Source organism: Arvicola amphibius, chromosome 11, assembly GCF_903992535.2.
Source record: "Arvicola amphibius chromosome 11, mArvAmp1.2, whole genome shotgun sequence".
Taxonomy (NCBI): Eukaryota; Metazoa; Chordata; class Mammalia; order Rodentia; family Cricetidae; genus Arvicola; species Arvicola amphibius.
In genome coordinates this window covers 56,678,835-56,736,498 of record NC_052057.2, presented here as the reverse complement: position 1 = coordinate 56,736,498, position 57,664 = coordinate 56,678,835, and the positions used below count along the sequence as shown (strand labels likewise).

The following is a 57,664-nucleotide window of genomic DNA, read 5'->3' as shown; positions in this document are numbered from 1 at the left end:
CCCCCTATGAGATGCCTACATGGTTCCCTCTTGTCAGGTGACTATAGCTTATGTCATGTTGTCATAAAATTGGTTAAGACATAGACAAAAATTATAATTAATTCCTCAAGATTTAAAGTGTTTATATCACAGAGGGGAAATAACTTTTTGTGTGGAATTGATATATTTTTTCTTTTTTTCTTTTTATTATCATTATTATTATTATTATTATTATTATTACAAATTTTCACCTCCTCCCCTCCTTCCATTTCCCTCCCCTTCCACCCATTCCCCCTTTCCTACCCTCTCCGGTCAAATGTAAATTGAGCTTTGTTTCTTTAAGCTATACATGCCTGTACACAGAACACATAAAATCATTTCTCGTTTTATAAAATTATTACAACTGGAGAGTGGTATAAAATTTAAGTTTTTGCAAATCAGGACCATTTACTGTATATGACTTGCTAGTTGCTTACAAAAAGTTCCAGGGAGTTAGTTTATAGCTTTTATGTAAATGGAGCTCCTTGTTTTGGTTGTAAGAGTCCTAGAAAATTGTAGGCTTACAGTTGGGAAACAAAAAAGGCAGCGTGTCGCCATGCACACTTAGGCCTTGAGTGTGGTTCACTGTTATTAAGTGCACTTCTTTGTAATTTCTACAGAAAAGAGATATCTTTATGTCTTCATGGCAAAGGTTGTTAGCTGTGCTAGGCTAGCTTCTTCCCTATCAGTCAGAGTACAATCAGACATCAGAGTGAGCAGCTCCTGTTTTTTACTATGTCCCTTTAATTTTCTGCATGTCTCTGTCCTTCTTTACTTTTAATATCTTCCAGTGAACAGAATTTTCCACATGGATGATCTTTTCTTGGCGTCTACAACTTCACATTCTTAGGAGCCACCATGACCATCACACTTCTGTATCAATATTCTTGTTTATTCCTGTCTTACAGAAAAAAAATACTTTCTGGATCACACAACCAATATTTCTCCCAAATACACCCTAATAGTATTGTTCCAGTTGTTCTTGTAGGTGTTCTTAGTGTATTTTCTATGCATGATTTATTTTCTTAGATCTATTCATTAAAACATTTTTCTATATAGTTGTTATCGTTTCAATAAATACTCATTTTATTTGTTTCTCTTTGATTCCAATTTTAGAGTTTTAAAATCTCTTTCATTTTATTCATTTAATTTTTACACTTACATATTTGTGTGTGTGCGCATGCAGGTGCACGCCATAGCATACTTGTGAAGTCAACTTGAGGGAATCAATTATTTTCTTTATCCAACTGAATTCTGGAGATCCAACTCTCCAGAGTTGTTGTATTGTTTTTTTTTTTCTCTTTTTGCTTTTTTTGGAGCCTACCACCTAGCTCCTAAATAAATCACACTCAGAGGCTTATTCTTAATTATGAATGCCAGGCCTTAGCTTGACTTGTTTCTTGCCAGCTTTACTTTTCTTAAATTATCCTGACTACCTTTTGCCTCTAGGCTTTTATCTGTCTCTATTTCTGCATACCTTTCTTTTTCTTTCTCTGTGACTTGCTGTGTAGTCAGGTGGCTGGCCCCTAATATCCTCTTCTCCTTGTTCTCCTGTTACTGTTCCTCATTCTCCTTCTCCTCCTCATTTCTCCTTTTATTCTCTCTGCCTGCCAGCCCCACCTACCTGTGCTTCTGCCTCTCTATTGGCTATTCATCTCTTTATTAGGACCACCGGGTGTTTTAGACAGACAGAGTCATGGCTTTACAGTTAATCAAATGCAGCATAAACAAAGTAATCCATCTGAAAATAATATTCCCCAACACAACTCAGACTACCAGTCTTGGCAGCAAGTTCCTTTACCCACTGAAACACCTTATCTGCCTTCATTTTATTTTATATATATATTTTTTTATTTTATTGAAGCAAAATGTGATATCTCTCATGGCCTCAAACTCACTGACTTACAGAGATGTCTTTAAATTTAGAACCCTCCTGTCCAGGCTTCCATATGCTGAAATTATAGGCTTGTGCTACAATTCCTTACTGGTTTCACTTTTTTTTGAAAAATGCAAAACTTAATAAAAATAGAAAGAAGATATATTGGACAGTTTCATTCTTTCTTAAACTATCATCTATTCCACTTAACCTGCCTCATATGAGAAACTAATTTTCCTAATTTGTGTCTTCATCTTTCTAAAAGTTTTTGGTTGGGTCTGCCTAGATGGCTCAGAGTTTATGAGCACTTACTGCTTTTGCAGAAGACCTGAATTCAGTTTTCAGCACCCACATGGCAGCTCAAAACCACCTGTAATTAATGTTCCAGGGGATTCAGTATCCTCTTCCAGCCTTCTCAGGCACCATGCATGCGTGTGGTGCACATACGTACATGCATGCAGGCAGGCAGACACTCGGAAACACAAAATAAAACTAAATAAATCCTCTTAAAGAGTATTTTTTTTTGTCAAAAAGCTGCTAATGTATGAACCTTCCTATTTATCTTTTTCCATTAAACAAATGATGTTTACATTCTTTTGCCTTTTCTCTTCTTTCTCCAAGCAGTTTGTGCCAGGGCTTACTCCATATTGCTCAAGGAGTTGTTAGTTCCCTTCCTAGTTGGATGGCTGATGATGATGCAGATGCTCTTTGGGATAGCTAACCACTCTCCTGTGATTGGTACTTTGAACTTTCCCCCATTATACATACTGCAGTTCTGGAAAAGTGAACAGACTGCCAGAAGAACCACAAAAGTTCAAATTCAGAGGGTTTTTTTTTTTGGTTTATTCATTGATCCATTCAATAAATAACTATTATCGGGTATTGGAAACTAATATAAGAACACTAGCCATTGTGATGTGATAATGAACATGGATTAATTCATAGGGAAGTTGTCTGCATTTATGAGGCATGCGGCATGGGAAGTTGATGTGAAGTAAAGACACCAGGGTCAGTGTTTCAAGAAACTGAGTTTTTAATCACCTCATTCACTGCACAGACACTGTGCTCATTAATTCTTGACAATTTGATTTAAGCTTAGGTCATTTGGAAAGAAAGAACCTCAACTGAGAAAATGCCTCCCTGAGATTGTTGTGTTTTCTTGATTAGTGATGTGGGAGAGCCCAGCCTATTGTGAACACAGGGCTACCCTTGGGTAGGTGGTGTTGGGCTGCATAAGAAAATAGGCTGAACAAGCCATGCCAAACAAATCAGTAAGCAGCATACTTCTGTGGTCTTTGCTTCAGCTCATGACTCTGTACTCTGGCCTTGAGATCCTTGGTTTCCCTCAATGGTAGGCTGTGTCTGGATGTGTAAGTTTTTTATAAATAAATCTTTTCCTCTCCAAGTTGTTTTTAGTTGTTTTTATTACAGCAATAGAAAGCAAACTAGGACAGACATGATGAATAATTATGCCACCAATGATTAAAATCTGTGCTCACAGGACTGAGGCAGAGCTGGAGGATTTATTTAGCTGAGTAACCTAGTGGCCTACTTCTTTTTTTGTTGTTGTGTAAACACCATGACCAAATCCACTCAAGGAGGAAACTTCAGCACATCATTGAGCAAATCCAAAGCAGGAACTCAAGGCTGAAGCATGAAGCAGAGATAATGGAGAAATGTCATTCCTGGTTTGCTCCCAGGTTATGTTTCTTATACAACCTAATGCCCCTTGCCTTGCATTGGTACTGCCCACAGTGACCTGGACTCACCTACATCAGTTAGCAATCAAGAAAATGTCCCCACAGACAGGATCAGATCAACAATCTGATGAGAACAATTCTTCACTTATGTTGCATCTTCCCAGATGTGTCAATTTAGCAAGCAAGGTCACACCTAGGTTTACTTTTCCATGTTGATAATCTTAAACACATACGGGACAATAATGTATTCACATTCAAAATGTGTATGTGTGCACATTTAACACACAGTCTGTTCTCTTTATCTATGAGATGTGTGAATTTAAACTTCATATAAAAATATATAAAAATTAATTGTATCTGGACAGAACATGTAAAAGATTTTTTCCTTTGTCATTAATCCCTTAAAAATTCCCTAACCACCACTTACAAAATGTTTACATGTATTAGGCATTAAAAGGAATCTAGAAATGGTAATAAAGTATATGGGAGATTGTGTGTACTTTACATGAAAATATGAAAATGTGTCTGCTTAAGGTCCTATACATACTGAGGGAAAAATGAATGTATGTTCTTTTAACTGTTTTTAAGATTTTTTATTTTATGTGCATGAATGTTTTGCCTATGTCTATATATATGCATTATGTGCATACCTGGTTCTAATAGAAGTCAGGAGGGGTATCAGATCCCCTGGGACTAGAATTGTGGATGCTGACAAATGAGCCCAAGTCCTCTGCAAACTACTGGGCCATCTCTGGAGCCCTAATGTATTTTTTACGTGTTTATTATTATTTGTGTGTGTGTGTGTGTGTGTGTGTGTGTGTGTGTGTGTGTTTTGTTACTTGCATGTCAGGGCATGCACGTGGATGTCAGGGAACAACTTGTGGAATCGATTCTTTACTTCCATATTTGAGTAGATTCAGGAATTGAACTCTAGTGAGCAGGCATGAAGGGCAAGTGTTTTACCTGCTGAGCCATTTCACAGGCCCGCACAAACTGTACACATTTTTCTCTGATGAAAGGGAGTGTTTTTATATCTTATTCATACGAATTAACTTTTATTCTTAAAAATTACACACTAACTGTGTTATTACCATAACTGAACTGAATTCTTCCAGAAAATGGAGAAAAAATGAATTCTGCTGACACAGAGCGGGCGTCTTAAGCTTAACTAAACTTAAGGCTATATTGAAGAGTTGTTCTGCTGCTTTTTATGCTGAAGGACAGGCTGCAGTGTGTGGTATTTAACTGGGGGTAACAATACACAATAGTTAAATGAATTATTATTTAGTGGTGTGTATTTTGCAGTGGTTACCACACAGCTCTCCAGTGACTTGGATTCCTATTTCATGCAGCAGTTCTGTGGATAGCAGGGAAAGAAGGAGACGATATTTAAACAGTCTCTCATCTTGTTTTAATGTCAGGCTCCTGTTCATCAAGAAAGTGTTCTCACGAGTTGGTGCATAAGCAGCGTTGGAAACTAACCACAACTCAAAGCCTCGGACAGCTAAAACACTAATAATTTCGAAGGTCACACAGTTTTTACCGTTCAGCAACAGTTAGAAGGGTAGTAGGATTTAAGAACCAAGAATCCAGTAGGTTTGGTTTCTTCTATGCAGAACCAAGCCTGCAAGATGCTGAAGTAAGCCAAAAGGAACCAGAGAAATGAGTAATGCAGACTGCAAAGGATGGGGCTATAGGGGCAGGGAGGGCTGGCCCGGGAGGTTAGCACTTCATAACTAGTAGTTGTTATTTTAAGTGGTAGTTATTACAGCTATCAGCATTGATGTCTGTGCCTGTATAATCACCACTGCCACCTCCATCAAGGCTCCCTGCATTTCCCAGCCAGCAGCTCCTGCTTGGGTGAGTCATTTCCAGAAGAGTCTCTTCGGGGGTGTCGACTTCCCAGAAAGCAGGAAGTCCCCTTGGGGAACCCTTCTGGCTGCTGAGCACGGACCCCCCAATCGGGCGCCCCCTGAGGGTGAAGACCGTGCCCTTTGGTTTCGGGTTCCCGGGCACGGGTCGGCCCCGCCCTCCACCCGCTGGGACCGCCCAGCTCCCTGGCTCGGGCGCCCAGCCACAGGGTTCGCCGCTCTCTATCGAGGACCATGGCGAGGCTGAGCTGGGGATATGGCGAGCACAACGGTGAGCAGGACTTTAGCAGGGGCAGGTGCCGCCTGGTGGGACCTCTGAACCTGGTGGTGGGTGGGGGCCAAGGGCCTGCTTCCTTGTGTGCTCTTTCAGAGCCGACACTCGAAAAGCCCATCACTGTCCGGAGAGAGCCTGAGAGATCAGAACTCAGATGACACACTTGTGAAGAAAGAAGGACAACTTCAGGGCGGCAGGAGCACTGATCACTAAGTCACGGGACGCCTTCCAGAGACTGTTGAAGAAATCTAAGTAACTTGTAATTTGCATGCTGACATGAAGCTTGCTTAGGGCTTGTTCTTCACTCTTCCTTTCCTACTAAAACAATCCTTTCAGAGACCAAAGCTTAGCAAATGATTATAGAAATCATAACGTGTAGCTAAGTGTACTTATTGATAAGCGTGGCAATGAGATATGTACTTTTCTTCATATTATAAGACATAAAACATTTTTCTGCTTAGTCTATTGAATTGAACTGATTGTTTAAAGTAATTATTCAAAAGAATTGCAGAGATCCAAAGGAAGAATTGCAGAAGTCTATCAAAATGGAGTTTGTGAATACTATTAAAAACTTCAGTTTCATGTGCATTATTGGACAGTATTCTACAGTACATTTCATGCAAATTTTAATGAAGATTTTCCTTTCTTTTACTTTATTTTTCTGACGTTGTGGTTTGAGATGGTGTCTCACTCTGTAACTTAGACTGGGCATAACTCGTGGTCATTCTCTTGCCTTAGTGGAAAAATTTCATTTTTAATTGCAGCTTGCTTGAGGTTGTCATGACTTTTAAAATGCCAACAGATGAACTTGAGAATTTTAAGAATGAAATTTATGTCACAATGACGATCTTATATATTTCACTATCCTCTAATTTGTGTTTTGGAAAGACAATTTCACACTTTTCATTCTTGTCTTTGATGGAATAATTTTTATTGTTATTTGGCAGGTATAAGGTTGTGCTAGTCAATAAGTACTGATTGTATCCTAATAGATAGAAAGTGTTGTTTTCAATAAAATTCTTCTCCAGAAAATTTAAAAATTCCTCTTAGAAAAGGCATTAACCAGGAGTCATTTTATGTCTTATTCATTTTTTAACCTTAAAAAATTATTAATTTTCTCTTTAAAAAATGTTTGGTACCTGAGGAAGTTATTGGATTGCCTGGCACTGGAGTTACAGAGGTTGTGAGCCACCTTGTGGGGTCTGGAACTCGAAGCCAGGTGCTTGGTAAGAGGAACACGCTAGCCTTCTCTCCACTCCCCACTTTACCTCCTAGCTAGGAGCTGTGGAATGATTTTTCTGTTTTAGAAACAGTGGTTTTAAGAGGCCCACACCTTAAAGGGAGATTTTGTTAAAATTCTGTTGGGATGTGCCGCATCCTAACTAAGCAAGCCTTGTTATTTCTTCTTGTTTGACAAAATTAGTGCCTGGTCAGACTAAGGGGATCTTGAGCTGAGAGCAGCAGGGATGAAATGGGATGGACGGGGAACTCTAGACAGACTGCCCTGTTCCCAAGCAGCTTGTCACTTCTTCCACTAACCTCTGATCATATTTAATGGTTTAGGTCATGTGACATTACCAAATATGATATATCATTATGAATATTCAAAAATTTGCCAAACCTGAGGAACCATGTGCCTTTCCCTTAAGAACCAACCATGTTAACGTGGGTTTAAGTTTGAATGTGCCAGAAAATGTACAAAGGCAGGCCTCTCTTAAGAGATACAATAATGCAAGTGACTAGATAAATTGGCTATTTGAGTCAAGTGATTTTTTTTTGTCTTTCATAGATTTGACTTCTCTATAATCAGCTCTGGTTGTGAATGGCTAGGAATTGATGAAGAAAGGGATTCAAAAGTGAAAGCAGCCCCTTGCCTGTTATAAAAATGTTTGCACATTGTGACAGATGCATTGCATATTTGAAATCTTGTACTCCTTAGCTAACTTATACGTGGTGGCCATGAAAAGGAAAGATTTTCTATATTAAATACAAAGACTGGATTGTGAATAGAAAGAGTACTCACATAGAAAGATAAGTGAAATGATCTAATAAGAAAATGTAATGCCTTTTGTACAGTGTCTTCTGGGGATTTTTAATGTGAAATTGCTATGATCCAAAGTATCTGATTCACAGACACCTTTTGAGCAGAGTGTGTTGTCATGTATTCATGTTGCGGCTTTTTTTACCCCCAGGAACCCATGTGAGCAGCAATGTTATGTTTACTGGCCATTTTATTTGGATTATTCTGTGTGAAAGATTTGTGTGTATGTTGGGTAGCCTGGGTGCACATCACAGGTAACTGAGCTGAGCTGAGTGACATTCAAGACATCTGTGAGTGGTGTAACAAACAAAAACTAACAGGAAGTATCTTTAGGATGACTGCCTTCTTTGATCTTAACATGATCTTTTCATTTATCTACTTTATAGACTTCGTGGCCTCTGGAGCAGCCAGGGCACATTCTTGATTTTGAGATGGAATTTCTTTGTTTGCAACAATGAATTGTACTTTTGTTTCAGCTTGGTAGATGGGTATCTTTGGGGAATTCTTTATAAAATGTAAATATTCCTTTACCTTTAAGCACATTTAATTATGTAAACAACTTAAAGCAAAATAAATGCTTTCCATACCCACAAAGTACTAGTCCTGCTTAAAATGTAAGTACTGGGGCCTTGAGGATGAAGATATTACTTTTACTAATCTTTTTTTAGGGGGTTGTGGGAGACATGCTTGTGTATGCTAGTGTTTTCTTCTGTGTGAGTATATATACATGTGCATGTGTGTGTGGAGATCAGAGATTGACCTTGGTTGTCATTCTCCTTTGTTCTCTATCACCTTCTGCATAATTGAGTTAGGGTCTCTTGGTGTCTAACTAGCTAGTTTGCCCAGACACCCTCTGTTTCTACCTCCTAGTGTTGCATTCCAAATGAGCTTCCACACCTACCTGGCGTTCATGTGGATGATGAGGACCCAAACTATCATTGTCACGTTTGTGCTCCAAGCACTTTATTCATGGAGTCATCATCCTTGTGGCCTGTTATCAACTTTAATTTGTTGAGTGAAGAACTTACTTAGCCCTTTTCTTTTGGTCCTATACATATCAGGCCCTATTCACTGGAATGAATTTTTCCCCATTGCTGATGGCGATCAACAGTCTCCGATTGAGATTAAAACCAAAGAAGTGAAATATGACTCCTCCCTTCGACCTCTCAGTATCAAGTATGATCCTGCCTCAGCTAAAATCATCAGCAATAGTGGCCATTCCTTCAACGTTGACTTCGACGACACAGAGGACAAATCAGGTTAGTTCTGTTGGTTTATTTGTTGTTTTAAGACTTTAGGTAGTTAGACTTATTCTCCTATCTTTCATTCTGGAATTTTCAAAATTGAAGCATATTTTTTCATGTGAATTTAAATGCTATCTATTTGGATCTTAAGATAATGTTACCATAAAATAGTAGAGAAAATTTGTAGGAAAAAGTGTGCTGGATGATATTTAAAAATTGGTTTTAGCTTATTATTACTTAATAGTTAAAATATTGAAGTTTAATAGTATTTCATAAAAGATTTTAATGTTTCTTTTTCCTGGAAACTTTAATTATTTTTTTAGATTTATTTATTTTACATGTCTGAATGTCTGAATGTCTAGAAGTTATGATGGTAGTGAGCTCCCATGTGGGTATGCGGAATTGAACCCAGGTCCTCTGTACAACAGCAAGAAATACTCTTAACTTCAACTGTTGAGCCATTTCTCTAGTCCCATGTTTCTGGAAAGTATTTATTCATAATTATTTTACTAATTATGGTAAGCATACAGTACTAAGAGATTTGTTTTTTAAATCTTTTTTTTGCTTACAATCACAATATGTATGTGTAGTAAAAAATGTAGAGAAATGTAGGACAAAAATTATGTATATCCCTACAGTTTATTATTATGTAATCAGTGTGGCGCTTTTCCTTAATATTTAAATTGATATATATATATATTTAGATATATATGTATATATATTTAAAGTGACACACACATGTATATATATATATATATACACACATGACATATTAGTATTTTACATTTACTTTTTAAGTTATGTTTAGGCTGATGTTATATTACTCTAAAACTTTTTCCTATTTAAAATATTTAATGGATTTTTTCATTAAAATGTATAGCTCTAACACCCTTATAAGATATACCAATTACTCTTTTATCATAATTTATTAATATGTCCTAATACTGAACATTTAAGGAAGAAGGAAAGTAGGTATTTAATTTAAAAGTAGGAATATTTAAAACATCTATCCCTTATATTTTTCATTGCTTGTATTAAAAATTATATTTAATTTGTTCACGGTTCATATCTTTCACAATGTGAATTGTGGACTCACTAAGTAAAAATTTAATTCACATGGCAGTTTATTACTTAAAGGGAGAATAAAATAATATTTCTTAAAATGAATATTTAATACTGTTTGAGCCTACCTGCTGCCAAGCATGAATGATACTGTGTTAAAAATATATATCCAAATGGAAATGTGTGAAAACTTGCTTGTCATTTGTGTTTTCATGTAATTGTTTGATGCACTAATGGAGGTTAGTGTAGGTTCCATGGATTGAACTCAAGTATTAGGCTTGCTGGGCAAGCATGTTTATCCCCTGAGCCATGTCATTAGCTTCCTATTAAGGATTTAACAAATTTAATCATTTGATTCATCAGCTTATAATTGAAATCATAATATTCTACTTTTGTTAAAAGCATTGTTGTTAGCTTTTATACGTGTCTTTTTTACATTTATTTGTCAGGTCATCACAGGGGCGCCTGTACAAAGTATATAAAGAAAAATGAATGCGATGTTTCTTTTTATGAGAAGCAGAAAGGGGAAACCGGCCTTATTTATATGTATTCAACTGCCCTCATCTCCCCATATCTCCTCTTCCTTCCTTTCCTTCCCTTCCTCTCCTCTCCACTCTTTCACTATTTTGAGACAGGGTTTCTCAATGAACCTGGAACAAGACTGCAACCTGCAAGCCCAACAATCCTCCTTGCCTTACCCCACAGGCCTTGCAGGTGCCTCAGGGCCACATCTAGATTTTTCTCTTTTGTTTTGCGGTTTGTTTGTTTGTTCTTTTGAGCCAGAGTCACTCCGTGAAGTCCTGGCTGACTTAGAACTTTCTATATAAACCAGGCTGCACTTGAACTCAAATAGATCTGCCTAATTCTGCCTCTAGAATTCTGGGATTAAAGTAGGAGCCACCATTCCCAGCCCTGGCTGTCAAATACTGGCCCACATGTTTGTATAACAAGTGCTCTTACCCACTGAGCCACCTCTCCAGCTCCAAGAAGCCACTCTTGACTAAAAGTTAACTCTGAATGTTATCAGTGAATGTAGCAGAGGCACAGAGTTGTCTTCATGGTCCTTGAGGGTTTTGCTTGGTTGTGCACACTGCCTAACCTGCAGGCACTCACTCTTCAGCATGTTAATAGGGGACTAATGGGCATGGAATTCTTTAGGAAGTGTATCTACTGCATATAGAGGAGGGTGACGAGGAAAGAGAAACCTGGTAGTGGAAATGGGCTGCTCTTGCCTGTGATACTTTTCTTTCTAGACTCGGAACTCCCTTTTCTCAGCATCTCATCTGGCTCTGGTTCCTGTAGTGTACTGGGATGACTCCACCCAGAACTTCCTACCCTATTATAACAGGCAGGTTGGCTTCTCTTAACCTCTTACATTAGTGTTTTATTTGGAAGAGATTTCTTTTTGGAAATTCTAAATGAAGGTAAACAATAGCACATGTGACTTTGGAGAAATTATTACTTTTTTAAAGAATAAAATGGAGAAAATAGTTTATTATTTACTCATCAGGGATGGTGGCCCACCATTTGTAGCACATCTGCAATTCCTTCTTTTGTCAGGTATTTACCAGTCTAGTTGGCTGTGGGACCTGGGAGAGTAGAACCTATAAATGAGGTAGACTAAAATCTCATGCAATAGCCAACTTTATTCAAAGCTACCGACAGTTTATTCTCTAAAGATTAAGTGAACCACATGAGTAAAATGTCCAATCATAATGGCAAACAGGCAAGTCTCACTTAGCAAAAACATGTCTTTCCACAGAGGCATATGGTTGTAATGGTATGCTCTGTCCCCTTAAGAGACAAGCCACACCCACTCCCTCCCTGTCTGAGGAGGCAAGCTGCTCTTTAGCTTCCAGCCTGAGTTCCTTCCTTTTTACATCTCCCTCATGAAGAGGCAGCTCCCCCCTCTCTCTTTGCCTCTCTGCTCTTCTCCCTTTCTCCCCTTCCCTTTCATAACCCACTAAATAAATATTCAACCTCACTCTGCATGGCACATCTATCCATCTGTCTCCCGCCCACCAAGTGGCTCCCTGCCTGGGACCAGCCGCCTTCAGAGACCTGCACTGTGGTCTTGTGGTGTGCCCATTTGTCTGTCTTTCATCGTGAGACTCTCACCCACCACGTGGCTCCTGCCTGGGACTCATGGCCTGCTGCAGCCACTTGGGGAACTGCACTGTCCCTACCTGGGACTGGCTCCTCTCGGGACTTGCTGTCCACTGCTGCTGCGTGGGAACCTGCAGCATTTCTGCCACTGTAGCCACTTGGGGATCTGCAACATTTTATTTTTACCATTACAACTGTAGCAAGCAATAATGAGTAATCTTAGGTAAACTCACTTCTACATGCTAACAACTGAAAGGAACACAAATGCACATTTCAATACAAATTTCATGTTTTTGAAAAAACTGAGATCACAAGACTTGTCTTGTTTTCTTAGAAGTTTCTCACAAGAACTTAGACTTGAACCACATATTATCTGTTTTGTTAAGACACTAATAATAGATTTTTTTATGACAGGGGTTTCTTTGTGTAGCTCTGGCCTAACTCCCTCTGTAGACTAGGCTGGCCTTGAACTCAGAGATTCATCTGCCCCTGCCTCCCAAGTGCTGGGATTAAAGACATGCTTGAGCTACCATCACCTGGCTAAACAGATATTTTAAACTTATTTTTCCTGACCTGACCTCATTCAAAAGAACAGTCTTCTCCACAATTAGGCATTCGCTTATTATAAACTCACGTGGCTATTTTACTGAAATACTGACCTGTACAGTCTGAATGTGTAACCTGTAAAACAATCCACATATTTAGCCAGGCAAAGCTGGCTAACCTGACTTTAACTGTAGGATGTCTCTCTAACAATGTGTATTCTTTGTATCACTTTCTTTCTCCAGAGCCAGCTTGCCTGAGTCTTCACCCACATTGATTGATTACCTAAACTCTCTAATCTCCTTTCTATACGCAAGGGACTGAGTCTTTGGCCAGCTCAGATTTTGTTATGCAACAGCAAGAAAGAAAAGCACAATAGAGCACTTGACTACTTTCCTTCAGGCGCCATTCCAGCTGCAGTCGGTGTAGGCCTGAGTAAAATATGACTGGTGTCACTCAGGGAACTCATGGTGAATCGATTTAAAGGCAAATCAAATATCTTATCAATTTATTCATCAGATATTTGTGCATCTCCTCTGACAGGTACCAAGGTAGGCAGTGGGAATAGCAGGATCACAGTCTCTGCTTTCATGTGTGCAGCGCAGTACAAGGAGAAGTGTAGTGTGAAGCGGCGGGGCTGCGTCCCGCCACCCGCCGCTGGCTAGCTTTACACCCGAAATAATTACACGGAAACTGTATTCTTTTAAAACACTGCCTGGCCCATTATCTGTAGCCTCTTATAGGCTAATTCTCACATCTTCCTTTAACCCATATTTAGTAATCTGGGTAGCACCACGAGGTGTGCCTTACCAGGAGAGATCTTAACCTGCGTCCATCTCGGAGAGGAGCAGCATCGAGACTCACTATGGCGAATGCCTGAAGCGTCTCCCCCACTCTACTTCCTTGTTCCCACAATTCTGTTCTGTCTACTCCACCTACCTAATTTTCTCTTAAAGGGCCAAGGCAGTTTTCTTTATTAATAATGAAAGTAACACATAAACACTCCTCCATCAGAGAAGCAATAAAAGTATTGTGTTTCTCAGGGGAAAGCAAGAGCAAACTCACACACTGGCCTCAGTGGTGATCTCTTCTTTTTTATTGTTCAGAATGCTTTGAAATAGCCTTCTTTGGGTACTATCATTTTTAATGTGTGCATGTGCGTGTGCGTGTGCGTGTGCGTGTGTGTGTGTGTGTGTGTGTGTGTGCGCGCGCGCTCGCGCGTGCGTGCATGCCATATAAATGTGGCTGATAGGGGAGGACAGAAAAGGACATTGGATCCCCTGGAAATATCTGCCCACCACCTGACATTGGGGCTGAGACCTGAACTTGGGCCCTCTGGAAGAGCAGCAAGCAGTCTTAACTGCTGAGTCTTCCTTCCTCACCCTTATAGATGACAAAAATATCTATACTAAAACGCTTTTTTATATGAGGTGTATAGGTTTTGAAACTTAAGCCTGTGTTTTTGTTTGCGTGTGTGTGCATATGTGTATGTGGTGTGTGAACACACAGCACTGGTATACTTTCTGAAGAATAACTTAAATATATGTTATTATTATCTATGTTTCTCCAGTCTAACAGTTTTGTTGTATGTTAGTTGTTCGGAAAAAATCCTAAAATGAGCTGCTTAAGAAATCCAGTCAGGCCAAATCAAACCGAATAAACATACCCATGTTTTATTAAATGCAGCCCTCTCGGGTGGCCGAGAGCATGGCAGGGGAGACAGAAAACTGGGAAGCACATGCAAAATCTGGGACCATGTGTTCCTCCTCTGGGCACCCACTTAAATACCCTGTGAGAATGGTCCTGACTCTTCCCAAGGGGAGGGGTCAGGGCCTGGCATGCTGGGATTTGGAGTCCAGTCAATCACAACTCCCAGGCCAGGGGACTGGGATGGATGCCAGGAGCTGGGGTGTCACTCCCAACTTTACATTACATTGATGGAGTTTAATGTATTCAGCATACAAAGTTTTCTTTCTGTCCCTATGTCTGCAGCATACAATGGAATTAGGCAGAACTAGTTTAGGACTCTCTTCTGTTCCCCTTCCTCCCCCTCCCTTTCACTCCTCTCTCCTTTCCTTCCTCCCTTTTCTTTTTTTTTAATTTGTTATACAGGATAGCTTCAAACTCACTGGATAACTCAGGGTACCAAGGTTACATGTGTGTGCTCCTTCACCTAGTTTAGGACTGTTTTGTATTAAAGTGTGTTTCTATATATTTATGATATAATTTTATTATCATAATCTTAGAGATAATATTTGCTGGAGGGAAAACACTGAAATATACTTCATCAAAGTGAAAAAGACACCTTGAGTTTTAAAAAATAATTTAAATTCTTTTTATAGTTTATGTTTATTTGCAAGTACTCTAAGCACAGAAGGTGAACCAGTCTTTACGGGCATAGCAACAGCCATACCATGGTAGCAGTGGGTAGCATGTTTACAGTGCTGTTGTGTACTGTGCATTGGAAAGTCTCTTGCTTACCGTGTTTCTTCTATTTGCACAATAGTCTTAGGGAGACTGTGTCTCTCTCCAGTGGTTAGATGTGTAAATGGCAGCTTAGAAGGTAGGTTTTATCCAAGACCATGCAGATAGAGAAATTCCAGACTCTTGTCATCCAGACATCCTGCACAGCCTGCATCTTATCATACAAGCTATTTGGCTCTCCCAAGCTCACAATGAACCCTTTTTGCCTTTCATATTCTTACTCAGGGAATCTGGCTTGCACTCAGTTAAATAGAGTGGATTTTCACTTTTGAGAATTCCGATCCTTTTCCTTTGCTGTCTGTGGGTGTGCCGTGACTCACCACGTATTCTGTAAAGATCTACATGGTGGACTCTGTTTCCAGTGGTGTTGTTTTTCTCACTCTTCATATATGTAAAGTTGTATCTATGCCTGCAAACAGAACCCATTTGTAAGGACAAGAACGTGTTTAGTGGTTCAGGGAGAAGTTTTTATGGGATGGATAAATGTGATTTTTCTTGCTAACCATTTAAATGTGTTGGTGTCTAGTTCTGCGTGGAGGTCCTCTCACGGGAAGCTATAGGTTGCGGCAGTTCCACCTACACTGGGGTTCAGCAGATGACCATGGCTCTGAACATATGGTAGATGGAGTGAGATATGCTGCAGAGGTAAGCTGCACACACAGCCTACTCCATAGCAGAAGCCTTCCATAGATCCTCAGCTACTTAGACACCTCAGTGTCTGAGACAACATCATTCATCTAACAGGAAAGCTTCACATGTGGCCTCTCATGCCCTTAAACCAACTTTGAGAGCATAGTGTTGCTTATATGTTTGGAAATGGGTGAAGCTTAACATGGTGTCACATGCCTGTAATCCTTGCACTGGAGAGGTCTAGGCAGGAGGATCAGGACTTCCAGGCCAGCAGCCTAGGATATATGACAAGATTCTATGTGATAAAACAAGACCAAACAGGAATAACAATAAAAATAATAAGAAGTATATTTGTCGGTGAGAGAAAGTGTAAATCACAGACTAACTGGAAAAGAATAAGTTATTTATCCAGTGAGGCATTATGATTCATTTATTTAAAACCCAAGGCATGTGACATTAAACTTCCTCTGTTAGATTTCAAAGACCAGGGAGAAGAGAAACATTTGTATTATGTTCAACTCTGTGCATGTTTGATCCAAACACAAATAATCAGACATAAGCAAAGCTCACATTCCATACATGACAACAATTGATGCTTTAGACATGAAATTCAGACTGCATTTGCAAGAATCTAATGCACTCTGCTACTATTCAGAACATAGAATATGCCCACTCTGGGAGCATGGGCAAACTTGGCTTTGGCAGGCCTTGCCCTTCTCCCTGGTTCCTTTGCCTTGCTAAAACCACTAGATTACATTCCTAACGCTAGCCACTTCCTCCTCCTGAGTTGAATACCAAGATTCAGCTATCAAACTATTAAAATCCAGAAATCAAAGGCCCCCTTTAACTCACCTAATTAACATGCCCAACTACAATGGAATGTTTCATCCTAACACAGGGTTTCCCCTTTTACCCTAATAAACATCGTTATCCTATGGGCCACATCTGTCTCCTCTCTATCCAGAGACAGTCCTTTGTCCCTCCAGGACAGGTATCCTTTCTCCTTTCTTGTTCCTACCCCCTCCACTCTCATCCTATATCTCCTGTCTTTGTCTCCTATTCCCTTCCCTTTGACCCTCTGGGGAAAATAAATCTCCTTTCTGCTGATCACTTGGTCTGGATGTCCTGAGATGATACCATTTCTGTCAAGTCTAAAATTAATGCTCCATTGTCTTGTTCTCTTTTCTCTGGTAAGGTAATCCTTTTTTGTTGTAATTACATTTACTAGGAATACTCTGACTCTTCTAATCCTCTACTTAAAATATGGAGTGCCATATACCTCATTTTAATACTATTTAATAGCACTAAACTTTACCAAGAGATGAAAGCCAAGTCTTTCCTGACTCAACAAAGATTATTTGAGTGGAGCATGTTTGGCCTATGAATTATCTAGGCAAGACTGAGCAGTTAGTTAGCTGATGCTACAGATTCTCTTCAGTTTTTCATATTCGGAGATGTAGTTAGACCCCCAGGATAATGCTGTTCAGAAAATGGAACTTCTTTTCCAGTTTTCTTATTTGTTTCCTATGTACCTGGTCTTTTAGGCTGCCATCTAACACACCCATTTTGCCAGAGTTTTATGTTGCAATACTTACTCTGTCCTCAGGGGAGAAGAGTGAAGTGATAGGTGTTTGGTTCTCTGGCAACACTGATAGCATGTGAGCTGAAGAGTGACTGTGGGGTTAGGAAAGGCTTCTTTGAGATAGCATGTAAGGTGAGACAAAAGGACAGGGAAAAAGCACTGTGAGCAAAATCTTGACTCAGAGTGTTTTCCAGGTAAAGGCAATAACAAAGAGAAGTGCTGTGCAATAGGAATGAGGTTCAGCACGCTGAAGAAGAGAAAGATTGCACGTTATAGGACTGAAACTGGTGAGAGAAAAAGGGGAGGCCCCTATCCTTCAGAGCACTGACCTGCTCTGCTTTCGATTTCCTAAAACACATCTGACTGCCAAGTGGAGAACAGGCTGTTGTGGGGCGAATGTTGGAGGAGGGAGACAAAGCAGAAGACTATGAAAGAGTTGAAGCAAACAGTGGTAATTTGAGTAAGAGTGTAAAGACACTGTAGAGGTTCATGATATACTTGGAAGGCCATGCCAGTGGGGCTTGCCTATAACAAGGATGCTAGCTTCAGCAGGCTGTGGATACAAACCTGGATTCTTAAAGAGGATGTCAGCGCTGGAAATTCTAATGTCTAGGAGACTATCACATTTAGCCCAAAGTTCAGAAAAATCCTTTTGTGCTCAGCTCTAGAGATGGTTCCAATGTGTGAATTAGCTTTTCTAGGTACCTTTGCTTAAGAACATAGCTGTAATCATGTTATTTCCCATTATGAAATTGAAACAAAAAGAAAACAAAGACATTTTAAATTGCAGCCCATGAAAACATAATGTTTCAATCATGATTTGTGGTATTATAGAGAGGTTAGAGAAATCTCATCATGAAAAAATTTGGGCCAAGACATGCAATGGCTGTTGAAATGGGAATGCTCCCCATAGGCTCATGTATGTGAGCACTTGGTCCCCTATGAGTGATGCTATTTTGGGAGGTTTAGGAGGTGTGGCCTGGCTGGGGGGAAATATGTCACTGAGGGTAGGCTTCTTACTGTATTCAGCATTTACTCTCTCTGTTTTGTGCATGTGGTTCGAGATACAAGCTGTCATCTCTCTGCTCCAGCCACCATGCCTGGTTCCTGCTTACCTGTTTCCCCACCATCATGGATTCTAACCTTCTGGATCCCTTGGCCCAAATAAACTTTTCTTTTTCTGTAAGGAGCTTTTGTCATGGATCACAGCAACAAAAAATAACTGATTCATATGGATATGTAAAGAATAGTGTAATGAAAAGGTTAATAGCCTATATTGGAAACTGTATTTGTTTATGGTTTATCCACCATTGTTATATGTTTAATCTGAACTATCTCCCACAAGACCCCTTATTGAAAGGTTTTCTCCCAAGGTTATTGTTATTGGGAGGTTGATGAACCTTTGAGAGGAGTGGCCTCAGAGGAAGTCCTTGGGTCATTTCCAGTGTGCCCTTGAGGGGTATAGTGGGACTTTGCCCCTTCACTTGTCATTGTTTGCTACCTGGTGATGAGGTGACCAGTTTTGCTCTGTCAGGTACTCCAACTAAGTCATGCTACTTTGCCACCTACCAAAAAGGTGGGGGCTAGCTGATCAGGTACTGAGACCACTGAAACTGTGAGCCTGAATAAAATTTTTCTCTTTATAAATCAATGATCTCAGGACAGATGAAAAACTAACACATTAGTGTAAGAAAAGCATAAATCAGATTTTCACATTCATGGTAGATTTTTGCTATAGTACTTGGCAGCATATTTTGAATATCACAATCATTTATCTTAAAAGCACTAAAGTTAAATAAATACTATATTTAGAAATAATTTTACTAACAAGTAAGAATCTTTTTTGTTTTTTTCTTAAACAGTCTTACAAAGTAACTCTGGTTGGCCTGAGACTCACTGTATAGACTAGGGTGATCTCAAACTCAGAGAAATCTACCTGCCTCTGCTGGTGCTCAAAATCTGGTGCGTTAAATAAAGGTGTTTGCTACTCTGCCCTGTAGGAACAATCTTAATCTGATTATTGTGGGGGCTAATTACCTCTCATTCATCTCTAATTGATGACCCTGTTAGACAGGAAGTAGGAAGTTGCTAATTTGTTTACTTTTAATACAAAAAGAGACTATTATATGTTCCTCTGTGAAGGTGTTATATGAGGGAAAAGAGGACTTTTTAATAAACAGATTTTTTGATCTGGTTTCTCATCATATTTCAAACAATTGTTGCTTACCTAGCAGAAAAAAAGTCTACATAGGAGATTTCTTTCTCTGTACTTACACACCCATTTTCTAACCAGTTGTGTTCCTGACCCTTTGATGCCATTTCTCACTAAGCAAGCTATTTAAGGAGTTGTTGTAATTGGCACAGAGCCATTTGAAACTTTACCACCCTCATCAGCCTATCCCCACAGTGAAACATTTTGTATCTTTCCTGAGCCCTGTGAGCTTTGTTTCATCATGCAGTGTTTTAAGGATTCTTTCCTCCCCCTACTATCTCACATGAACGAGGGATGTGGTGCAGAATTCACCTGTGTATGTTTCTGTCTGGATATCCCTTTGTTTCCTTTGATTACATGTGGTTGTTGCACTGTTCCAGTTCTCTTCATATTAGTTGTCTCTAAGTTGTGCAGTTTGATCTGAAGCATGGCGATGAAATTGTGTATTTGAATATGCCAAATTTTCTCTTTGACAGTTGGCTATGAGGGTGATTTGACCATGAAGACTGAATGAGTGCTCTCTTACTGAATTGCCAAGAAGATCCCTAAGGATCTTATCTGAGGTGATCCTTGGTATCATCAGGTCATTGCTTATAACAACATGGCATGGCCTTCAGCATTTATGATAGGAACTAAATCTTCTGGGCATGGCATGTTGCCCTTTGGCTCCTCTCTGTTCTTCTTTCGAGCAGAACTGAAGTGGTAGTCAGCTTGGTTATTCTAAAATTTTTCATATTCCTCTGTATTAAGGATACTCTGTGGCTCACATGTAGGTTTTTGTTGGGTTTTACAAATGTCTGCTTGCCTGAGAATTAAGTTGCAAAATAAGCAGAGACTTTTCAAGAGTCTCAAGTTCTCAAACTTCTCTCTCCTTTTCTCCTGGCACTAGCTGCCTCTTTCTTCATGTTCAGGCACCTCCATTTCTTTGACCCAAAGCCTCTTTTTCCCCATCAAAACTTACTCTTGGCAAAGTATCTGACATATTTATATAAGGTAGTAAATGTAAACTGCCTCTGTTCATCAGCTCAATATGATTATGGGAATATTGTACCCCTACATCAGAACACTACATGGTATCCCACAAATAGATGTAACTACTTAACAGTACAAATAATCTAATAATAAAACATGACTAGTTCTAAAATAGTTTATCATAGGGAGAATTTGCATTTCCCAGCTACAGAAATGTGAGACTGCAATGATAAATATGATAGGTCAGTTTCAGAAGCAACCTTATTACCATCAGCCACCACTTTATAGGAGTTGACTTCTTGGACCTTTAGAGCCCAGGCACCTCAGTGAACCCCATGGACAGCTCATATCTGACCCATACCCACTCATTTGCAGTAACTTCAGTGAGGGGCAGAGGCCCCAGGTCACATGAAACAATATTGGAGTGTGGTAGGACTGAAGAGAGTGGGTAAAATGATCAGGACATAGGAAACGAGCTTTCAAATAGTTGACCAGATATAGCTCGGAGCCTGCAATCGTTCTGATCTCATTTTATATGAATAGATTAGAAGGATAAAGTCAAGGTCTACTGAAGGGTTCTGTTTTAGGGTTTTATTGCTGTGAAGAAACACCATGACTATGGCAACATTTAATTGGGTTTTCTTACAGTTTCAGAGGTTTAGTCCATTATCATCATGGTAGGACATGGTTGTGTACAAGAAGATATGGTGCTGGAGGCGAAGCTGAGAGTTATGCATCTTGATCCCCAAGTAACAGGAAGTGAACTGTTTCAGTGGGTATAACTTGAGCTAAGGCCTGAAAGCCTAACCTCACAGTGACACACTTCTTTCAACAAGGCCACACCTACTCCACCAAAGCCGCATCTCTTCACAGTGCCACTTTCTATGTGCTTATGGGGATCAATTCCAGTCAAACTACTACAGATTCCTTAAACACTTGAGGCCCCAGCACCAGGCAGTTATATCAATGTTTCATTTGCATTTCCACTTTTCAGCATGCTTATGCAAATGTTTGAATTGTTTTGTGTGCTTTTTTTTTCAGCTCCATGTTGTCCACTGGAATTCAGACAAATACCCCAGCTTTGTTGAGGCAGCTCATGAGTCAGATGGGCTGGCTGTCTTGGGAGTATTTCTCCAGGTGAGAATCCACTGTTGTCTTTTAAATACTCAGACATTCAATTTGTTTTAAACAGGAAACTTTTAAATTTAGTATTTCCCATTTGCAGTGAACAGTAAAATGTTCCATAGTAGTGTGGAAACTATCTAATTATTTTTTGCATTGCCACTTGAGCATTTGTATGTGAATAGCAACTGATGCATCAGAAAAAATAGCAGCAGAAGTAATAGCTGAAATCCCAAGAAGAAATCTAGGCTTTTCTCGTTCCTGATTTCAACATTTAGAAACCTGGAACGGTAGAAAATTAAAGCTCATGATTCTTGAGGCCCTTGCTTGACATATTGGCAAATCATCTCAAACATACTGATCAATTGTTTTAAAAAAAAAGCCATAAACTTCTCCTTTTCTGATATTTGCATGTGAACAGACAAGTCCTGTCATCACACCTGGGGACAGTTTCTTTAGGGTGTGCTCTTTTTCCATGCCTCATTATCTGTGTGATGTTGTAACTTGTGGAGCTAGGGTGGGGTTGAGAGATTTTGGGAGTGATATGGGAAGCAGCCAGGACTTTATTCGAGAACTCTAGTTGGTGGCAACAGGATCCAGGTGTGGCAAGAGAAGGGACTTGAATCTCTCAGGGTTTTAAACCTTTAGGTAGATTGATAACACTTTATTAGTGAAATGCATATATTTTATACATTTGTATTTAGAATGCATATGCTCTTCAGGGTAGCCCCTTAATCTGGGACTTGAAGTAACTTTAGCTTGCAAGTAGAAGATCTAAGATTTTATGTAAGCAGCCCAGTCAGTCTGGATCTGAATGTACAACTGGCTTAATAGTCAGTCACTTGTCTAAGCAGTGCTTCTCTCAAGTTAACCTATATTTGAAATGTGGCTCATCAGTTAAGAGTGATTGCTGCTCTTCCAAAAAACCAGGGTTCAGACCATAGTCAGATTGTTCACCAGGGCCTGTAACTCCAGCTTCAGAGAATCTGACACCCTCTTCTAGACTCCTTGGGCATCCAATATACATGATCAACACACATACATGCATACACAAAAATAAAATAAAATAAAATAAAATAAAAATTCCTCTGGTATAATCAGCTTGTCAGGTGGAAGAGAACGTTGGTTCTAGAATAGTCGCTGTAGGCTTGAGCTGACTCTGGCTTTTAGAAAATAATTAAAACTTAAGGACAGAAATGGAGTGCTTGCACTAATTTGCTGTTATAACTATTTCTGTTTTGAAATTTTACATCTTTTAGATTGGGGAACACAATCCCCAGCTGCAAAAGATCACTGACATTTTGGGCTCCATTAAGGAAAAGGTAAAGTTAATTACTATTACTATTTGTTAGTGACTAATAGCTTCCTTCTCTCCTGAATTCTTTTACCTTCTTTTGAAATCTTACATATTAGACATGCATATTCTGCTTTCTTTGAAGCAAGTATCAACTTACCAGACCAAAACTGCAGAACGAACTTACTGTCACTTTTCTTTTTAAAGGGACAAAGAACCTGACAATATCTAAAAGAATCACCAATAAATATATGCAGATTTATGTCCTTAATACTATAATTTTAGAAATAAGACTTAAATTGTAACTTATTTAAAAGACTACTTATGTAAAATAAAATTATTTTTTTCTTGACCTGGGATCTCTCTACACATTTCATTTAGAGCCCAGGCTGACCTTGAACTCATGATCCCACTGCCTCTACCTCTTGACTGCTAGGATATAGGTATATGCCTAACTCTATTATTCTTCTTAAATAAATTGATAGAATTTGCTACTTTATCTGGTCTTTTTTTGGAGTAAGGCAGAGATTTGTTTTACTAAAATATTAATGAATGATAGTAAGTAATCACACAGAATTTGAATGTGTGTGTCTCTGTGTTTGATTTATAATCTGTAATATTCTTTTTGCTTTTCCAGGGCAAACAAACCCGATTCACAAACTTTGACCCCCTCTCTCTGCTTCCACCGTCCTGGGACTACTGGACATACCCTGGTTCTCTGACGGTCCCACCTCTTCTTGAGAGCGTCACGTGGATTGTTTTAAAACAACCTATAAATATCAGCTCACAACAGGTGTGATAATTCTTCCAAGTTGATTGTGGTGTTATCAAAGGAACCGGCTAAATCATTTTTTAATGCTGATTTTATTTCTGCCACATTTTGGAGCCTGACATTTTCTTCCATTAATTAGACCCACCAGGTCTTTCTAAGTAACCTATCTTAGCCTTGAAATCAGGATCTTTCTGCTTCAGCCTCCCATGTGCTGGGATTATAGGCATGTGTCACAATCTGAGGCTAATGGTTTCAAAACTCTACTAATTGACCTTTTGTGTAAGTCTTTAGTCACTGCTCAGAAATATTATGTTCTTAAACTTTAAGCACTTCTTAACCTGTGGGTTGTGATGTTCACAGAGGTCATATATCCGATATTTACATTACAATTCATAACAGGAACAAAAGTATAGTTTTGAAGTAGAAACAAAAATAATTTTAAGGTTGGGGGTCAACACAACACAAGGAACTGTGGGCCAAAGGTTGAGAGCCACTGTCTTTAAGCCTCATTCAGTGTGAAACATAATTTTTAAAAGCTTGTTTATTTGTTTTTGTTAGTTCTTTTTTTGTTTGTTTGTTTGTTTGTTTCGTTGTTTCAGTTGACATAGAACCAGTCTCATACAGAGAGGACAGTTAGTACAGAGACGCCTCCAGAAAGGCAACCCTCTCCTCTTTCCTCACTTCCTAGACTACTGCTTTCACAGTTTTAGAAGTGAACATTGAGATCGGTATCAGCCCGGCCCCCTGAGACACGTATATGCCCGATAGCTTCTAGCAAAGGAAATGCCAGACCCTTTGGGAGGCAGCTCTCCTGTCACGTGTTTCCACTGTAGTAATGGCAGCTGAATTTTGACTTTTGTTGACAGAACTTTGGTGAGGCTGCCTGAGGGAACATTACTAAGATGTAGCTCCCTTCTGTATCCTCCTTGGTAAAGCATTTACTTAGGCATTTCTTTGTTTTGTTCTATTTATCTTTCAAAGTGATAGGGGATCAAATTAAGGGCCTTGCTCATGCTTCAGTCCCTCCCTACCGTCAGAGTAGGTCACAGGGTCGGTAGTCTCAGGATGTCCTAAGTCCTCAAATATGTTCCTCACGTTATGTTTCTCAGACAAAATCTTTCGTCGGAGGTCTGTTTAGCTCTTTTAAGTTAGGCATTGCAGCAGTAGGTACAGTTATTTTTGCAGTGAGTTAGTAGGCCTTCCTGCACTAGGCCTGTGTATCTGCCTGGCTATGTGTTCTCCAGCTTGACTCCATCAGGTCAAGTCTGGTTTAGCCTTCCAAGGTCATCTCAGGCCAAGTTTTCTCTTGGGGGTGAGCGCTGAGATTGTATTGAGTGTTTCTCCTTATTGCCTTTGTATTTAGGGTTACAGACAAGAAATGACTTAGTGTATAGTTATTAAAATACTTCATAAAAGTTTGGATAAAATCCAGGCATGAAAGTGATGCATAGACATACATGCACACAAAGCACTTTTATATATTAAACTAACAAGTAAATAAACATTAATAATCCAGGAGTTCTATGAATTTTGTTCATCATCTAATGAGAAAAATAAAAGACCTGCTTCTGAGTCAGTGGCCTTATAAATGGGGTTAATTTTCTTCCTTTCACTTGCTAAGTTGCTTTTAGTCATTTACTACACTTGAAAAGCTTAGCTAAGTATTATAACTTCAAAATGGCTAATGGCAGGTGGATAATGTTTCCCTTCATAGTTCAAGAACATCTTTATTCCTTAAAGACACTTGGAAAATAACTTTCTGTTAATGTTGTTTTCTTCAATCCATAAGTGGTTTAGACAAGAACATTATAAAAATGTTTAATTTAATTATTTAGTCAAAATAAAATGAACCTTATTAAAAGTAACTCCCTACTAAATTGCATATTATAACTGCCTCAACTGTGGATTCACTGCAGTGTTATATTTGAGGTTCATTGAGCTAAAATTGTTAATGTGACTTTTCAGATATGATAGTATGTGAAAGAATAGCTTAATTTTAGAGCTCTTATGAATTGGAAGTTTCCTTTGAGACATTAACTTAAAATAACTACAGCTGGGATGCTATTAGATATTTTAATCTTTTAGCTGGAGGGAAACATTTAATGACCATTTAAATTACTATTAAGATTTAAGGAATGAAGAAAAAGATATTTTTAAAATCCAATTTCAACTTATTCACAAGGAAAGAAAATTCTAAGACAAAGCTTTGTTAAGGGCCATTACATAAGGTACTTAATTAGGACTCCTTCCAAAATTTCAAGGTTGTTAAAAGCAAAAGGAGACTGAGAAACTAACAAGAAATTTCAAAACAGTGCCTGTGGATTTGGCTTTGTGACAGAGTTCTTGTCTAGTGTCCTGCAAGATCTTACGTTCAATACCCAGTGCTGAAAAAAATGGAAGAAAGTAAAAAAAAAGTCATTATTACCAAAACAAAAAAAAGGCTGAGTACAGAAGCGACTCATCAATAATGCCAAGCTGTTGTCAGAACAATAGCTATAGAAAGTGAACCACAGAATGTAATACATAATTAATAGCAAAGTTGAGTCTGCGATATGTGGGAAATATTTATAGTCTCTTTGTAGTAGTTATGTAAATCTAAATTTTTCCTAAATTATAAAGCTTATAAAAATGCAAAAGAGTTCAGTTGCTCAGTATTTTTATATAGACAAATATATTACTGATTTAAAGAATTACTCAGCAAAAATAATTTTTTAAAGCATTTGCTTTTTAAAAAGTTTTAAACTTTTATTTTTGTTTTACTGTATGTACATGTATGTGTTTTAATCAGGTCTGAATTTTTTGGAATCACCCTAGTCTTGTTATTTAGGTGTTCTGAGATCCTCTTCACAAATGTGACTTTGCATGGTACTGCAGATGTAGATCTGGAAAGATCTAGAAAGGTTAGTGGGGTGGCGGTAGTCTAAGACTCAGAAGTGTACACTGTGTGCCTATTAAAGTGTTTAAAGTGAGCTTTTAAGAGAGGCACATTCTGAAATGTTTAGACTGAAATGAACCAATGTTCAGAATTTGCCTCAAAGTCATCTGGATTGAATTTGTCCATATTGGGTTTCATGGTCTAAGTTGATGAGGATGACTGATCAACGGAACTGCCATATACGGACTGCCCATGCATGCTTCAGCATTGCTAGGGCATAAATTTCAAACTTCGTTCAATTCATCTGGATTAAGCAAAGAGAGACCGGGTAGGAGTGTTGGTGGGTGGAACATTCCTGCTACTTTATTAATGTTTCCATGATAAAAACTAAGTGAAAGAAGATTAAATGAAAATGTTTTTTAAAAAATTAATGCAATTTACTTTTGTGATAGTTCATGATTTAGTTGATAAATAACTTATTTGTTCAAACATCCTGGTTGCCTCTTGAGATTGTCATTACTTAGATGGGGTAACAGGACATTGTTGATAAGTTATTTGGGAGATTCAATGAAACAATGTAATATAAAGCACTTAGCATGGTGTCTGAATCTCCAAGTTCCAGAAAGGAGGTTATTTTCCTTATTACTCACCTTTGGCAGGCAGCAGAGAGTTCTTAAAGATGGCTGAGCACAACTATGCCATAAATGTAGAGGACTTTGTGAAAAAGGATTTCATTTTGCTGAGGTTGCTACTCAAGGAAACGAAGACCTTAGTAGTGAAGCCCCGGAAACCAACAAAGCGGGTCATACCTACCTCAGCCTCCAGGCTGTATGGGGATGTATCTGCCAGGAATGGGTGGGTGCTGAGTCAGTCTAGTGAAAGAGGAGCAAGTTTCCTGCCAGAATGGGCCTGTGCCTACATGAGGGGATAAGATATCTGAGCTAGCCAGCTAGTTCATGAAACCAAAAGAAACTAACCTCAGCAGGGCTTTCCAGGTCTACCTAGCTGGGCTAAAAAGATTTATTCACATACCGTGGGTATTTTTTGGGGTCGGGGGTGAGGTGTCAAAAGTCAATGGTTTAACATACTTCAGAATGAGTTTAAAAAGAACGTAAGCATATGAAATAGCACACACATGAATTCTCAACATGGGGCATAATGTGTCTTGCAGAAATCATCCTAAGCCTAGGCCAGGCCAGGCAAGCATGTTCTCAGAAACATGATGATGGTGATGAAGAGAGTACTGAGACAGGCATAGGACTGTCAGCAAATGAGCAAGCTGGTGGAAGAAAGTTCTACCATAACATGCAATTCTATACTGATGAGGTTAAAAGGATGCAGAGGTATTCATTAACAAGCTTTTAGATGAATTGGGGTGTGTGTGTGTGTGTGTGTGTGTGTGTGTGTGTGTGTGTGTAAATCAAAGACAAAGACAGGTCTTCTAAGCAATCAGTGATGTCACTAGGGAGGTGCATTGTCCTAGAAGGCTCATTCATCACTATTTTGAGGTTGAACTGCATTCCCAACACCATCACTTTGACTGCAGTTATGACTAGGGTTACATTAGCCTCTGTTACTGAATTTCATCAGTGATTCTTTCTCATAAGTCTTAACTGTTTTCAACTAGAATGACCCACTCTAACATAAATGACTATTCATAAGTTGTAATCATTTATCTCTTTATTCCCATGTCTGGACTCCTTAAAAAGACATGCTGGAATATCATTTGTGAAGACAAAGATCTGTTTCTAAATGGGTGATCCTGTATCTACAGGCCATGCTTATAAGCTACTGTGTTAATTGTGAGAGTTTCTTTCTCCTCTTCTTTCCTCCTGGTTGATACTGTACAAGAAATGAAGGGGATGGTAGCCTAACTGATATGGCTTTGAGATCAAAGGACTAAAACTGCATGGAGAATAAAGGCTCTCAGTCTTACTGTTTACCAATTTGTCTTCATCAAAATACAGCAAAAATCAAAACAAACGGCAAACCTTATTCTAATAAGCAGTTCTTTTTGTAGAGCATGAGGATAGGATTACTCAGGTAATTTATCCAGTCTTTATTTTATCACTGTAGACTTTTGCTAAATCGTAGTAAACAATATTAAACTTCCCTAGATTATTGGAATTTCATATCACATTTATAACAGGCAATGTATATAGAGCTCTGAAGCAATTACAAGTACTATGTAAAATTATGTTTATTGATATGCAAAAATGCTTATAGCATGTATTATATGGAAAAACAGATTTTAAACATCAGGTATGTTTGAGCATATTTTTGTAATAAAATATGCCAGGTATGTATTAGAGAGTAGAAAGGGGTCATATGGAAAATTGTTTTGTGAATGTCAGTCTGTACTATTTAGAGCACTTCCTACTTTTACAACTTTGATCCTCAAGTATAGAATGTTATATTCTTAATTTCAGATCCATCATTGTTTGTATAGTGAAGGGAACCTAGCGGAACAATTCTCTATGATCTGTAACATGCGACTTAGAAATTTAGCTTTGCAATATTTTTAGATGCGGGTAGAGGACAGATTATAACTCTTTTATCTTTTCCACACAGCTCATTAAGTTCAGTCTGATTTTATATGGTGAAATTAATTCTTCTCTAATTTTCAACAGCTGGCCAGATTCCGTAGCCTCTTGTGTTCAGCCGAGGGCGAGACGGCAGCTTTTCTGTTGAGCAATCATCGTCCACCACAGCCCTTGAAGGGCCGCAGAGTGAGAGCATCTTTTTATTAACAGCCACCAGTGGGTCAGCACAGCCAGAAGCATGGAGGCAGCAAACAAAACAGAACTCAGACTTTCCTACTAACAACTTCTCTAGACTTTTAAATTTAGGGGTCCACTTTCCCAGTGGTTTTGGCACCACAGAAAAAAACTGGAGCTGAACTAACTAGCTCATTACTCCAGATTTACATGAACACATGCCCAACTGGTAAACATTGTTCGGTGTATATTAATATCACACAGTTCATCTGCCTCAGCTTTCATGTCCATATGGTCAACCTTACAAATCTCAGACTGTACTAAAAGTTTATTGTGGCCTTTAGCTGATTCTACCACATTTAAAAGTGTTTGCTAAAAACTTTAAATAATGGTATAATTGCTGAGCAATCAGTTCTTATGGTTTTTATATTTTTCTTATTAATCAGGACTATATATTTCCTTTAATGTATTTTTCTCAAGCTCTCATTGTGTGTACTGTGATAAAGATACTATGTGAGACACACAGGAATTAAGATAGAATGATGTGTTTACTTTTTTGATCAAAGTAACCTACAGTTTTAGTGAGGAATTCTTCAGGATATAAACAAATATTTAAGACATTATATCATATAATTCATCCACCTAAGAATGTTAATGACCATCAGGGTGATGACTGACATATTGTGTGGTAGTGTTGGCTGCCTCATGGCAGTAACTGGTTAAGGTTACACAATACCACTGCAGCAGAACTGCCCTGAGCTGGTGAACAGGTTCTGTATATTTGGCCTGTGTTATAACAGAGCAGGGAGATATCTTATATCCATTGTTTATTCTGTCAGTAGTGAAAAAACAAACCGAGTTTCACATAGATGCCAAAACCATCCAATGCATTTTTCTAGCAAAGTTCATTTCTCATTTGTTACTAAGTGTCTTAATGATTGAATAAGATGCAATTTGGTAATAATTTTAACCTGTTCTATCTGGAGAGGTTTTTGTTTGTATTTGGTGAAGGGGATTGGGTGCCATGTTTCTTTTTCTTTTCCATTATGAAGTGACCCTATCATTAATTCAGTAATCATAGTTAAGACTTGAATATGTTGCTGGGTTTCTTAATTTCAATGATTTGTTTCAGATCTCTCTCATCTTCTAAATATAAAGCTAATTTTTGAAAATGTTCTTTGTATTCTTCTTGGTAGATAACTTCATTTTGAGAAAATTGTATGATGGAGTCTACTGTCATATAAGACAAGAGCCTGAATATTAGAATGGACACCTCAGTCATTGTTTTTCCCTTTCTGGGTTCAACTGATTTCTCAGTACAAATCAAAACTGCAGAAACAAACACTTTTGTATATTATTTATTCACCAGTATAAAGCCAGTCTCAAAACACCAGGTGCTCCTTTTTATATTATGTTTATTATCTTTATGACCAAAGTGAAATTATATTTACCTTACTCTAAATGAATAACTATGAAGATTTTCAGAAAATAAAATACAAATGAGAAATATAAACATTTGATTGCATTTTCTAATTTATTCTATCTCTGTATTTAACTAAGAATATGAAGCCCTAAATCATGAAATACTATTACGATGAGAACATTATATTATGAGAAATAACATTAAGATGTTATTAAAGTGTTCATGCATTCCAAGGTTCCACAGGTAGGTGTTAAGACTAGTTTAACAGAAGTTGGGTAAGTGGTTCAGAGATTGTTAAGAGCACTGGTTGTTCTTCAAAAGGACCTGGGTTCAACCTCAACACCTACAGGATGGATTATATTGATTATATTATCCAGTGCTAGGGATTAGACATTCTGGCCCCTGTGCTCATATCCCAAGCATGCATTTGGTGCACAAACATTTATTTATAGACCAAACACCCATATACATAATTAGACAAGCAAACAAACACAATAAATTCAACAGTGATTTGACACCATTATGTAATAGAGCATAAAGAACACAAATCATTACTGTGACATTTGTCATAAAGAAGCACAATTCTGATCCCTAAACTAAACTTCAGAAGCTGACACTATGTATGCCCTTTCTTACAACTTTATAGAGGCAATAATAATTCAAAGCCCCAGTTTTTGTATTTTTCTAGAGGAAATAATCAGTTCCTTGATAAATAAGATATTTCTAAGAATCTACTTCCTAAGTTTGTTTACTAAAGATTTTCTGAAAAAAATCAACTAACACAAACAGTTCTTATTGTTCTATAAATTTACCGTGAAAAATTAAAATCTGCGGGAAAGAGAGGAAATCGACATACTAACCCCAACATGTTGCAATTATTAAAATTGATACATACATGCATTCTAAACATGTTTTCTCAAAAAAGTTCCAAACTGCAAAAGGAGAAACTTTTTATTTACTAAAAGCAAAATGTTTTGGGGTTGCCATAATAATCAAGATAGTGTGAAGCCTAAATTCAATAGCCACTACTGTAACCAAAAATTTTAAAGTGACCATGAAGATTAAATTGCCTTACTTCATATTTTCGAGCCACTAATTGAGATATATTTTAAAGGTCAAAATTAACTTCCAAGGAGCTGGAACAGAAGTTATTAAAGCTACATCTGAGCAGGATTCACAGAAGCCATCAGTAATTAGTCTTCTTTGTAAAAAAAAAAAACAATCTTCACAACTTTGTTAAAACTTAGAAGGTTTGTTTCTCTTTGTTTGTTGTTTTTTGTTTTCCCATTTCTTCACATAAGCTGATACTGGGTCTTGCTGATGAAGATGCGTCTGCATGATCATCTCCAAGCTGTCTCTAAGGTTGACATACTTGCCACTGCTCTTTCCCTCTCAAGACATCATTCCATGTAGGCCCCATTGTTACAGAAACGAATGCAACAGACCAAGAGTTCTCCCTGCCTTCCATCCATTTCTTGGAAACACTGTCAGTGAGTGTAGAAGGAAGTATCTGTCCTGCCCAATCCTGCAGCTATTAAGTCCCAAAGAAATGCACAGAAGCTTATATTAATTATAAACTATTTGTCCTATTAGCTCATGCTTATTATTAACTACCTCTTACAACTTAAATTAACCCATAATTCTTGTTTATGTTTAGCCATGTGGCTTGTACATTTTCTCAGTGCAGCATTCTTATCTTGCCTCCTCTGCATCTGACTGGTGAATGCATCTCTGCCTTTCCTCATTCCAGAATTCTCCTAATCTGGGTGCCCTACCAATACTTTTTATCTGGTTACTGGCCAATCGGTGTTTTATTAAACTAATGTGAGTGACAAATCTTTACAGTGTACAAGAGCATTATCCCACAGCAAGTGAGAATTTACTTTTTTGAACCTTGGCAACCATTACACGATCAATTTCCCCTTTTAATAAACTGATGGTCACTTTCAGTGACTCAGCCTTTCCTTCCCCAATGTGCTTTTCAAGAAATTCATCGGTCTGTTTTTCTTGAGTAAAAACTAAATTGAAATCTCAAGCTGTGACTATGCCATTTTTGAGCCGTCAGTGTGACACAAGTGTGGCATTTACATGAAGGACTGCTATGTTCTGAAGTACAGCAACTATCTTTAGAGAAAGCCTTGGTGAACTGAGTTGGTAGATGAACTAAAATTTTCCCCTCATGAAGCATTATTTCTGACAGCAGCTATCAAACTCTGGATCTCCAAATATTTTCTTAGAAGTGAACAAACTAATACTGCTTCTTTAAGGTAGACAACAAAGTATTGATTGATTGATAGAGCCAAAGCTCTCCAAAGAAAACAGCTTGTTTCCACCTTAGTAAGCTTCTTAATCATTAACAATACTTTTCAAAATCAACTTCCCTTAGTTGACATTTTCGTAATTATACATTTGAACACATCCACTCAAATTGGAACATTTTCACTTATGGAAAATTTTCTTAGTTCCACTCTTATACATAATATAAATAGTAATGTCTAATTCTTAATGCTATTTTACTCTTATATATGATTGCTACACTCAAGTGTAATGGGGCATGATGTTTCATTATGGTATTCAAGGATTGAAAACAATATCATTTATTTGATTTATTGAGTGAGTGAAAAACTAATACTAGAGTTTATTAGTCAGCGTTCTCTAGAGAAACAGAGCTTATAGAATGAATCTCTCTCATATATGTACACATATATGCATATATATGAGAGACTGAGAGAGGGAGAATTTGTCATAATGACTTACAGGCTGTGATTCAGCTAATACAACAATGACTTGAATAGAAAGTCTCAGAATCCAGAAGTTGCTCACACTGAATATCTCAGCTAGTCTTCAGTAGATGCTGTTGCAAGGGGTTGCTTGTTAGTCCTGACTGCCCAGAACCAAAATAACCACACAGAAACTATATTATTTAAAACATTGCTTGGCCCATTAGCTCTAACTTCTTTTTTATTTTTTTCGATTTATTTATTTATTTATATTTTTTCTTTTATTAAAAAATTTGCGCCTCCTCCCTGCCACCCTATTTCCTTCCCCCTTCCGCAACTCCCCTCCCCATCCCTCTACAGTTCAAAGAGCAGTCAAGGTTCCCTGCCCTGTTGGGATTCCAGGGTCCTCCCCCCTACATCCAGGTCTAGGAAGATGAACATCCAAACAGGCTAGGCTCCCACAAAGCCAGTACATGAAGTAGAATCAAAACCCAGCGCCATTGTCCTTGGCTTCTCAGCAACCCCCATTGTCTGCCTTGTTCAGGGAGTCCGGTTTTATCTCATGCTTTTTCAGACCCAGTCCAGCAGGTTTTGGTGAGCTCCTGTTACATCAGCCCCATCGTCTCAGTGGGTGGGTGCACCACTCGTGGTCCTGACTTCGTTGTTCATGTTCTCCCTCCTTCTGCTCCTCATTAGGACCTTGGGAGCTTAGTTCATTGCTCCAATGTGGGTCTCTGTCTCTATCTCCATCCATCGCCAGATGAAGGTTCTATGGTGATATGCAAGATATTCATCAGTATGGCTATTGGATCGGGCCATTTCAGGTTCCCTCTCCTCGGCTGTCCAAGGAACTAGCTGGGGACATCTCCCTGGACACCTGGGAATCCCTCTAGGGTCAAGTTTCATGCCAACCCTAAAATGGCTCCCTTAATTAAGATATAAACTTCCCTGCTCCCATATCCACCCTTCCTTTATCCCAACCATCTCATTCCCCCAAGCTCTCCCCATCCTCCCCTTCTCACTTTTCTCTCCCCATTTCCCCTTACCCCCATCCCACCCCCCCCAAGTTCCCAATTTTTGCCTGGCAATCTTGTCTACTTCCAATATCCAGGAGGATAACTATATGTTTTTCTTTGGGTTCATCTTCTTAATTAGCCTCTCTAGGATCACGAATTATAGGCTCAATGTCCTTTATTTATGGCTAGAAACCAATTATGAGTGGGTACATCCCATACTCATCTTTTTGGGTCTGGGTTACCTCATTCAGGATAGTGTTTTCTATTTCCATCCATTTGCATGCAAAATTCAAGATGTCATTGTTTTTTTTTTTTACCGCTGAGTAGTATTCTAATATGTGTATATTCCACACTTTCTTCATCCATTCTTCAATTGAAGGGCATCTAGGTTGTTTCCAGGTTCTGGCTATTACAAATAATGCTACTATGAACATAGTTGAACAAATGCTTTTGTAATATGATAGGGTGTCTCTTGGGTATATTCCCAAGAGTGGTATTGCTGGGTCCTGGGGTAGGTTGATCCCCGATTTCCTGAGAAACTGCCATACTGTTTTCCAAAGTAGTTGCACAAGTTTGCATTCCCACCAGCAATGGATAAGTGTACCCCTTACTCCACAACCTCTCCAACAAAGGCTATCATTGGTGTTTTTGATTTTAGCCATTCTAACAGGTGTAAGATGGTATCTCAAAGTTGTTTTGATTTGCATTTCCCTGATAGCTAAGGAGGTTGAGCATGACCTTAAGTGTCTTTTGGCCATTTGGACTTCTTCTGATGAGAATTCTCTGTTCAGTTCAGTGCCCCATTTTTTAATTGGGTTAATTAGCATTTTAAAGTCTAGTCTCTTGAGTTCTTTATATATTTTGGAGATCAGACCTTTGTCTGTTGTGGGGTTGGTGAAGATCTCTCAGTCAGTAGGTTGCCTTTTTGTCTTAGTGACAGTGTCCTTTGCTTTACAGAAACTTCTCAGTTTCAGGAGGTAATAGATCCATATCTATCACCATGCACAAAACTCAAGTCCAAATGGATTGAAGACCTTAATATCAATCTGAACACACTGAACCTGATAGAAGAGAAAGTGGGAAGTACTCTACAACATATGGGCAGAGGAGACCACTTCCTACATATAACCCCAGCAGCACAGACATTAAGGGCATCATTGAATAAATAGCTCTAACTTCTTATTGGATAACTCTTATATCTTAGTTTAATCCATTTCTAGTAATCTATGTATTGCCAAGAGGCTGTGGCTTACTGGGTAAAGTTCTGGGAGTCTGTGTCCGGCAAGCTGCATGGCTTCTCTCTGACTCTGCCTTCTTTCTCCTAGCATTCTGTTTAGTTTTTCCCACCTAGTTATGTTTCCCTATAGGTCTGCTAAAGGCCCAAAGCAGTTCCCTTATTAACCAATGGTATTCACAGCATACAGAGGGAAATCCCACATAAAGATGCTGGAATCCTGAAGAGTAGGCTCTAATAGAAGGAATGGACTTGTAAGCAAGATGAGGCAAGCAGGCAAAGAGCAAAAGCTTCCATCTTCCATGTCCTTATATAAGCTTCCAGCCGAAGATGTGGTTCATATCAAAAGTATATCTTCCTGCCTCAAGATCAGGGTCAAAGGCAAGTATCCTCTTACCTTAAAGGTCTATACCAGAAATGAACCCGCCCACTTCAAATTAAGCAAAAATACTCTCTCAGGTGTGCCCCTCCATTTCTAAACTTCAGTTAATTTCGTATATAGTCAGGAGGACAACCAAGAATAGCCATCTTAAAGAGAATGAATTAGTTGGTTTAAAAGTCTCAGTACAGGCAGATTCATCACTTCTTCCTCTAGGCCTATTCTGTTCTCAGCCAGGTAGGATATAGATGAGAGACGCCCACTGTGAAAGTCACCAGCCAGCACATCATATTCTGTGACTAAATGGAGATTTTACAGATATGAAGAGCTTTGTAGATAGATTTCATGGTTGTTATACAACATCCTTAGATCCATGAAATTCCTGCAGCCTTAGTCCCAAGGGGTCTCCCTGCATGTACCTAACAGCATTCTTTTATTAAGGCAGAGTGTGTACATTTATCTATCTGTCACTCATCACATTGAGACTCAGACTTCTTTCCTCGCATAGATTGCCAATCTATTTACCATGAGGTAGATGCTTTTATGTGCTCTCGGTAGAAATCACAAACTGTATTGGGTCTGTCCACACAATGAAAGGTTCTGCTAATGCCATGCCCCTCCAAAGAAGCACATGCATAGAGCTGTTTGCTTGCTAGCCACAAGAATTCAAGGAGTGAGCCCTGGTGATTCTTTTCCTTAAGACTTCCTCACCATTTATGAGGCAGAGGAATATAATCTCTTTTTTTCACTGTGAAGATCCACTTCATGTGTTAATCCCACTGAAAGAAGTAAAGACAATTACCCCATTTTTTTAGTCAAATTAAGCAAGCTTTATTTTCTGTCAGACAGGACTGTCTCCATGAAGTAGGGTTTGAAAGAAAAGCACTGAACATAGAAGAAAGTGGGGTTTATATAGCTAACACCTCCTCTCCCTCCAAAAAAAAAAATCCAAAACTGCAGGACTAGTGGGTTTCCAGAGGAATTACAGTTACATAGAAACTTGGCAGAGCATCTCAAAATTATTTGGCAGAATACTTTATCTTATCAGGGTGAGTGTAGGTCAAGACTCAGGTATGAACCAAATCCAATTCCAGGAAGGCTGAAGTTACAGTCAGCTCAAAATCTCAGACATGCAAACTTAAATTTTATAGAAAACAGAAATGAACTTATTTTGACTTTGCAACAAGATGGCAACTGATTTTAGGATGGAATCAGGCTGGTTCATCACATGTCCATCTGAGCAAAAGTTCCCTGTCATGTATGTTGCCTTGCTAAAATTCAATGAGATTGAAAAGTTAAGCCATAAAGTAATCCTCAGAAATAGCTATTTCAGTAAGCTAATACTGAATATCTCAGAATTCTTGAATTGGTCCTCATAGCTAATGTTTATTACAAAGGCATCATTTTGTAGAAAAATGATCTTAAATGACTTGTACATACCTCATAGATATATGTGTTTCTGTGTCTTCATGTGTTATCTGAGATATATCTTCTAGTTGCTTCTTATCTACTTCTTTCTAGCCTGCTCTCCTCTCTCTCTCAGTCTCTGCCTTTTTTTTCTTTCTCTAGCGCCACAACTCTATGTATTATTTATATAAGCAAGTAACAACTATTTTTTAGTCTCTTTTCCTTGAAATTTGAACACATACCCACTTACCTATGGGATGGCCCCCAGGATCTTTAATAATGTCTGTGGCCCTAGCTCCTCTCTGGAAATGTTGGCTTTCCTGGCAAACTCCTCCTCAGCAAGGGCAGCAGGAGCAGCTGTTGGGGTCTCATACTCACAAACCTATACAGACTGTTTGAGCAAGCTCTATTGATACTGCCTAATGTGATGCTGCTGCAGTGTCTCCACACAGCAGCCAGCAGGTCAACGTTCTTCACACTGTGGAACACCATGCTGTGACTTCCTGCCAGAGAAAGTCTTGATGACTTGGTGAATTCTTCATGATTTGAGCACCATCTGCCTTGAATCCATGCCCATCCCCCAGCCCTACCCACTGTGCTTCATCAACACTTCTTGCTTTTAGAATGTCCCTTTTCCTACTCCCTTGGAGCATTCTTCTCCACACAACTCATCTGGACCACTTCCTCATTCTTTCTAATACTACTTCCTCAAGTGACTTTTACCCAGACATGGACCCTGCTCCTGAAGATATAGTCCTGCCTTTTTCTTTCATTTTTCTTACCCCACTTTCTTATTTTTCATCGTACAATAAAATTAATATCATAATTTAAGTATCTTCCCTTCCTCCTCCCCTTTCTCCCAGTCTCAATGTCTACCTGTTCCTTCTCTCTCTCTCTCTCTCACTCCTTTTTCTTCCTCTCCCTATTTAAGAAAAAAAAAACCTTTTTTATCGATTCTTTATGATTTTCATATTGTGCATCCTAATCCCATCATCTCCCCATCCCTTCATACCTGCTCTCTGCCCTTGCAACTCCCCCCCTCCAAAAGTAAAATTTACAAGACAAACAAACAAGCAGTCCCGGGGTGGAAGCTGTAGTGTGACATAGTACATTTTTTAGTTCATCTTAGTTGTAAGTAGTTATATCAATGAAGCAATGGTCTGGTTCAAGGCCTCTGGCTTCTGCTACACCATTAACACTGGATCCTCACTGGAACTACTTTTGGGATATCTTGTTGTTTCATGGCAATCCTGCAGTTTTGGAGCCACAAGTCTGACCCCTTCACATGTTCTAGCAGTTCATAGATGAGGTGGATGTTGGGGTGAACCAATTTATAGCCCTGGTTCTGGGCCTGGGTGGTAGCTGAGCTGATCAGCCTGCCAGGTTTCCCTCATTGCCAATACCAGGGCCAGCTCTCCGGCACTGCCCCAGCTAGTTCACCCAAGACAGCAAGCAGCAGGACGTGAGGCCAGTTCTCCTGCTCTCACACCCATACCCACATGACCAGGGAGAGCTCAACTGTTTTGCTCAGCTGAGGTACAGGGCCCGCTCTCCTGAGTGCTGCAATTGGTGAGGGGCAAGACCAGCTCTCTCACTCTCATGCTTCTGAGGCCATCTCTCCCACCTTGCACAGAAGGCAAGGGTGGGGGGCATCTTTCCCTCACACCTTCAGGGCTGACTCACTTGTGCCACTGCCAACAGAGTCAGCTCTAGTACGCTGCCCAGGTGAGATACAGGGCCTGCTCCTCATGTGTTAGCTCTTCTGTTCTTCCTGTCTCTAAACAGGTCAGTGGTTTTATTTTCTTAACTAGTGCTCTAGCGCCAAAATACATGACAAACATTATCAGATTCTTAGTTCAAAGTTTTTCATAGTCATTTGAAATAGCATATAGATTGTTGTATAATTGAATTTCTGTTAGTTTTGTTCTTCTATAGATGACTGGATATAGAGCTAAAAATATATGTCAGATTTGTTTGCTTGTTTGGAACCTGTTTGTTTGGTCTTGAACTCTCTAATTATTCTCCTAGCCCCTGCTAGTCAAGTGCTGGTATGTGAGGTCACCCCCACCTCTTTAGTTTTACTAATACATTAAGTGCACAGCTTTCCTCAAGCCCCTCAAAAGATATCACAGGTTTAAGTTGTTATTGCAGCCATCATTAACATAGGTTTACAAACTATTTTTAGTATTTTCATTACTTTGAACTGCTGTGGACATTTTTTAAAAACATAACAAACACACTATTTCCTGACACGATATCTATCAAAACTGCATCATGATGAGAGACATATTTCGAGAAGGGATCACAGGAGAAGATGAGAGAGGGATAAAGTAACTCTTGCAGAAAATGAGAACATGGATGAGAAAATGAAGTCTAGCTGCAATTAAGGTAACATTAACAGAAAAAATACCAGCTGATTTCTTTAAAAGAAAAAAGAACAGTACATGGACCTCCATGGTCCATCCATATTTTGACCAGAAGGTGGCACTTTTGGTTTAAAAAACTGATAAGCTCAGGCTGCTGGACCGGCGAACAAAGGGAGGAAGGCTAATTCACCACTTGGTCAGTGCAGATTTCTAGCCCCTTCAAGGCATTATTTCTTCTTTATTGCTAATAACCCTAGGGAATGTCTCATGTATGCTTATTAGTAACTCAGTTAGCTCACACTTAGTGTCATAATTTCTTCGTTCTCCTTTCTCTCCTTCCTCCTTCTGCCCCCCAGGGGCATCTCCTGGCCACCATCCTCCCCAGGAAGCAGCCTGCCACCTGTTCTAATACTGCTCACTCCTCTGGGTGCTGTCCAGATCCCTCTGGACCCTATTTCTGCAGCTGCCAGGGAGGAGAAGGTTGAAGAAGAATTTATCAACAGTAAGCAGCCTGTGCAGCCTCTGCGGGGGTGGGGTGGGGAGCGTTATTAGGGGAGCAGCCTTGGGTGATGTTAATGTAGGGGGACCCACCATCTGCACCCCTCTTACTTCATAATCATGTCCCAAGTTTTCTACAAATGGGCATGAGACTTATCTTTGAGCCCTGGGCTGAGGGCCTGTAAGCAGTTCTGTCCGTGAATGCCAAAGGCTCATTTATCAAAGGCTTCTTTCTGGCTCTCTCAAGGGCTGCTCTCACCGCCATTCTACTGTCTGCCAAGCTGCATTCCTGACCATTCAAGGCAGCAGGCACAGTTAATGCTCATCACTTTTCTCAGCTCCTGCCTTCTCTCGCTCAGGACAACAGTTCCTCCGTCAGAGTTCAGAGACTCAGAGACTGTACTCTTAAGTCCCCTTGCTAAGCTTCACTGTCCCCCCCCCCCCCCCGGGGTCCCTTCTACATGCTCATCTATCCAACCACACAGTACTCTTCCTTAAAAGACATTTCTAGAATTAGATAAAGCGAACACACACATTTTCTGGGAACCTGATTATGATTGTGTAGTACAGAACCCCAGGAACCCAAAAATGTCTTTCACATGATTTGGGGGGCCTTTGAGTTGACCTGACTTCCCCTCAAATGAGACATCTGAGGCCAACTATTAGTACCATTGATGGAGCTTTTGAAATTTTATTTATTTATTTATTTTCATACTTAGTAAGTGAATAGTTTCTTCTTTTGTTTTTAATGTGTAGAGGTGTTTTGCCTTCATGTATGTTTGTGTATCACTGTGTGCCTGGTGCTATTGGAACACAGAAGAGGATGTTGTAGCCCTGTAAAAGGAGTTACAGACGATTGTGAGCCATTCTATAGGTTCTGGGAATTAAATTGAAGTCCTCTTCAAGAGCAGCCAGTGCTCTTAACCACTAAGTTCCATCTCCAGTTCTCTGAATGAATATTTTTAAACGAAGTTAATAAGTGTCTGTGACAGAAATACTGATTCTTTTTTTTATACTTTAAAAAAATACCAATTCAAATTCCCACTCCCTCCCCACCTCCCAGTTTTCTGAGAAATTGCCACACTGATTTCCACAGTGGTTGCACGAGAGTTTGCATTCCTACCAACAATGGATGAGTGTGGAGTAAGTGTCCCCTTACTCCACATCCTCTCCAGCATAAGCTATCATTAGTGTTTTTGATCTTAGCCATTATGACAGGTATAAGATGGTATCTCAGAGCTGTTTTGATTTGAATTTCCTTGATAGCTAAGGAAGTTGAACATGTCCTTAAGTACCTGTTGGCCATTTGAAATTCTTCTGTTGAGATTTCTCTGTTTTTAGTTCAGCACATGATTTTTTCATTGGGATGTTTGTAATTTTAATGTCTAATTTCTTGAGTTCTTTATATCATTTACAGATCAGTCCTTTGTCTGATGTGGGGTTGGTGAAGTTTTTTTTTTTCTCATTCAGTAGGCTTCCTTTTTGTCTTATTGACTGTGTTCTTTGCTATAAAGAAGTTTCTCAGTTTCAAGAGGTCCCATTTATTTATTGTTGCTCTTATTGTCTGTGCTACTGGGGTTATATTTAGGAAGTTGTCTCCTGTGTCTATGCATTGAAGGCTACTTCTCATTTTCTCCTTTATTAGGTTCAGTGTGGTCAGATTTATACTGAGGTCTTTAATCCATTTGGATTTGAGTTTTGTGCATGGTGTTAGATATGGATCTATTTTTATTCTTCTGCATTTTGACATTCAGTTATTCCAGCACCATTTGTTGAAGATGTTTTCTTTTTTCCATTGTATAATTTTAGCTTCTTTGTAAAAAATCAGGTGTTCATAGGTGTGTGGATTAATATCTGGGTCTTCAATTCGATTCCATTGGTCAATGTCTCTGTTTTTATGCCAATACCAAGCTGTTTTCATTACTGTAGCTCTGTAATAGAGCTTGGTGTCAAAGATGGTAATACCTCTGGCAGCTCCTTTATTGTACAGGATTGTTTTGGCTATCCTGGGTTTTATTTTCATATGAAGTTTGTAATGGATTTGCTGCGGGTCCCTGGTAGCTTGCTGCGGGGTCAAGACCACACAGCAGATCCACAAAACAAGGTGGCTGATTCCCAGCCATTTGGTGGCAGGTCCCCAGTGAGCAGTGTGGGCAGGCGGCGGGTGGAAGGCACAGATGTTGCGAGTCTCCCGGACTGCTGGGGACCTGAAAGCAGCCAGTCCAGTGCAGGGATGGAGCACGAGTCCATGTGGCAGATCTCCATGTGACTGTGGCAGGTGGGAGAGAGAGACATAAATATACCATACAGTATAACGAATTGGACATTTATTAGATGGGTTATGGAGGGGAAGGAAAAGAGGAGAAGGGGGAGAGAAAGAAAGAGAGAAGGGGAAGGGGAGAAGTGGGGAGAGAGGCAGAAGCTGCCTCTGTGAGAGAGGGACAGGGAGAGAGAAAGCTGGGGTTGCAAGCAGGAAGAAAGTGGGCGTGGCCTGTCTCTTAAAGAGACAGAATTACAAAGTTCATTATTGTTTTTTTAAGGTCTGTGAAGAATTGTGTTGGGATTTTGATTTGCACTGAATCAATAGATTGCTTTTGGTAGGACTGACACTTTTACTATGTTGATCATTCCCCTCCAAGAACATGGGAGATCTTTACATTTTCTGGTATCTTCTTCAGTTTCTTTCTTCAAAGACTTAAAGTTCTTGTCAAATAGGTATTTCACTTCCTTGGTTAGTATTACCCCAATATATTTTATGTTATTTGTGGCTATTGTGAAAGGTGATGTTTCTCTGATTTCCCTCTCAGCTTCTTTATCCTTTGTGTATGTGAGGACTACTGATATTTTTGAGTTGATCTTGTATCCTGCCATATCACTGAAGGTATTTATCAGCTGTAGGAGTTCTCTGTAGAGTTTTTGTGGTCACTTGTATACACTATTATATCATCTGCAAATAACAAAAGTTTGACTTCTTTCTTTCCAATTTGAATCCATTTGATCTCTGTATATTGTCTTATTGCTATTGTTAAAACTTCAAGCCCTATGTTGAAGAGATATGGATAGAGTAGACAGCCTTGTCTTGTTCCTGATTCTAGTGGAATCACTTTGAGTTTCTCTCCATGTAATTTGATATTAGCTGTTGGCTTGTTGTATATTGCTTTTATTATATTTAGCAATATAATATATTAGATTTATTATATATAACAATTATATTATATTATATTATATATTTAGTTCCTTGTATCTCTGATCTTTCCAAGACCTTTATCATGAATGGCTGTTGAATTTTGTCAAATTCTTCTCAGTATCTAATGAAATGATCATATGATTTTCTTTCAGTTTATTTATATGATGGATTACATTGATAAATTTTCATATGTTGAACCAGCCTTGCATCTCTGGGATGAAGCCAACTTGATCAAGATGGATGATTTTTTTTATGTGTTCTTGGATTCGGTTTGCCAGTATTTAATTGAGAATTTTTGCATCAATGTTCATGGTCTGTAATTCTCTTTCTTTGTTGAGTCTTTGTGTGGTTTTGGTATCAGGGTAACTATAACCTCATAAAAAGAGTTTGGCAATGACCCTTCTGTTTCTGTTATGTGGAACACTTTGAGGAGTATAGGTATTAGCTCTTCTTGAAAGTTCTGGTAGAATTCTGTACTAAAATCATCCAGCCCTGGGCATTTTTTTGTTGTTGTTGGGAGGTTTTGATGATAGCTTTTATCTCCTCACAGCTTATAGGTTTAAATTGCTCACCTGGTCTTAATTTAATTTTGGTAGATACCATTATCTATCTAAAAATTGTCCATTTCTTTTACATTTCCCAATTTTGTGGAGTACAGGTTTTGGTAGTAGAAACTAATGATTCTCTGAATCTCCTTAGTGTTTGTTTTATGTCCCCCTTTTCATTTCTGACTTTGTCAATTTAGATGTTCTCTCTGCCTTTTGATTAGTTTGGATAAAGGTTTGTCAAACTTGTTGATTTTCTCAAAGAACCATCTCTTTGTTTCATTGATTCTTTATATTGTTCTCTGTGTTTCAATTTTGTTGATTTCAGCCCTCAGTTTGATTATTTCCTGTCTTCTACTCCTACTGAGTGAATTTGGTTCTTTTTTTTTTCTAGAGTTATCAGGTGTGCTGTTAGGTCGCTAATGTGAGCTTTCTTCATTTTCTTTATGTGGGCACTTAGAGCTATGAACTTTCCTCTTAGCACTGCTTTCATAGTTTCCTATAGGTTTGGATATGTTGTACCTTCATTCTCATTGAATTCAAAGAGGATTTTAATTTCTCTTTCTTTCTTTCTTCCTTTCTTTCTTTCTTTCTTTCTTTCTTTCTTTCTTTCTTTCTTGACCCAGAGGTGGTTCTGTAGTTGACTGTTCAGTGTCCATGAGTTTGTAGGCTTTCTGGGAGTAGTATTGTTGAATTCTAACTTTACTCCATGATGATCTGATAAGACACAGTGGGTTACTCCATTTTTTTTTATCTGTGGATGTTTGTGTTGCTTTGTTACCAAGTATGTGATTAGTTTTAGAAAAGGTTCCATGAGGTGCTGAGAAGAAGGTATATTCTTTTTTGTTTGGGTGGAATGTTGTATAGATGTCTGTTAAGTCCATTTGATTCATTACATCTGTTAGTTATCTTATTTCTCTGTTAAGTTTCTGTCTGCTTTACCTGTCCATTGGCAAGAGAGGAGTGTTGAAATCTACTATTAGTGTGTGGGGTTTGATGTGCGATTTAAGTTTTTGTAATATTTCTTTTATATATGTGGGTGCTCCTGTATTAGGGACATAGATATTTATGATTGAGACTTCATCTTGATGAATTGTTCCTGTTATGAGTATAAAGTGTCCTTTATATCTATCTCTTCTGATTGATTTTACCTTGAAATTAATTTTGTTAGATATTAGTATAGCCACACTCACTTGTTTATTGGGTCCATTTGATTGAAAAACCCTTTCCCAACCCTTTACTCTGAGGTAGCTAGTGTCTGTTTTTGAGGTTGAGGTGTGTTTCTTGTAAACAGTAGAATGCTGGATCCTGTTTTCATATCCATTCTCTTAACCTGTGTCCTTTTAGCTTAGGTGAATTAAGCTCTTTGATATTAAGTTATATTAATGACCAGTGGTTGTTAACTCCAGTTATTTTTCAGAAGTAGTGTTTGTGTGTTTCTCTTCTTTGGGTTATGCTGGTGGAAGGTTATCAGATATCTGTGTTATTGTGGGTGTAGTTAGCTTCCTTGGATTGATGTTTTCCTTCAAGTACCTTCTGTAAGGCTGGGTTTATGAATATGTATTGTTTAAATCAGTTTTTGTCATTGGATATCTTGTTTTCTCCATCAATGGTGAATGAAAGTTTTGCTGGGTATAGTAGTCTGGGCTTGCATCCATGGTCTCTTAGTGTCTCTAGCACATCTTTCCAAGACCTTCTGCCTTTCATGGTTTCCGTTGAGAAGTAAGGTGTAATTCTGACAGGTTTACTTTTATATGTTACTTGAACTTTTTCCTTTGCAGCTCTCAATATTCTTTCTTTATTCTGTATGTTATATATTTTGATTATTATATGGCAAGGGGATTTTTTTTATCCAGTCTATTTGGTGTTCTGTAAGCTTCTTGTACCTTCATAGGGATATCTTTGTTTAGGTTGGGAAAGTTTTCTTCTATAATTTTGTTGGATATATTTTCTGGGCCTTTGAGCTGGAGTTCTCCTTCTTCTACCTCTATTATTCTTAGGTCTGGTCTTTTCATGGTGTACCAGATTTCCTGAATGTTTCTGTTAAGAATTTGTTGGATTTAATGTTTTCTTTGACTAATGAATCTATTTTCTTTATAGTATCTTCAGCACCTGAGATTCTTTCTTCTCTCTTGTATTCTGTTGGTTATACTTGTCTCTGTAATTCTTGTTCATTTACCCAGATTTTCCATTTCCAGAACTCCCTCAGTTTGTCTTTTCCATATTACCTCTATTTCAGTCTTCAAGACTTAAACTGTTTCCTTCACCTGTTTGATTGTTTTTTCATGGTTTTCTTGGGTATTTTTGAGGGATTTATTAATTTCTTCTAGCTTTTTCTTTGTCTTCTCTTCCATTTCTTTAAGGAAGTTTTTCATTTCCTGTTTAAAGGTCTTCATCATTTTCATAAGGTTACTTTTAAAGTTGTTTTCTTCTACTTCTTCTGGATTAGGATGATCAAGTCTTCCTGTTATGTGTCTGCTGGGTTTTGGTGCTACTGTCTTACTTTTTAGGATGTTGGAGGAATTCTGGCATTGGTGCCTACATATCTCTTCCTTCAAACGAGGCCGGCAGTATCTTGACATCTTGGTCCAATCCTTGCTGTGGCAGTCTCTTAGGTCACCTCAGTACCGAGCAAGCTGTGTAGAAGGGTTTCATGAAGCTTGCCGGGAACAAGGTTGGGGCGGGATGCGCTGAAAGACATCAGGAAAACTCCCTGTTGGTGGTGAGAAAAGCTGAGGGAGCTGGGGAAGGGCCCCTGGTTTTTCTCCCACATTGTGGTCCTAGGGAGTAGGGTGTTTGCCTGTCAGGTCACAGAGCTGCTGCTGACTCACCTACTAGGTTCACTTAGTATTGGAGCAGGCTGTGTAGCACGGTTCCATGGAGCTTGCACGGAACAGGCAGGCAGACATACTGATTCTAACCAGAAGGATGATGGGTAAAACCCAGTGGCTAGCAAACACCACCACATTTCTTAACATCTCCAGGCCTCACTTTCTAGTCAGAAAAGGAGGGTGATAGTGTTATCAATGTGATTCATGCATTTCCTGTCATCTTACAGAAGGGGAAGTTCTTAAAGGAAACACCACAGTGCTTGAAATGCTTGGTAGACCTGTGATATGTGCACATGTGCATGTTGTCAATCAAGGAGTCCCAAGAACAGTCTGCTGCCAGATTCCTTTAGGGACTGATACTAGGTGACACTGCTGACATGCTGACATTCAGTGCATTTCAACAGATGATAGAATTTTAAGAAGGAGTCTGTGTTCTTATATTTCTTAAGAATATAAGCCTGGGAGCATGCCTTGAATATCAAATTAAAGGCAACTCGGTGCTATTAAATCTGCAAGGTTTTGATCAAGATACTTAAACATCAGCTGAGAGGGCACAATTTGGTGATTTGACCCATTGATGTTAAAGGAGATGCTGATACTGTAAACCTCTGCTTCTGGTAAAGAAAAGAAACAAGGGATTCTCCCCTGATGTTAGAGCAGGAAGGATCAGTGAAATTAGGAACAGAAGAAACAAAATACAGATCAAAATGAAATGTCTTACTGTCCATCCTATCTACAGGTCAGGTAACATAAAAATAATGGTTTTTTTCTTCATCAAATTTTAAGTCAATTTATGTATCTTTCAAGTTTTCTTTAAATCGCATATCCAATGTGAAGGTGAGTAGGCGCCTGATTTAGGAGAATAGACACCCTACAATAGAAACACGGTGTGCATCCAGGAGGAGGCATGAGAAGGGAATCCTGCTTTTTAGCAAGGTTTAAAAGTGGTGGGGCCCTGGAAACAGAAATGTCTGCTGTATTGTGGACCCTGCAACCAATCTGGAGGGCTCTACATAGAAACAGTGCTCTTGGTGCAATTTCTGCACTTAGCAGTGACACAAACTGGTAAGAAAAAAACAAGGCTATAGGCTGTTTGCTAAGTCTCTTTCTGTCTCTTTAGTTTCCACACCATACCTTAAGAGCTTTTACAACCAAGTGTGGATGGCAGGATTACAAATGATCTAAAATCTGTGAGTCACTGTTCAAAGCACAGTAACCCAAAAGATGAATACTACAAAGAAACCCGTTTAACAGATGGCTATGCCAAGGAAGGCCAGGCTAACTACACATAGCCATCATCCTGTTAAACACGTATTTCTGAAAGTAGAGTATATATTTATAAAATGATATTGTAAGACTGGTGATGTTCCTTTTATGTACCGTCTTTCTGATGTTCAGAATTAGACATCCTTTATTTGGTGGTGTGAACTCATAGCACGTGTGTGCTCTAACTGACATTAGTAGACAAGATTACCCCTTTAACCTAGAAGACACACTGTTCCCCAGTGTGCTGAGCACCTCTAAGTAGTACTCAGGGAAGAGATGTTTGTTTTGTTTCTTTTCTTTTTAGGGTCTTAGTATTAGCTCTGGTTGTCCTAGAATTCACTCTGTAGACAAGGCTGGCCTCAAACTTATAGAGATCAGAGATGTGTGAGGGGCACAGACAGGCTCACTTTCCTCACTGCCTTACTCTTTCCTCTGCAGCAGTTTCTCTGTAAAACTTGAATGTTTAAAACCAATTTCTGTGTTCAGTGAATGTACAGCCTTTCATTGATAAGAGGAGCCAGCTCATGGCAAAACTATTCAGATCTCATTAACTATATTGCTAGGTCTCAAATCATGGAACAAATGGCTGAGGTGCCTATTTAATATATGAAAACAGACCTGGCCAACAGGTTTTCCCAGCATCCCTCAATCCCTACTGGGTCCTCCTGGCTGGCATACCTCCAGCTGATGGCGTAAATCACAAACAATCCCACACCAGTTTGGAATTATGATTAATAGAATGGTTATTTATTTAAAGGGGAAAAAACTTACAGATCACCATCCCAGACAACAGCCCTCTGCGCAATCAGGAAGGGAGCCTAGTCTTCAGAAGCGGAGCCGGAAGCCAGAGAGCGAGCGGAGGGAAGTGGCCGCATTTTTAAAAAGAGAGACCATGCCCCAATGGGCTGGTATCTCAGCGGCTATTGGCTAAAGGAGCAGAAGGAGCTCCCGCAACACCTCCCCCTTTTATTTAAGTAAGAGAGTTCTAAACCTACTATGAAATTATATACAATAAGCACAAATATCCTATTCCAACTAGCTTAAGTCTTGTATAATAAATAACTTGGCCAAGTCATGAGAGGAAAGTAACTACATTTATATAATCTTCAACCCCATCGAAGATCTGAGAAGGAAAATAATGTTACCTGAGTAATTAGGAAGTGCATTCAAACAACTTCTAAAACATGCAACAAATCACAGAGACAACTAGCTACCTGGACAATCACCCAAAGTCACGTTTGCAGTGTTGAAGCAACCAACTTTGGCTAAGGCCTAACGTAACTGACATACCATTTTCAAAGGCAAGAAACTTTTCAGAACTATCTTACCCTGTCTTGGCAGGATATGACAGTCCTGTTTTATCCATTTATGGATGCTCTGTGTCTGTCAGTGGTTGAGGTATGGGCATTTCTTTGCCCAAAGGCCAGTTCTGCCAAGAAGAAAGGCTCCACGTGGAGTGTCTTTGGTGCTCAACATTCTCTCGGGAATAGATTGGTGTTGCCAGGAGCAATTGTGTCTCACTACCAAATTATTTGTCTACCATGGAACTCTGAGTTAAATTAAAGGCCATTTTCTACAGCTCTTTGAAGAGGTTGAAGATTATCTACCTATTCTGAGTATAATCTCTATTTATCTAACGAACCTGATTAGTCTAATTATAAATGACAAATATATTATTGATTGGAAGTGTGTTGAAGGCCTCAGAATTTCATAAAAAGCATCATTTCAATAGTAAAGGCCTAAAGAAAGAATTTTCCATTACATGGCAACAAGCTAAGGACATTATAAAGAGATGTCCTACTTGTTCTTTCTATCATAAAACACCGTTGCCTGCAGGGAGTAACCCAAAGGGTACTCAAAGGAATGAATCAATAATTGATCAATGTCTGCATTACCTTGTGCTAGAGGACCAGGCAGACCCGTGTGGGACCGGATGTGTGTTATGTACATTGGACAAAGCCTATTCCTAATTATATCTTGTACCTGGATAAACAATGAAGTCAACTCTGTGTCATCTGGAATAAATTCAGCAGTTTCAATATGCAAGATAACTCTTTCTGCATATTGTGAATCTGTAACTATATTAAGAGGTTCTTTAAAGTCCCTTAGCACTATAAGAATGGCATATAATTCTGCCTTTTGCACAGAATTATAAGGGCTTTGTTCCACCTTACTCAATTCATCTGACTTGTAACCAGCTTTCCCTGATTTATTTGCATCAGTATAAAACGTACGGGCTCCAGTTATTGGAGCATCACGTACAATTCTAGGAAGAATCCAAGAAGTTCTCTTTATGAGGTTAAGTCTATCACTTTTGGGATAGTTGCTATTAATTTCTCCCAAAAAATTAGCACAAGCTCTTTGCCATGGTTCATTGTCTTCCCATAACTTTTTTATTTCCTCAGTAGTAAAAGGCACTATAATTTCTGCTGGGTCTATACCTGCTAGTTGACGAAGTCTCAGCTTACCTTTTATAATTAATTCAGAGACTTTTTCCACATAAGTTTTTAATTTTTTACTTGGTTTATTAGGCATAAATATCCACTCTAAAATAGTATCTTCTCTCTGCATTAAAATCCCTGTAGGAGAAATTCTGGAAGGCAATATGACTAGGATGCAGCTAAGATTTGGGTTCACCCTATCCACATGTGCCTCCTGTAATTTTTCCTCAATCATTGTCAGTTCCTTTTCTGCTTCAGCTGTCAGTTTTCTGGGACTATTCAAATCTTTATCACCATCTAAGGTTTTGTTTAAATGAACTATTAGATCAGGTGTTATCCCAACAGCTGGTCGTAGACTGGAAATGTCTCCTAACAATCTTTGGAAGTCATTAAGAGTCTGTAACCTGTCTCTCCTAATTTGTGCCTTTTGCGTTTTAATTTTCTCTAACCCTATTCTGTAACCTAGGTAATTAATAGAATTTCCTCTTTGAATTTTTTCAGGGGCAATTTGTAATCCCCATTTAGGCAAGACTTTCTTTACTTCTTCAAACATCCTTTCTAAAGTATCTTTATTGGAATCAGATAACAAAATGTCATCCATATAATGATAAATTATTGACTTGGGAAATTGTTTACGAATTATTTCCAATGGCTTACAAAATATTGGAACAATGTGGGACTATTGAGCATCCCCTGTGGGAGGATAGTCCATTGATATCTCTTAGTAGGCTGAGAATTATTATAAGTAGGCACTGTGAAGGCAAATTTTTCTCTATCCTTTTCTTGTAAAGGTATAGTGAAAAAACAATCTTTCAAATCAATAACTATAAGAGGCCATCCTTTTGGTAATAGAGAAGGCAAAGGAATTCCAGATTGTAGTGGGCCCATAGGTTGAATTACCTTGTTGACAGCTCTTAGATCTGTCACCATTCTCCATTTACCAGATTTCTTTTTTACAACAAACACAGGAGAATTCCAAGGGCTGGTTGATTCCTCAATATGGTGAGCATCTAGTTGCTCTTGTACCAGCTGTTCCAATGCCTGTAATTTATCTTCAGCTAAAGGCCATTGTTTAACCCATATTGGCTTCTCAGTTAGCCATTTTAAAGGTAGGGCTGTTGGTACCTCTAAAGGTTTGTTAGTTGCTTTATGTTCTTGTACAGCCTGAATGGCTGGTGACCTTTGTGCATGGTACTTTATTACATCCTTCCCAGAATTATGAGTTCCTGAGACTGCAGGAATGTTAATCTGGGTATTCCATTGTTGTAGCAGGTCACGGCCCCATAAATATATTGCAATATTGGCTATATATGGCCTTAGTCTTCCTATTTGCCCTTCAGGCCCTATGCATTCGACCCATCTTGTGCTTTGTTTTACACGAGACAGGGTTCCAATTCCCAGGAACTGAACATCTACCTCTTGAAGAGGCCAATTCGGATGCCAAGATTCTGGAGTAATGATACTTACATCCGCACCTGTGTCTAATAAGCCTTCAATAAAAATGCCATTTATACAGACTCTTAGCGTTGGTCTTTGATCATTAATAGAAGTCTGCCAAAATATACGTTTACTCTGTCCTACTGGATTTTTTGACTCGTCCTCCACATGTAATTCATCATTTAGACCAGTATTACTTTTTACAGCAGAAATTGGAGCTTTTAGTTTTCTTGGTGAGGCACGTTCTCCACTGTGACTGGGAATGACTGGGCCACTGTTGGCTTGGGGGCCTGCGAGAGGCCCCTCAAGGGGTTTCCTGATGGTATCGGGTTTCCTTGTCTGTCTGCTGTTAACCTGCATTCGTTGGACCAATGTCGGCCTTTACCGCATCTCCTACATATACCTGAAGGCTGAGGTCTCCTATTTTTGTCATTCCCAGAGGAGATATTATTCCTAGAAGTTCTTTGTCTGCAATCCCTTTGCAGATGCCCTAATTTACCACAATTAAAACACCTGGCAGTTTGATGTCTCCTCATTGCTTTGGAAATTGCTTCTCCTACCCAAGATTCATCATTATAGCTAAACATCTCAACATTCATCGTATGCTGAATCCATTCATCCATAGGTGCTGATCTAGACTTTAAAGGCCCAATTATCTTTTTGCAATCTACATTTGCATTTTCAAAAGCTAGAGATTCAAGAAGTATTCGTCTAGCTTCTGGGTCTGTTACCCCTATGTCCAGAGCCTTAATTAATCTTTGCAAAAAGTCAATAAAGGTTTCTCTCTGTCCCTGCCTAATCCTTGTATATGATTCGACCCTTTTTGCTGGATCTTGTATCCTATTCCAAGCATTTAAGGTTGCTTGGTGACATAGACATAATACTTCTTCGTCGTAAAGAGCTTGGACCTGTGGATCAGCATATGCTCCTACACCAAGAATTTGATCTTGGGAAACCTCCACACCTTTTGCTCTTCCTTGCTGTTCCATATGTTTGGATTCTTCTCTGAAATAAATTCCAAACATCAAGGAAGGTCCATCATCTAAAACTGCAGACACTAACTGAGAGAAATCATGGGGGGTAGCTCTGACATTAGAGGCCCAAGTCTTTATCATTTCCTTAACAAATGCAGAGTGCAAGCCATAATTAACAACAAACAGCCTGCTTAATTTCTTTTAGATCATTCAGTTCTATTGGCTTCCATCTAGCATCTTTGACTCCCTTTGAGCCTTTGGAAGTTGATGCTTTGTCAGAATTAATTACAGGGTATGTCGCTAAAACTCTGGGTAAGCCAGTTCTAATAGCTGGTGGTGTCATTGTAGCCTGTCCTTGTGCCTCCTTACTCTGTTCACCAGCTCTAATAAGTTCTTCCATCTTGTCAAATCTTTTTATCATCATCTCTCTTAAATCCTGAATCTCCTGACTTGTATGTGTTTCTAGTGATTTCACTAAGGTATCAAATTTTTGGTCTCTATTCTGTACTTGTGTTTCCAAAGTTTTAATTTTTTCCTTCAAAGATAATATGTCCTCTTTAAACTTTTCTTGTATATCATGTAGATTCCCATCTTGGAGGTACATTCTGTCTGTTACCTTCTCAAAACTTTGTGATAACGTCTGAACATCAAATTTAACAGCCTGAACCCTTTCAGGTAACTTCCTAGTACCCTTGGATATGGAGTCAGTTTTGTCTATCATAGTATCCACTTGTTCAGATAACCTCTGATTTTCAATAATTTTAATCCTTTCTACTAGTTGTTCATTATTAGTCCGTAGAGATTGTATCATTCTTACGAGTGCCTTATTCTTCCTTAATGATAGAATATGGAAAATAAAACTGAAACCTAGTAACAAGCAAATTAAGGTATTCCCATAATCATATAAACCTTGCATGATATAGTCCAATGTATTAATAAACAAAACAGTAAAATTTGCGTTGGAAACGAAAACTGCCATATTACCTATTATCCAGCCGGTGGTGCTGTTGCAGAGTTGCAACTAGAACCGCTGCAAAGTTGATTAAAACTGGGTCCTGTTTCAGTGTCCGCCTTATTATTTGTTAAAAACTGGGAAATGCGAGTTGCTCAACAAAGAAAATGTAATTAAATCAATTCCATACACAGAAATAGAAACCCAGAATACAAGGGAAAAGAAGAGCAACCTGGAAGCTGCAGCTGTGTATGGCCTCCACGTGACAGAGTTGCCCTGAGGGGTGGCAGTTTTTTGGCAACTGCCTGCATGCTGGTTTGCGCCACCCAAGCACTGCGCTTGCAAGGGAGATTTAAAAGCATCTCAGAAAAGAGTAGGCCAGGCGGGCAGAGACTGTGCGGGCCTGTGGAGTTTAAATCCACGTGGGGAGGCAAACGATAGGGTGCGTGGGGACCTGGAGTCAATCTGAGGCGTGTAAAGAGAAAATATAAAGAATTTCATCAAGAAAAGCCACTGTGTGTAATTTACATTAAACGCTGTCTCCACGCACAAGGCACAGGCCACCGCTGAGGGAGGGAGGGCTCGCGCCAAGCCGCACTGGCGGCAGGCAGCCGAGCAGGGAAAGGAGGGGTCCTAAAACCAAACGTTGGGCGCCAGATGATGGCGTAAATCACAAACAATCCCACACCAGTTTGGAATTATGATTAATAGAATGGTTATTTATTTAAACGGGAAAAAACTTACAGATCACCGTCCCAGACAACAGCCCTCTGCGCAATCAGGAAGGGAGCCTAGTCGTCAGAAGTGGAGCCGGAAGCCAGAGAGCCAGCGGAGGGAAGTGGCTGCATTTTTAAAAAGAGATACCATGCCCCAATGGGCTGGTATCTCAGCGGCTATTGGCTAAAGGAGCAGAAGGAGCTCCTGCAACATCCAGCCCCTACACTAAATTTTCCATACCCAGGGCTGGGCTGCCCTTCCCACTGTATAAACCAACCGTTTTGATGGCATGGCCCTTTTCTTTATTCTTCACCCTCAGGACCTCTTGGTTTGGCTCTCCTTTCTCCCCTCCCCCACTCCCACATGACCCAATTCAGATGGGTCATGTTCACTCAGGACTTTCCCAGATGTCCTTGACCCTGTCTATGTTCTATCTTTTATCCACAATGAACTTTCTCCTCTACCACACCTAGAAGCAGTCATGTCCTTTCCTTTCTATTTTTGTTTTTCTATTCCTATATGAGGTTTACAAATCTTCCATTTTTTTTCTATTGCCATAGACAATATTGCTATGAGGGACTTTCTATATTCATTTTCCCCGTTTAATATTTTACTTGGAACCTCCAAGTGTAGGTGCAGAGAGCACAGACATTTGTGTATTAAGGGTAATTATATCAGTTTTGTCCTGTTTAATGATGCTGATGGAAATGTAAGTTTTTCCACATCTCAACAGTAAGGGATTTGAAAAATTAAACAAGAAAAAATAATGAACTCTAATATATACACAAAACACAAAGTATTAAAATACTAGTAATGTATTAGTACATTTTGATTCACCTAATTTTAAAGGAAGGCTGAACTGAGCATGATAGCACATCTGTAATCTTCACACCTGTGGGTCAGCAAAAAGAAAATTAGAAGTCCAAGTCTATCCTCAGTTACATGGTGACTTTAAGGCCATCCTGTGAAACATGAATCACTATGTCAAAAAGCATAAATAAATACATTGATTAAACTAAATAGTTAAACAGAATAAGATAAAATATGAGGAAGATTAAACATTTTATTCCAAAGGGGTGCTTGACTGTGTCTCAGCCCATTTAACCACACTGAATTTCTATTCACTCAAGTTCTGCAGTGGGTGAGAAAAACCAACCTCTGAATAGGAATTATACTGAGGTAGAACAAATGCCACTTAGAAGGGTGTTTAAGGACCACATGGAAGATAAGAGACCCCTAGCCTGGAATTTCAGGATCTGCCACACTCCTGGGAACTAATCTTCTCATTTGGCATCTTGACTCTGAAGTATAACTAGGAAAGAACTCAACTGGTCCTGTTCATTCATTAGAGAATGTCAATGATTGAACTGTTGCAGATAATAGTTTCAAAGTTATCAAAGACAAGGGAAAAAAATAGGGAACACTCTTTTGTATGTCTACTCCTATACCAACAATTCTTACCATTTTATCTTTCGGGGATTTTAAAATGATGCAATTCTGTTAGGTCTTGCTCTAACAAAGGTTGTATAATTCATTTCAACTTTTATAAGTTAGATAAGATCCAAGAAAGTACAAACTGTGTGTAGCTGTGTGTTTACATAGCCTAGCTGGAGTAACTTACACATTGTACTGTGAAGGGTAAAGTTTTCCTTCCTCGGCTGTTATTTCTGACTTTAAACTCAGCAGAGAGGACAATAAGCAATTGTTCTATTTTTCCTCCTTGCCTTTAAGTGACATCACCCAGGCAGGGTGGTTGCAAATGGTTGAAGAATGTCACACAATGTCTGAAGGCGCTAATCTGTCTTCTCACTGAGTAGAGACATTCATTCTGTAGTGACACATAGATGTCAACCTTCAGGTTGGTTCAAGCAAGGACAGATTAAATATTAGTTTTAGAAGCATTTGGTTCCTAATCAAAACAACCCATTTGTCTTTTCACAGAGAAAGTTTGGCTTAAGCTTGAGTCTGTCTGGGACGTAGAAGGGATTGCGCTACCCGTTCTTGACTTTAATATGTGAAAATGACTCTAGAAACTGTGTCTGAAGTCAGATATCATCATGTGCTGGTGGTTTCCTCCTGCCACACACACTTGTTCAGGATTAGACTAACAGAACAGTCCGAACTCCTTTCTCCAGCATCGGAGGACCTGGGTTTATAGGCTGGAAGTCCTCCTGTCACAATTCTGGATTCTCTTTGGACAGCAAGCCCTGATATGTGACTCTGTCACCAGCCAGTCCCCTTCCAGTCTCTAAGCCTTGCTTCTGCCACCTTTCCTGACTCACTTTTCTCTGTCTGTTCTTCCCTCTTCTCTGCCTCTTTCACTTCTCTTTCTTTTGTGTGTTGTAGGACTGAGGATTGAACCAGGGTCTTGCACGTACCACTCAAAAACTCCACTACTGAGACCAAATTCCTTTTGTCTGAATTATGAGAGGTCTTGCTAAGTTACCCAGGCTGTAGCCCAGGCTGGCCTTTGTTGGCTGGAGGCCTGTTTGTTCATATACAGGACTTCCCACACCAGGCCTTAACCTTGCTATGTAGCTCAGGCTGGCCTTCACTTCGCTATGTATCTCAGGTAAATTTTGGACTTTTTATCTTTCTTAGCCCCTGAATAAATGGGGTTCCAGTCATGTGCAACTATGGTCAGCTTCATTCTGTCATTATTGCCTTTTAACCACCACCTCCACCAGTGTATCCTGGTTTAGGCCACTTTTGATACTTTGACTCTACTTGGCATTTTTCATCTCTGCTATAAAAGGTTTGGCTTATAATCAAACAGCTTCCACTCCTGGTGGAATCTGGTCTTTGAAGACAGAGGTCTGTGTATTTCATACCTATAGCTTCACAAGTAACATAACACCCAGATGTATCATTGCTAG

General features: G+C 39.1%; 1 protein-coding gene across 2 annotated transcripts; it reads left to right on the top strand.

The window, feature by feature from the left end:
• The first annotated feature begins 5,643 nt into the window (after positions 1-5,643).
• Ca13 (carbonic anhydrase 13) lies at positions 5,644-30,882 on the top strand. Of its 2 annotated transcripts, XM_038347561.1 has the most exons (7): positions 5,650-5,736; positions 8,842-9,039; positions 15,746-15,864; positions 21,657-21,752; positions 22,997-23,059; positions 23,669-23,824; positions 29,309-30,881. In XM_038347561.1, the coding sequence occupies exons 1-7, from the start codon at positions 5,700-5,702 to the stop codon at positions 29,426-29,428; spliced, it is 789 nt and encodes a 262-aa protein (XP_038203489.1). In that variant the 5' UTR covers positions 5,650-5,699; the 3' UTR covers positions 29,429-30,881. The 2 variants fall into 2 exon arrangements, with proteins under 2 accessions (XP_038203490.1, XP_038203489.1); XM_038347562.1 differs by lacking the exon at positions 15,746-15,864 and having other exon boundaries at positions 5,644-5,736; positions 29,309-30,882.
• Positions 30,883-57,664: the final 26,782 nt, after the last annotated feature.

Coding starts and splice junctions, on each gene's coding strand:
- Ca13 (XM_038347561.1), top strand. CDS start 5,700: ATGGCGAGGCTGAGCTGGGGATATGGCGAGCACAACG. Junction 9,040..15,745: donor CGACACAGAGGACAAATCAG/GTTAGTTCTGTT, acceptor GTTGGTGTCTAG/TTCTGCGTGGAGGTCCTCTC. Junction 15,865..21,656: donor GAGTGAGATATGCTGCAGAG/GTAAGCTGCACA, acceptor TTTTTTTTTCAG/CTCCATGTTGTCCACTGGAA.